This window comes from Lepeophtheirus salmonis, chromosome 1, assembly GCF_016086655.4.
Source record: "Lepeophtheirus salmonis chromosome 1, UVic_Lsal_1.4, whole genome shotgun sequence".
Classification (NCBI taxonomy): Eukaryota; Metazoa; Arthropoda; class Copepoda; order Siphonostomatoida; family Caligidae; genus Lepeophtheirus; species Lepeophtheirus salmonis.
Genome location: NC_052131.2, coordinates 8,207,295 through 8,277,774, shown reverse-complemented (window position 1 = coordinate 8,277,774; position 70,480 = coordinate 8,207,295). Strand labels below are relative to the sequence as shown.

The following is a 70,480-nucleotide window of genomic DNA, read 5'->3' as shown; positions in this document are numbered from 1 at the left end:
AAATTCAGATTACATTATACAAACATAGATTAATTACTTTTAAAAGATTCATTACTACTTTGCTTTTGAAGGAAATTTGAAATAACCTTCAATATACTTTAGAGTGCAATTTCAATATTATTCTATATTTTATTTAAGATCCATTTGGCATTTTACTCATATATATATTTTTTTTTTCAGAAATACACATTTGACTAATATTAGTTTGACATTATTGCAGGACCAAAATCATCAGGATCGGGAGTTAAAATACTAAAAAACTGTCTTTAAGTAACTGTTAGTTTTCCGATAATTTAGTTAAACAATGTATCGACACTATCTGTTTTATTAAACTTTTCAACTGGGTCATTCCACATCAAATCGATAAAAAGGATATTTTTTCAGTGTCGTAGAAAATGTCGTTATTATATAATCTCCGATATTTTTATAATTTTACATACAGTTTAAAATTAGACAGAAACTCAAAAATCTAAAATTTTAACTATCTTTGACTTCCATTTTAGTAATAACTTGAATCTCTATTTTTTTTGCTTGATTGTTAAATTGGAAGTGGAGAAAATTTCAGCCAAAGAGACTGACAGAATAATTTTTATTTATCAAACCTCGATAAATCTCTAAATGGACTAACTGAAATACTTATTTTTTGATATAGATATTAATTTTAACTTAAACAAGGTTGGGTGAGTTAATTTAACTTAAATTACTCTTAAGTTAATTAACTCAAACTTATAGAAATCAAAATTAACTTTAATTCAACTAATTATAAAAAACTAAGAAAAACTTTAACTTAACTAGTTAAAAAAATAAGTTACTTGCCGATCACTTGGTTATGCCAGTCCTTATTTAGGACTGCAGTGCCGTCAGTTCAGTCCCTATCGGAAGACTGGACTGGGCTGAATAAATAAGGACCCACACAACAGTACTCTCGAGCATACACTAAAAAAAATATGTAGGTAACCTGCAATATATTAGTGCTATTATTAACTATGTTGCCTTGTTTTAAAAATTCGAACGTATTAGCGAGCAAGGATCACTATTTTTTTTAATGTTCAGATATAGTAGCACAGATTAAGTGTAATTAAACTTCATTTTAGTACTACTATTTATCTATCTGACCAACGAATTGTCTATGAAGTCCATAACACATCATGCATATTTTCTTCTCTAGGAGCAAGCGAGTATGGAATGCAAGATAACTACTTCTAAACGCTTTCTTAAGTTTTTATAACTAGTAATCCGTCAGCAGATCAATGTCGTTTTTCCAATAAGCTACTCTTTTTAGTTTACACAATTTTGATATATCTACTTAGTAATTACATTTCATAAACATACTTAAAATGAGAATAGTTTAGTTTAAGATTTTCATCAAAAATCATATTTGATACGAAAAAAACATTAAAAATCGTGAGTAACAAGTTGAACAATTCTAGAATTAGACACAGAAGATTTTTCGAAGGAAATCGTTGACAAATTATTTATGAAAATAGGACATTTGCTGTTGTTTCAGCAAATCCTTGAATAATGAATGAATCGTACTTGAACATCAGCCATTCTTTAATACTTATATTTCATTATTTTTTAGCATATAATAGATAATTAAGTTGTTCATAATACCTTATAAAATGACATGGTGACTGTCGCTTAAAACTTGTAAATGGTTAGCAAAAATATAAGACTAGAATAAGTACTTAATTATATATTACTACTTCCTTCACCATTGAAAATTAAACTATAAATTAATCTAAAAATAATGAATATCTTGTTATAAATTATGCACCTGTATAAGTTGTTGAACAACTTATTTAACATTTTGAAGTCAAACTAGCAGAAAAAATAAATATATATATGCACTACTAACGAAATACCTTATATACTGATATATATTTTATGATATATGCATCATAATCTGCTTTTATAAAATTGACTTTTGACCGCAAACTTCCTTTAAGATGTTTTTGTATTTCTTTAGCGTAAAAATGAATGTTAAGGATAACAGGACAGAATTAGCAAATAATATGGAAATAGTGCAGTAATGATAATGAATTAGGAGAAGGATTATCGTTTGCCAAGGGCTTTAGCAGTAGTATCTTTCCGCTGTGACACTGCCTCTTCTTTGGCTGAAATATTAAATAAACATGAATGCTGATAATGACATGACTTAATAATGGAATCTCTTACATTTCTTGTCTTCCTCACGTTTCTTAGCAGCTTCTTCCCTTTGCTTACGTATTATGGCCAAACGAGCGAGATCTGCTCGGGCCTCATCCGTTTTCCCTTCTCGATGTAATTTATCGTACTGCTCCTTGGCTCTATGTTTCTGGATTTCCTCTCTTTCTCTTCGGGAGAGCTGTGGAGCTCCGTCCGCATCCACAGTCAGGGATGTCACTTTCTTGTGCTTTTGAACGGCCCGATTGGGATTTTCGATTTCTATGAGGCCACTTGTCCCGTTAGATCGCTTTGCACCTTCCTCTTCGCTTTCCTCCTCGGAGGAAGTCTCTTCCTCTTCAGAGGAAGAGGTCTCTCCCTCCTCTTTCTCTTTGGAATCTGAAATAATGAATAGAGGGAAAGATAAGGGACTGAATGGAGGGACGTCCTCTCCTCACCTTCTGCGTCGTCTTCACTCTCATCGTCAGAGTCCTCTTCTCCACGCTGCTTGCGCCACGCTTTCTCCTTCTGAAGCTTCAATTGCTGCTGCTCTAAAGCTTGAGGATTCGTGAATTGTCGTCGACCTCCTTTGTGACCTCTTTTACCTCCTCGAGCCATACTAATTCACTTGCTACCGACGAGTCCCTCTCTAGTTGAAGTCTCTTTCTCCAAATGCAATAATCAGAATCTTAATACAAAGATGCGTGCTAAGTTGTAGTATTACATAAGTATTCCTTCTTACTACATCACGCAACTTCTTAAATAGGACGTCATTGGACTCATGTTGAAACCTTACAATGCTACAGCTAGCACGGCGTTATTTCGCTAACATAGAAATACCCCATGTATTTTGTTATCAGCTGTCGATTCCCTCTTCTCCCTTGATACGTCATGGCTATTTCATAATTTATTCTTTTTCATATAGACACAATGTAATAACTTATTCTATACATATGCTCCGTTTCCAAAAGAACAGGAATACAATTTCTTGTTGATCCCTCGTCATTTATATAGTATATATATAGGCCATTTTTTTATTTCTATGAAGAAATTTTGGCTATTTCTTCATAGAAATAATATAATATGTACTCGTTTAATAAAATATTACTAAGCAATATTATAATAAAGTATCGAATAAAATACTATGTAGACTTTAATAATATGTAATTTATTTTAAAAATGGTGAAGAAATAATATGACAGTGATAGCATGGGACATAGAGAAATAAATATTCCTTTCTCTATGGTCTGCCAGTATACATATATATGAATATGATATAAATAGCGGTTATAAATAGTTATTATACCAAATGATTTTGGGCCCTTTTTCTATTTCTTTTTGGGGGAAAGGTTGCGTGATACAATAAATATAACGACGTGCTAGGGAGCGCTCTTGAGAAGGAGTATGCACTCCTATTTACAAGTTATGATACAAAAAATATTATTCCCGTTCATTCAATGTATTTCAATTATATGTCATTAAATAAAATTAGATATTATTATATATATATATACATATAACTATACTTCGATAAATTCTTCATTAAGGCACCTTATTTTAAAAATCCTTTTTTAAATGAGGGGGGAAAAATATTCATATTTGACCCCGTGCATATTTTCTAAAATTTCTATAATAATTTCTTATGCCCTCAAAATTTCGTTTCCCATCTTTTGAAAATAACAAGATTACTTTTACTACAAAATTAGACGGCATTGAGCCTATATTAAAAAAAAAAAAAGCATGGGCATCAATTACTCGCATAAATTAACGAATCAAGTAATTAATCCAAAGCCTATAGAAAAAACATAAATTAACTTATCGCTAAAAAAATTATGAATCAACAAATCATTTAAATCATTATAGTAAAAATAACGGAGAATCACAAAGTTACACTGAAACGTTTGTATATAAAATTAAGGGATCACAGTATAAAACCAATTTTTAACGATCAAAGAACACAATTATAGGATCAAATTTCATTTGGAGAATAGTTATTAAAATCGAAAACATTATCAGGTAAGCGTAACTGTTTATCCAATGAAATATTTCAAATTGTATTACACACAGTTAAAGGATCGGCCTAGGACTTATCTCCTACATATATAATACGTTATGTTTATATTAAATTATGACTCCATTGAAAGGAGATTCGGATGGTTTCATCAACTTGGTGGTGGTAATTACTTTTTGTGTTGAGGACAGTTTTTATAGAGGGGAAAAAATTGAATTAGGTCCTTATTGAAAATGAACATTAGGTCCTTACGTTAATTAAAAGAAATTTTCCCATTCAACTCTTCTTTACAAAACGTTGAATATGATTCAAAAACATTTTTGTTAATTATTTCTTATATAGATATCACAGATTTAGAGGAAATTAACAGAATATAAAATGTAATTTATTACATCAGCGGATTTATAGCCTTTAGCATAATGAAATGCTTACAACAAAATTGTTGTGTTAAATTGGTCTGTTCATCAGAAAATGATGTTGTTTATGTCGTTGAAACTGGGACACATGATAACTTAAATTCATTTTTAGATGCCATGGATACAGGTGGGCTCCAAAGACCAAGAGACATCATGTACTTGACTACATTTCATCTTTATCAAATATTCAAGTAGATACTATAAGAAACACATTATTTACATTTAAGAATCCAAGACATGTATTTGCTGTTACTGTAAATACTTTAATTAAAAAAGAAGAACATACTGACAGTAAAATGTAAAATAATCACAAATTTAATAACTTTTTTGATAAAATATCTTGTACAATATTTATAATTTGTTAGTAATTTTTTTTTCTTGAGAAATGAACAGCCAAAATCATTCTGCTAGAAAACGAAAGAATTTATCAGATAGAAGTAAGTCTGCTACATAAATTAATCAGCTTCTATCATTAAATTCATAAATTTCGGTAGGGTTCCAATTTACATAAATAAATATGCAACGTAAAGTTGTAAACAATCTAATTTTGTCTACAAGTTTCATATAAATCATACAATTTCATTTGGTATGTAACGATTATAAATATTCACATAACATAACATAATAGCTAATAATAGTTATGTTCTCTGATTGATTTCAAGAAATGATGAGCTGCTTTGTTGATAATAGAAAAATTCAGAAGTTGATGATTGAATCACATCCATATTTAATTAATCCCTTGAGTTCTAAAATAAGTTTTTATATGATTAGTATATGATATACTGTAATACTAAAAGTAATACAATACCACATTCATTGACATCATATTGGTTGGATAATCATAATCTGTCATGGAGTGGTCTGCCCACTCTCCGGACCTCAATCTCATGGAAAATCTTTATAAGTGGGGAAACTTACAAAATCGGCAAGAGATCAAATACTTATTTTTCTACACTGTAAATTTATATTAATAATATATTAAATACGACCTATTAATTATTATATTCAACCATAAAATGTTAAGAATGGAGTTTTTTTATTGTTTTGTTTTTTAAACTTTATTCATTCTAGAGAGATTACATACATTACAGATATAAATAAACATTTTAGTTTACAATTAGGTCTCTAAAAAAAAGTAATCACCATAAAAACAATTTTGATATTTGAGACATATTAATAAAACTATTTGAATAAAATATACTAAATTATAGTATATTTAAAATATACTTACGGCCCCAAACTTTTTGAAATCCTTTAAAAAAGATGACTTCAAGTGCACTAAAGGAATAAAATTGTTAAAATTAATTTAAGTAACTAAAACTAATTTATAAAACAAAATAAAACAACAACAAACTAATGATTTGAAATCGATTCATTTTTAAACTTTCTAAAATTTCGAACCAATCGACGAAGGATCTTTAAGCCTACATTTGAACAAGAAGGATAATATCTTAATAGATTTCCAGCATAAGTCCATGAAGTTAAACCAATATTAGGAACCTTGCTAAAAAAGGATGTACATCTTGCGGCAGCTGCAATCATTATTGCTCTAAGATTTTCTATTTTGATGGGGTCTTCAATGGTTAATTTTTTTTGTAATCAAGCGTTTACAGCTTGTAATAACATGTTATATTACTTGATTTTTTGCATTTCGGATTTTCGAAGGGGAAACAAACTTCTCCGTAATCTTTGGAACATTCAGTCTGACAAACTCTCTCACAATTATGAGAGCCGGACAACTTGCAAAAGCGTGAAATGTCGAATTAAACATTTTAACACAATCCTTACAGGGATGGAGTTTTTCTTACTAGTTATGAGCAGAGCTGGGCAAGTTAATGCAACTTAACTTAAATTAGACAAGTGAATTAACTTTTAACTCAACTAGTTAATTATTTAAGCAGCCTTATTTTAACTTTAACTTAACTAGTTAATTTTTTATTTATCAAAATTAACTTTTAACTTAATTAGTTAATATTTTAAATTGCATTATCTTAACTTTAACTTAACTTGATCGATAATTTTTATTTATAAAAATTAACTTTTAACTTAATTAGTTAATATTATAACTTGCATTATCTTAATTTAACTTAACTTGATTGCGTTAATTAGTTAAAGTTAAATTTATATTTTTATTCTCAGTTGAAAAACTAAAAAACTTTCTTGAAATAACGGTTAGTTCTCCGTTAATTTAGTTAAATACTGTGTCGACACGATCTGTTTTATCAAACTTTGGAACTGGGTCATTCCATACCAAATCGTTTTTATATTATCTCCGATATTTTTATAATTTTAGAAATAGTTTAAAATTACATAAAAACTCAAAAATCTAAAATTCTAGCATTCTTTGACTCCCATTTAATTAGCTAATTTCTCTTGCATTGCATTTTCGCCTCAAAACAGAAGTTGCTGGGAGTTTGAATCTGTATTTTTTTCTTGGTCGTTCTATTGGAAGTAGAGAAAATCCCAGCCACAAAGACAGACATAATAATCTTTATTAAAAAGCCTTGATAAATCTCTCAATGGACTAACTTAATTAGTTATTTTTTAATATCGAAATTAGTTTTAACTTAATTAAGGTTGGGTGAGTTAATTTAACTTAAAGTACTCTAAAATTAATTAACTTAACTAGTTACAAAAATTAAACTCGAAATTAATTTTAACTTAACTACTTAATTTTCATAGAAATCGACATTAACTTTACAAGTAATTATTAAAAAATAAAATAATAATTAACTTTGACTTAACTAGTTAAAAAGATTAGTTAACTTGCCCATGATTTTATGAGTCAAAATGATTCTCTTTGAAAGTTATATTTTATTTATTTTAAATTTTTCTCCCAAAATTTTATTGAATAACAATAAATGAAGAATAATCATCACACAAATAAAATTGTCTATACACATACTCAAAAATTATAACACAACTTTTGAATATCTTGGCGTATAAAATATAATGCAGAATCCAGTACTAAAGTACTTTCTGAATGGTATAATCTATATATTAGGGTGCGTCATAAAACCAAAAGTTGTGATATATGGTCGCTCGCTTGTAATTTGGTTCCATTCAATAAAAAGCTATTCTAGTGTAAAAATCAAGTCAATTCATTAATAATTAGGAGTTGCATAATTCCCACAAATTATCAAAGGACATCTGGAATTCTTGTCGGGTCAAGGTGAAATTGGCGGGTCGTCATCTCATCATGTTTGAACAGGTTACAACATGATCATTTTTAGCTTAAGGTGTGAACTAAGGAAAGATACAATACTATAATACGCAATTAGTCATTCAGCCAACTTCATTTGATCTTTTAAAATTAAATTTATTCAGAATTATTGGAACTCTGGGTTATTTAATTAAATTAGCATTATTTATTGATAAATTTCTTTTCATTTTCTTTACAGTTAGGAGAGAAAAAAGGGCATTAGAAAGTATGAAGTGATCTGATGAAATTTGTTTGTTAGGTAAACCAATTTTCAGATTCTCTGGAACTAAATTTCCATGCCGTGGTGAATCCCTGAAAGTTTTTTATTTGCATCAATCAGAACCCGAAATTAAACAATGCTTCAAAACGACTGCTACCATGATTTCTGACATCTGGTATAAGGCAATAATACCAACTATCACGCCATATCAAATAATTGATAAACTCTGTAAGCTCCATAAAGAATACTACAATTTCCAAAAAAATGAAAACCGACCGATTGGGAAGGCGATAGAGAATCAGAAGATGATTTTCCTAAGTTTATAAAATATATTTGACATATCACATACAGATGCCTTACACCTATTAAGACAAAAAAGCAAAGATTTTCTTATTATACCGGGCCGTGCAAAATTATTTACCAATGATGTAAATATACTTTTTAAGAGGTTTTGTGGCAACCAATCTGATTGTTTCGTATTTTTACTGTTAAAATAAACAAAAATCCTTCCTGTGAGAGCGTAACAACTTCCACACGTGAGACTATGTCCAATCAGGAAACAAAGAGGATCGAAATTGCAGCCCTCCTCCGAGCAGGAGTGCCTCATAACAACATTAAGGAACAGGTTGGGGCCTCGTTGAAGACAATTTACAACGTTTCTAAGCGCTTGGAGGCTGGGGGGGTGATCTCAAGTATTCCCCTGGGGCTGACAGGAAGCCCACTGTCTCAACAAGGCAAGTAAAGGCAGTGTTCAAGAGGACTCCCAACAGGTCCATTGTCGACATAGCCAGAAAGATAGGAACGTCGAGATCAACTGTTTCAAGGGTATTGAAAAGGGCTGGAGGAAAGTCCCTGAGGCGTACTGAACGCCCTCTGCTAACTGAACGTCAGCGAAAAGTCACACTTGAGCGTGCCAAGAAAATCTTGAATGATATCAATAGCTCATCTGGGCGCATCATCATTTTCTCAGATGAGAAAACTTTTACGGTCGATCCTGTTTTCAACAGGCAAAATGACTTTATTGTGAGCTTTGGAGATGTTTGGAGACCCAACGGGAAGGCCATGAAGCCGGTATGGTTCCCCACTGGCTCAGATTAACAGTGGAGGATTATGTGAAGATTCTGGCATCCAAGGTCCTTCCGTGGATCAAATCCATAGTCGGCAACTCTCCTTGGGGTTTTCAACAAGATGGATCACCCGCTCACGCTTCCAAGAAAGCTCAGGAGTGACTCAAGGACAACATGAACTTTTGGCCAAGGACTACTGGCCCCCTCAGAGCCCAGATATTAACCCACTATACTTCCCTATCTAGGCGCACGTGGAGACCATGGCCTGTAAAAAACGACACAAGAACATAAATGCCTTAAAGGCTGCTGTCAACAAGGCCTGGGCCTCCATGGACGCCGATTACATCCAACAAGTCTGTGGTAGCTTCAGACGTCGCTTGACCAGTGTCATTGAGTGAAATGGTGGCTACATTGATTAAATTTGATCACAAACTATTTTATTATTCTAAAAATGTATGAATAAATTGTTTCTCAAGTAATTCAAATGTCATTATTGTCCGCGATATGTTCTGAACAAAAAACGGTAAATAATTCTGCACGGACCGTTACAACACAAAACAGGACAGCATGGTTGGAGAAGACAGAAAATGGCTGCTCGGGAAACCAACAAACAAAAAAGGTTGGAGGAGGAACAACAGCGCAGTGATCGATAGCTGGAAGAACAAAGTCTGTCAACATCAGCAGCCTCTTCCTCGTCGGAAGAAAATGAAAACTCCTTTCTTTGTTTTTCTCAACGAGTTAAAAGAAGCACAGCCCAACCAAATGATTCATGATTCAGGTGGCAGAAGAACATCGGCGAACATATGGGAAGGGAGCAGATAACAGAAGACTTAAATAAAATAAGTTTTTCCTTCAGGAATGTATGTTTTTGCTATTTGTATAATTAATAAATATTACATTTCTTTAAATAATTCAATAAATTACCACAAAAATTAGTATGTAGGGAGAACAGAAAAAAAGTTAAGATAAAGACTGAAATTTACGAGGGATGCGCGACCCCTAAATATTTTGCGATTCGAGTGAATCTTTTTGTGTGTTCTTTTGTCATGCACAATTAAGCAACTTAGCGAAAAAATTGGGACACTTCAATTTTTATCACTTATCCACTGACACACTCTACTGTATATACATATGGAGGTGTTTGGGAACAAGAAAAATCCGCGTTATTAGAAAGCCGCGTTATATGGGAACTTTTTTAGTTCTACAAAATTATTGTTTACTTCAATATATAGTTTTTTTGTAATTTATTATTATAACTTAAAAAACCACGATATGAGGGGAATTCACAGCAGTCCAAAAGCCTTAACAATAATTTTAGTTTTGGCCTAGTGGCTGTAAACTCTGGTTCCAAGAAAACTCGGCCATACAAGTCATCGTCTATTGCTCAATGCCCTTGGAATGACAACAAGGGTCCTTGACGGCTTTGTATTATCTGTACCAGATCTTAGACCAGCCCTTATTTTATTTTAAGTAATCTTAATACTCCCCGTTAGAATCATTCGAAACACGGGTTTATGCAAAATCCGCAGTGTTTGAAACTGCGTTATGCGGAGAGCCCCTGTCTATAAGTAACATAGTTTGTGTATCTTGATGTGTGCCTACATAAAGCCCATAACATGGGCGTAGGAGGCTGAAACATTGGATTGGTGCCTTTTTTTTAACCTGGTCAGGGTAAGAAAGGGGTGCCAATTTGTCATATAACGGGGGCTTATTCTATAAAAAAGTGGATAGGGTCTCAAAAAACCGCTATACGAATAAAAATGTTTCCTAAATTTACCCAAAATCAAAAATGTTATAGGAAAAAAAAAAAATATATGTGAAAATTTTATTTTCGTTTTTTTTAGGTGACAAAGAACGGAGTTCCAATGAAAAATTGGATTTGTCTATAGATAAAATAAAGTTTGTAGAAATGTGCTTGGAAATTTGTTTGTATATAAATTTGAGACATAAAAATTGATTTTTCACTAAAATATCTTTTTTTCTCTTTTTTTCATTGAACGTAATTTTCATTTTTTAAAACGATAGAATTTGGACATAAAATTAGAACCCCTAACAATGTTTCAATACAGTATTTTCAATTTCCAAAACACTTATCTACATAATTTAGCAATATTTGCAAAAATGAATCAGTTATCAATAATAGATACTTTTTTTTTTGCAGAGTTAGTGCCAAAAAGTTTTTGGCAATTTTCTTCGCGAATTTCGATTTGAATTTTTTTTTACAAAAATTAAAGATGGACTTCTTATCGGGAATTTTTTTTTCATCCATATATGTTGGTTTATTATTTGAAGTTTATAACACATTTAAAAAAAATAAAATATGATACATATTTTATAATCTTCGCATTGCTGTTGTTATTTCCCGCTTCCTCCCTTGCTCCACCAATTGCCGGGTAATCCTATGCTAGTATAATATATTTAAGAATAGTCAATATCAGTTAAGTGTTAAACTAAATAATTAATGGCAACTCTATTTTCATTCTTTATATTTTTATGAATCTAAAATCTTCATCACTGGACCAACTTAATGTTAATCTTAGAGTAAATTTAACGTTACTATATTGAAGCCAGTAGAGTAATTCTCAGCATCCTCTAAGCGCTGAGGTGGAATGAGAACAGACTCAAATGTTGCAGTTATTGCCTCCTTGCCTGGGGCAGTGTCATTGGATTCTACTTTATCAGAGTCCTGGATGGGTTCACATCCGACGGAAAATCGGTCGGTCCCTCCCTCTGGAGTGATCAATCCCTTCGTTTGGGTGAACTTCAACATCTTCCGTCTGCTTCCAACATATCCATTATCTGAATTCAGATTTCACAAGTTTTTACTCTTATCGTCCACCTCGACAGGAAATTGCGAAGACTAAAGCAAAGCTACTTGGATAACAGATCTTATGATAACCGTGTATGACATAGGTAGTTTTATCGAGACGGTCGAAGCAACACCTTGGTTACCGCTGTAGATTCCTACGACTTTTCCAATTCTCCATTAATTTTTCTCTAGGGTGTTTGGCTTAAGCAGAACAACGTCTCCTTGTGGGAGATTTTTTTGGAGAGTAGATAGTTTAATCCACTTTGAAGGGATACTTAATTCTAGTAAGTATTCCTTTTGCCATATGGACCAAAACGAATTCAATATCCGTTTTCTAGTGATCCACATATCAGAACACGGGACATTTTCCATAACCTTATCTGAAGGTGTGTTAATGGTGCTGAGATTTTTCCATACTGTAGCATGTTCGGAAATATACTTTGTTCCCCATCTATCGTTCCAAATGGGCGATCATTTATGGCCCAATTAATTCAGAAATAACGGTTTGGAGCTCTTTAATGGGTAATTTGTTCTTCTGAATAAGTACTTTTAATTGTTTTTTGAAGATAGCCACCATACGTTCTGTGACTCCATTGGTCCAAGGGGCTCAGGGATACTGAATTTCTATTCAATATATTCTCCTGAATAATTCTACTCTTGAACTTTCTTAGAGCCCAGATTTTTAAGCATTTGTAGTTGCTTATTTACGGCTACAAAATAAGGAACATTATCCGAGTAGATAATTTCCGGTTTGCCATATCGGCCAACGGATCTTCTGAGAGTTTGTAGAAAATCTCGTGTGCAACAAGATTAAATGATCTCGACGTGGATAGTGGAAGGCCTGTAAATAAAGCTATCCATACTTTGAATATTGGTGGATGAGGCAACGATTCATATATGCTTCATCACACTGATGTTTATAATGTAATGGACCCAGATAGTCTATTTCTACATTTCGCCATGGACATGGATTAGCCATTTTTATAGTAGGTAAAGGACATATCGACACCTAGGAACTTTGCATAACTTCCTAACTAAAGATTGGACATATCCATAATTACTTATGAGCCAATACCGAGCTTTTAGCGTATTGAACGTTTGTTTTTGTGAACAACGAAAGAATGAAAGAGACGTTGATGTGCATCAAGTACGAGTCTCTCAGCCAACGTTTCCTTAGGTATAATTATAGGGTTAGTAGTGTTGGCTTTAGTGCATTCTGAATAAATTTGCCATAGTCACAGCCATAGTTAGAGCAACAAGTTCTGCTCGAGCAATCGTCACATGTCTTCAAGCTTACTTTTCTCACAGAGAGCTTTTGGCATTAGCTAACTTTTCGAGTAAACAAGTTGACTCAGCTTTTCGCCTTGCTCAGTTTCTAAAACGAGATAGGCAGCGACAACCGTTCCTACTTTGGAGGCATCCCCGAAGACAGCAAGAACCTTGATGCTTCCCCATATAACGTGGAAAACGGAGATCTTTCATCAAAGGGATATGTTCAATCCATTTGCTAAAGACCTTAGCGGCCTCTGTAGCAGCTTCAGTGTCTTTAGACTTAAGGTTTTCGTCCCATTTAAACTTGTCTTCTCATAATAAAGGAAGAATTAGTTTAAATTGCATTATAAATGGTGATGCATAACCTTGACTGTCAAAGGCTTGACTTGCTGGTGATACAATATCCCTTCTTCATAATGAAACACAATCAGGATTAAATTTTTCAAATTAGCTGGCAATATCAAACATAAACTCATCTGTACATGTGTCCAACTTTAAACCAAAAACTGAAATCTCACCTCGTGAAAGAGCAATTCGTACTTGTTCAATCTCTGAAGGAATTTCTGGATGTAAAAATTCAATCTTATGGCCATAAAATCCTCCACTTTCCAGAATTCTTAATATCTCTAAAGTAGTTTGGATGGTTTCTTCCAGGGTATCCTGAGCAATGTGTATATCATCCATGTAGGTCATTTTATCTATAACTTCCGAAGCTATTGGGTATTTAGAAAAAGTTCCATTATCTGTGGAAGCATATTCTAACCTGACATTACTAGCTTATTCAAAGTTTTAGTTTTATCTTTAACATCAGGTAAGGATGCATTTACTACGATCCTACATTTCGTAGAGTTCTTATAAAGACAGGTGATGTCAGAACATAGCTGGGATGTTTTGTAATTCTTTCATTAGAAGGAACTTCCTCTGCATAATCAAGATCAAGAAACTCTTGATAAGCCTCTTCAACTAAGTTCATATGTTCAGGTTTGACCTTATCGTGAACTCGATGCATGACAGCAATGGCTCTATTATAGTTATCAGATAGAATTCTACCATTAGGATCACTATCAATCCATGGCATTTTTATGAACCACTCACCCCTAGAAGTATCCAAGGGAGCAGTTCTTTGCATTTGCAAATCAGCCTGTAGCTCCAATGAGGTAAGTTCTGCAATAATTAGTTCTTTAGGATTTAAACCCACATTCTCCCCATTCCAAAACATAGTTAATTTAAACTCGAGAGAACGATAAATAGTATCACGATCGATATCTTCATTCTTTTAATTTGAGTAAGCATTCCAGAATACAAAGAAGCTTTATTATCAATGGTAATTCGGTCTTAAATACCATCTGCTCTACTGAGGACCCATCCTAAGATAGTCAACTTAGCAACAGGGAATGTCATGTCAGTTTCTCCTGATGGTAGCAAAATCATCTTTTGTTACTGAAGCATAATTGCGGAATGATAAGGTACCGAAAGAAGAATTTGAAAATCTCTAGCTCGTGTACTAGGTAACTCTTTTGTGAACTTAATGTATTTAGTATAATACCGTTTCTTAGGGTTAAATGGAATTGGATCGAAGGAATTACCAATTCGTTCACAGGTAATAGTGACAATGGGAACAGTACAAGTAAAATTCTTCAAATTTGCTAATTCAAAAACAATTTGCTTTTCTTTATATTATTTTATTGCTCCCCCTGCAACATCCATATCGATATTATCTCTTTTTAATCCTAGAGATTTTGCAATCGCAGATTCAATCATTGACAGGTTAGCTCCTGAATCAAGTAAAATGCAAACCTTACTTAATTTTCAATTTATGTTGAGTTGTTAATCCTGTAAATACAAGTTGAAATATTATGTTAAAATGATAAATTTCCTGCGACAAATGTCTTAGGGATTCCAGTCAATTTCTCCTTCCTTATATTGGCTATTGCCTGAATTACAAGAATTCTTTTAAATATTTGATTATAAATTAATTAGATCCAAGATCATTCTCGTATTTCGGAATTTTGATTTAAAGTCTTCTGGCATGTAGAGACCCTATGATGTTATTGTGCAAGAACAGATCAATTTCCTTAAATTGATAATACATAAAGTTTAAACATGTTCTAAAGACTTTTTGTCTGATGCATATTTTAAACATAATGCCAATCAACGGGTATTTCGATGAAGGATTATTTGGGACATTAGCCGGAAAAAGATATTTAATAAATACTATATAGATATATGGGATTGCATATTTTAATTCAATGAAAAAAGATGACATGATAAATTACCCGATTGGTATTGTTCATTTGCTATATAAATATAAGTCATATAAGTAAAGTAATTAGTATTCTTTTCCAAAAAATATTTTTGTATTAATTATTGATCATTATGTAAACACAACACAGTAGCTTGTAGTTCGACTCTTTTACAGTTGTTGTCCTTTAAACAATAAACAAACACAAACGACAGTCATTCGAATGGAAAAAGTGATAATAACTTCATTTCCGTTATCAAGTATCATTCGACATGATGGATTATTTATATTTGATAGTACTCATGGATAGAAAAACAAGCATAACATTAGGTCAAGCAAGAGCAGTGATTTTGGATTTCCACTTTGTTATGATCCAGAATGTTTTGGAAGAAGAGGAGGTTGGCTTTGGTGAGGCAAACCACTGAGAGGATTTGACAGGCACTCAAAGGTCTGGTCGTAGCAGAGTACGTGGAAATGAGAGACGGTAGAGAGGAAAACTGTCAAGCTCAGTATATTTGGAGCAATCTGGAATCTAAATATAAAGATGAGAACGATGGCCTTCGTCTCTTCGTGATCCTTCTCACTTAGACAGAGTACAAAACAGACTGCATTATGCAGTCACTCAAGGGACTGGAATCCTCAGAGCTGTGTATCTAGGACTGTGAATGTATACCTTCAATCGATAGCCAAGTAGTGATAATCATAACAAGTGACTTATAAGTTACAAGCTCTTTCAAATAATTTTTATGTGTATTTTTCTAATATGATTTAATGTGAGACACAAAAATGTTATTTTATGTAGTTAAACCTTAACTCATGGAGTATAAAATCAGCCCACAATTAATGCATGGGAATTCTAATACACTTCATTTAATGCACAATAGGTGGCAGTATAAATTGTTGTTGTTTCTTCAAATTCTTCTATTTTGAAGTTATATGGTTGTTGTTTTATGTATACCATCTTTTATCCAAATGTGGGTACCGTGCTCACCTATGCATCTCCCATTTAATATTGAAATCCAATCTTCCTTGTTTGAATCATTAAGATCCGGAAATTCAGATATATAGAAAGTCGCAATCTGCTGTCGTATAGTGTATATGGCACTACCTTATGATTGTAATGCGGAATGGAACAGAAATAATGGGTAAAGGCTGAACGAAAAAAAATAAAAATGGATGGAGTTTGATTATGTATTAAAGAAAATGTGTCTTTATAGCGGAGTGTTTAATGTTGTATTGATTATAGTTATAGTGTTGAGTTAATTATCCATTATTGGTTGCCTTTTGTGCTACAATTGACGGAATACCTATCTTAGCAGAATAATATGTCTAATCTATTCCAGGGTCAATAGAAATACAAGGTTATACCATAACGCGTGTTAGACTGATGTTTGACTTTAAATTACAAATTCTAGCAATAGTGACGTCATAGACTATGAAAGATTATGTGAGTTTCAAAATCTGCCTGTTTTGCCCAGCAGTTGGTACAATACATCCGATTGAAAATTCTAGCAAGGCCGATTACATGATGGTCTAACCTTGTATTTCTATAAACCTTGATCTATTCCTACCTTCAAAAGAACAGACTGATGAAGAAAGTAACCATGTATGTATGGGATGCACGCCCTCGTGCACTTTATTCAAGAGCGTTAGGTACGCAAGTAAAAAATCCAAGAAAAGAAAATTAATTAGCTTTAATAGTAATAGAAGTTTTACGTGGGAGACTTTTGTTTTTCTCATTGAAGATAAGGAGGGATCACCTTCGCAATTAAATTTGGTTTTAAAGAGCACAAATTAGCGGGTGCTAACCCTAAATTTTGTTTTGGACTGGCATGTTTTTACTCTTAGTATCCTATTGATGTTATAGGACGGTTAGTTGACTGATAATAAGTACACCCTTATTCTTTGAAAAGTGCCTGAGGTATGGTCGAGAAATCGAGAAAATAAATTTTAGCAGGAAACAGAAACTTACTTTAACGCAGGGCATTACCTCACTTACACAAAAATACCCTATGCATTTTGTTGTCAGCTGTCGATTTTGTCCTCTCTCTTGATACGTCATGGTCATTTCATAATGTATGCGTTTTCATTAATAATCAAAACTGTAATAAGTTATTCTACATTCATGCTCTGTTTCCAAAAGAAGAGAAATAGAATTTCTTTTTAATCCCTCGTCCTTTATAGGATACATATATTGGCCATTTTATTATTTATATAATTTTTTTTTGGCTATCATATAGTAATACAAATTAATAGCGAAGCTTTTACAATTACTAAGCAATACTATAATAATCTAACTAATAAAATACAATGTAGATTTAAATATTATAAAATATATTTTAAAAATAGTGAAGAAATAATTTATGACGGCGATACTCTGGGAGTAGATGATAAATATATAATAATTGGCATGTTTGAGTTATTTGGCTAACTACCAGATGATTTTAGGGCTTTATTCCGTTTCTTTTTGGAGGAAAGATTGTGGGATATGTACGATAAAGGATAACAACGTGAACGATGAAATCAAGGCAGTTGAGTGGTTCAAAGAATTTGGCGAAATAACCTGGTCATTATCCCAAAAAGAATCTGTCAGACAGAGTGGCTAAGGATAAATATCAGAGCTATAAAGAGGATGGAGGGATGAGGATTAAGTAGTGAAAAATGTAGCTAACCCAGTTATGATTCCTCAGATTGTCCCTATTGATGGCTGTCTAGTTAAACTCATATTTAAAGGAGCTCCATCGCAGTGCCAATTTTTTTTCGTTCAGCCTTTACCCATTATTTCTGTTCCATTCCGCATTACAATCATAAGGTAGTACCATATACACTATACGACAGCAGATTTCGACTTTCCCTTTGATAATATCAGGGAGGCCTCATTTGAGAGCTAAGTTTCTAGATTTTTTAACGTAATAACTCGGTGAATATTAGTGTTCATATGAGAGAGATAGCTTTGTAATAATTGTTCGTTTGAAAAATATATAGGTGAAGTATTAGTAAATATAGTCAAACTGGGACTGATTTCTCGTCTGATAGGCGAGTAGCAATCCTTAGTATATAGCTGAAGCCACCACTCTAGCTCTTCCAAAGTTTTAGGTTATATTATTATCAATACCTTATGAGGCAGTTTATTCAAAGAGACAGCAGCCCCTTTGAATATTACGGTAAAATAGAAGGGCAACTCCACAGCAATTTTTCACTGTCCAATATACATAAAAGTCAAGGAGTCATGTTTCTCATTTGGTAGTGAGAATTTCATTAGCAGAGATCCCAAGCATACCCTAACGAAGGTGTAGTTAATTTTGAAAAGAGTAATTTAAGGCCTAGCTATTGGTAAAATTTAATGACTGTAAACGTTTGACGAATAAGTAAATTAGCTTCAGGATTTTATAAAAATAAATCTTCTACTTAAAAGGAACAGTTCATCTTTAAAATTGATCTAAAATAGTTAATTAAGTTCCTCTTTTTGCCCCAAGACTTAAGAGAACCAATAGATTCCATTTTAAAATTGTTCTTGACAATTAACTTATTTAGAGGTTTTAGGGTAATTATGAGGCGAATTTTGGGAGATGACTTATTTCGGACTGCAAAATACTTTGTGACACTTTGTAATCTTGTCATGTACAGGTTTTAATGGCTCTCTTACCAAGAAGAGATGCTATTTCTAAGTCGATGAGAGGGTGTAATTCATCTTTCATCAATGGGATATTAGGCACAGAGGTGAACTCCGGATAGGGTGAGATAAACTGAATTTTGTAACTATGTCCAAATATTTTTTGAATAAAACTATTTTTTAGTTACAGTTTTCCAATTTTTAAATACAAGACAAGATTTACGAGCCGTTTTACTTAAAATTTCTTGTTCAGATGGTCTAATATATCCAATTCAGTTAAGTTCTCCAGGGTAAAGTATGTTTTCTTTGGAAGGATTTATGCCAAGAGCTCCTTTCACCCATTTCCCTTTTCAGTGCTCTTTCATTAAAGAATTCCACTTGTGTTGTGTTGTCTATTTCCCTGTTATTGGCCGACGCCGACTGGGATCTTTTGGGGAGGCAGGCCAAAACCTTTTTCCCCCTCTCCCATGTCACAAGTAATTCGATCTTCCGGCTCACCTAGAATGCGAACCAAAGGTGCTTTTACATCCCATAATTAGTTGCCACAGCCTCCTTTATCAAGCCTTATTCTTGCACCAGAAACCTCATGTCCCGAATTTTCAGATAATTCCTTCAATTTCGTTAAATATTCCCTTTGGGACCGACCGGAATCTTTTGGAAAGGCAGGCTATTCTATCCTCCGGCTCACGCCGAAGGGGGAACCAAAGCTCATTATGCATGCCACGGCCTGTATCATCAAGTCTTGCGTCTTGCAACGCAACGATTAAAGCATCGACGATCTCGGATACTATGTATGAGTACCTTTAGTGGAGATAAGTAATATTATAATCCTATTCACGTATGGAAACCTCTAATAACTTATCTTTTCTAATTCAAGTAATTTAATTGATGCTCTTGAGGAAGAAATAAGATTAAAACTATGAGGACGAGCATCGATAATAACAGAATAAAACATATCGTACTCAATTATTAACGGGAACATAAGATATATAAATATGAAGAATAAAGGATATAAAGAAGAAGGAATAGGGTTAAAGACACAATATCCCCCCTCCCCCCCATCAACTCATTGGCGAAGCTGGAGTTTATTAATGTGGCTTGACCTCTTTTGACTATCGACCAGAACTGACCAAATACAAGTTCCAACTCTGAAGAGTGTCTCCTCCAGTATTCATATGGGGTTTTGCTTATCAAGCGGGTACAGATGAGAAGAAATAAAAGGACTTCATAAAAAATGCTACTATTAGTGAGCAAGAATGAATTAATAAGGCCAATAAATTTATATTAAATAAAGAAGAATGAAATATTAATTCTTTTTATATATTTTTATGTGAACTCCCTATACACCTAAGAACTAAGTTTACAAAAACAAGCTCCCTTCAACATTACACTCTCCTCACTTAAGTTTATCACTAGATATAAAGGTAAAATTTTTTGGCAAGTCATTAGGTATAGCCAGCAATCCCACCTTCCATTTATCACGAAGTCCAAACCCCATAAATGAAAAATAAATCACCCTAACTTTAATAGACCTCCCACCAATATTGAAGGAACCAAATAACAAAAGACCCCCTCAAACCATCAACGAATACCTGAGCCCCTGAATTAAAAAGAATACTTTATAAATCCCTAACTCAGATCTTTTACTTTTATCTAGTCACAGTATGACAATAAATGTAATAGTGTTTAGCTCTACCATGCCCAAAAAAAAAAAAAAAACACCTCCTTCTTATCAAGCTGACTAATACACTTATAGTTAAACTCTTAATTAAAATTAACTTATTATGAATAAACGTGTTGTTTTAGACTTTTTATTTTATTTTATCCTCTATTTTACTAAAAACACTTTCAGCAGCTTAAAATAACCTTCCCCTTAGGCTTTTTACTTATCTACCTCTTTTTATAGGCTTTATTACCTTAGTCCCTATTCTTAATATAACCTTTTAACTTTTTCCCATTGAGATGAGATTTTTGCCATTGCCATAAGACAAATGTGTGGAGTTGTAGGCGAAGAGCAATTCGTCGAGAGATATTCCGGGGTTCCTGTTGATTAATTTTTTGATCATTCTTATTCCTTTTTTTGCCTATCATAAAAAGGAACCTTGGTTAGCCAAAATGTTAATGAATCAACGGATTCTAATTTAAATTTAGAATAAACTATAATCTTATGAAAAGACTTTTGATTAATTATTCATCTCTATCAAGGGCCATCCTTCTTGGGAACCGCAAATATTCCGTAAATGAAAGACAAAGTACGCTCTGTAATCGTTTCTATAGCAACTGAAAGTAGCATTTTCGCTGTTCTATCAATAGCTTCTTTAGCCTCAGGAAATAAAGGTGGACTCCCTCCTAAAAATGAATAGGAAGGTTCTTAAGAGCAAAATTGTGGATAGTAACCACATTCAATAACATTAAGTATGAACTCACTTTTAGTTACAATTGACTAATTAAGGGAAAATGACTGAGATCACGAGCTCTTTGATATAATAATAATAAAGGATAATTACCTCTCCTTTAGCCTCCTCTTTGAGGTCTTCCATGTCCTCTCGGAGGACCCATAAATTTATTTGGTGGAGCTGACCTCGAAGAAGGTTCAGCGTTCGAAGGCACATTGGCTGATATACACCCAAAAGGTATCTTTCGAAACCCTGAACCCCTCCATATTGCATTAGACAATACTTTGTCATTCTTGTATTTGTCCAGAATCATCTTAATAGATGCTGGACTGAACATTAGGTGATTTGAACCCCAGCCTTCTGCCTCTTCTATAAGTACCAATGCCTTCAGGGGATCTTTCAGGGGTGAAACTAAAAGTTTCTTCCTGGTATCCCTGAAGAGCGTCTCCATCCTTCTTAGACACAGAGTGGCATAAAAAAGGTATCTCTCCAAAGAAGGGAAGTGTTTTTTGAAGGAGGTTCTGGAGGTTTCCCACTCCTTTAGCCTTGGCACTGGGGCTTCAATCAGTGTATCTTTATTTCCCTCCTTGTTGTGTACTTCCTCAAGAAGGTCAGCTGCCTTAAAAATTAATATTTTTTTTACAGTGAAGATACAATATCCTGCAATATTTGAAATTGCTGTGACACAAAATCTACAGTAAGATGTGACTTGCTAAGTGTATCTTCATAGGCAATTAAAAAATCTGTCTCACTGACGTCTTTTTGTTCATAGGTAGCAACTATTTGGCAGTGTTTGTTTTCATGTTATAAATTGCAAATAACAAGGTATCCTCTTGATGTACACAGTTGCTGTTAATATTATGGATTATCCCCTTTCCAGCGTGGCATAGAATCTTTCTATCAAATAATTCAAATTAAAAATATGATTTATATGTAAGTAAATAATAGCACACTATTCATTACCTGAATGCAATACGAGATTGTTGAGGACTGGGATTATAGTATTAACCATTTATCTGCCTAATTGCATTAGAAAGGTGTTCAATGCAATTTGTTGTAATTTATACGAGTAAATGTATTCCAAATTTATATTTCCGGATTTCATGAGATAAATGAGATGGCTGACAGAATAGGTAGAGGAAATGAGATCTAGCGGACCAGTACGACACCTGGAATAAATAACTCTTATACCATCACTACTCCCAATCACTTCATACATTTTAATGAATCTTTGAAATAATTCTTTTGCACGTGATACATTACTTATTTGAGATAATGCTGCCTTTAGATCAAACCCATATTTGGAGCGGCTGTTCATTATATCAAAAATTTTGTCATCTAGTTCCAAAATTCTGCGGTCACTAGACTGTCCTCATTTTCAATTCGGAAATTAGATTATCAGGAGCTCACTTTAATGAGTTGGCAACTGAATCTAACATTAACTTGACGGCGAGTTTTACTCTCATTTTGCGTTTGTGAAAAGAAATATAAGATTCAGTTAATTTATTCCCAAGTCTAAGGTCCTATTTGGCTTGGAGAAGATGAAGATCCTATAATTTTCTGATATTTTTGTACACACCAAACAAATTCCTTACATTTTTAGCCATGCAAGGGAATCGCAAATAGCGACTATGAGTATGGTGGAATTTGTGCAAGGATAAGGAAATATTGTTCTCATGTACTAAAAACCTCTAAAAATATTATAAAAATTTTTATGAGTATTTGCGACTTAGATTTTTAAACAATTTACCTTTGGTGGAAGATTATAGCCAAGTGCGTTGAATGCTGATATATTGTAACACCTGATTCAAAGCTAAAGGTGATTGTTTCGCGCATAATTCCTTCAGAAAATTCCCATTGGATTACCTAAATAAGGAAGTAAGCAACTTGTATTTTCCAAAAGCTTTTTTAATCCGACAGGCAGGACCACTAATCATTCATTCGCTGCTTCTTCTTCCTCAATATTGCTTTGTCCTCCAAAGTCAACGTAATCGAAACACCTCCCTAGTTTGCCCTCGAATTCGATCATTTCCTATATGGACATCCTATCCACACCTATACTGACTTCTTACAAATTTGGATCCACAAACCTGACGCTTCAATTCTTCGAATGCAGATCCTTGAATCCCAGGGTAGCAGTCAATATATAATAATAATTATAGTTAATAAAGGTTTTAGTTAATAAAGCATTAGTGAGATGCGCTCAAAATTCTTGAGGCATAGTAGGAGGGCATCATTTTTTTAAATAACGAGCGAGAACTGTAAATTTTATATAAGTTTGTACATATTACTTTTTCGGTTTCTACCTCTTAGTTATGAGATAACATCAAAAAATTTCAGTGTTAAAGAATAATTTTAAAGATTTCAAGGATAGACGGTTGAAGTTATATCTCCAGATAAGCTAGAAATATTTTTTTTCCACGCTGTATGTGTGACTTTCTGCTGTTTTTGGTTGACGAGTTTGCCTCTTAAATAGCTGGCCACTTTAGTAAAACTTAGATATCGGTTCCCCCAGGGACACCGCCAGCTCTTTCATAGTTGGAGATACCGTTGGAAAATAAATCTTTATTATTTGTAAATGAATTTTCCAAACTAAAATATGATTCTCTTATATTTTTATGTAGTAAATTGACATAAGATATCAAAATCTTTAGCAATTATAAGTTCAAAAAAGGTTGAGGAACCTTTAAACAAGCTCAAAATAATTATCGGGTTTAGCTGGATGATATTGCACGAAACCACGTGAATACAAGTCCTCTAATTTAATTGCAATCATAAAGAGTTGTCAAATACACCTGTACATTTTTAATTGAGCGGGAGCGCCTTCACAAAATTTGTAACTGAGCAGGATGAAGAGTGCGCTCAGGATTTCTTGAGCGCAGTATTGCTCTAGTTGTTGCAGATACATAAAACTACTAAGTTAATAAATATTATTTTTTTAAATTATTTAAGAAATTCAAAACCAAAAAAAAACAATTTATTTTAGGTACATAAATTGCTATTATTATGGCCTTAAATACGTGGGTGAAATATCGAAAATATTGTTCATGCTACACGCTTCGTGTAATTTCTTCAAATGATAAATGAAGCCTTTAGAAACAATATAAAACATTAAAAATAAATGCAAGAAGTAAAAGTTAGAAAAAAATTAAAGTTATGTACAACTTTACTGATTTACGCTTACGCTATTCATTTTTTAGGTTCCAGAATATTTAAAAGAAAAAAATATATAATAATAATAACACCCTCCAACAAAATCACACTTTTTTTTAATGCACTAAAACTACATATGCTCAACTTAGTACTATTTGATGCCCTGGTTCTAAATATGGCTTTTTTTTTCTCAGAGAGAAGAGACTGAATCATAGTTATAGTAAAGTTATCATATTATTTGAATGAAACTTACGACAAAATCTTTTACAATCCCGATCTGAAGTTGACACTTTATTTTAATGGCAAATTCATAATTTCTTTTTCTTTTTTCTTCTTTAATTTCCTTTAATTGGTTAGATGGAGTTGCACTGATTAAGTATAAGTAAACATTATACTAATACAATTACTCCATTTAACCCATGAATCTTTTGGTAAAATCCATATAGATATAGTATATTTCTTTATCTAGGAATCACTGGGATACCCACATCAAGTTCAAGAGAATAACTCCCAAGCGTGCTGTCCATGAGCTATGACGATTCCGTTATAATTTGAAATGATTAGTTTTATAATGTTTTTAAATTTTTATTTAAAAACATTTGAGTATATATTTACTTTCAGTTGTATACATTATGTAAATCCTTCATTTTTAGCTCAAAAACATTTTTGTTGCATTTTAAATATTATTCCAAAATGGAAGAGTTGCTTGAAATACCACATGATACTGTACCGGGTGTCCGGAAAGTCCTGACTTATTTCTAACTTCCAACTTCATTAAGATCTACAAGGACTAAAAGTAGAGATACAGAGAAATGTTTTTTATAAAAAACTTTGCTTGGTTATAATCTATAATAGGTTTTTAACAATTTGGCCTTTAGCTTCCATAACAGCCACAAAACGGGGACGGAAGGAGGAGCTGGTGTTCTTGATGTAGGCGGGGTCCATCTTGGCCCAGGCCTTGGTGATACTGGCCTTGAGAGCTTTGGTACTACTCTGGTGTTTTTTGCAAGCCTGCTTCTCAATGTGCGCACAGATGCTGAAATCCAAGGGGTTCAGGTCAGGGGAGGAGGGGGGGCCAGAAGTCCTTAGGCCAGAATTCCACATTCTCCTTCAACCATTTCTGGGTGTTATTGGATGTGTGTGCGGGTGCCCCATCCTGCTGGAAACACACCCTCTTGCCAGGATACTCCTTCCTGATCCATGGGACCACCTTGGACTTGAGCAACTTGATGTAGTCCTCCGAGGTGAGCCTGTAGCCCTCTCGGAAGAAGATTGGAGGCATGGATTTACCATCTGAGCCAACAACTCCAAGCATCATGATGCTGGCTGGGTGCTTGGTCATGGATACATATTTCTCAGATCCCACATAACCATTAAGGCTAATGTAGCGATCATTTTTGCGGTTGAAGACTGGAGCCACTGTAAAAGTTTTCTCATCGGAAAAATGAGAATTATGTCCTCATTGCTTTTCATATTGTTCAAAATCTTCTTGCATCGGATGTATCTGGCCTCCATATTGGCCATGATCAACATGGGGCGGGTGGTGCAGACCAAGGACTTGCCCCCAATGTCCTTGACAATGTTGGCAGCAGTAGTCTTACCCATGTTGTTCTTCTTGGCAATTGTTCTGATGCTCAGAAGAGGATTTATCTTGATCTGGGCCCTGATCTTCTTCTTAGTGGCCTTGGTGGCCTTTAAGACAGGTCTCCTACTTCGAGGCTTGTCTTCAAGGCCTTCCCTCTTGTCCAACCTCCTCTTGATCCTGCCAATGGTGCTGACGGACATACTGGTGGCCTCAGAGATCTCCTTGTGGCTGATTCCTGCACGAAGCAGAGCAGCTACTTCATGTCTTTTAGCCTCCATGTCAAAAAAAATTATAAACTTCGAATTGTTATTTAAACAAAACTTGTTAATCTGAAAACGGTCTTTAACTTTTATTTACGCAACATTTACGTAAAAAGTCTCTGAAACCTCGAAAAAAGCCATCGAAGGTACTGGTCAAGACTTTCGGGACACCCGGTATAAAAAACTACAAGGCATCCTCAATGGTTATTACAGCAATATAAGTGTGCTTCGCCTAATCTCTGGTATAAAATATTTATAAGCAGAAGGATCTACGACTCAAGCGGCGAAAAAATGACGATCATATACATCTTTATATCAACAGCTTACAACCAAGAAGAAAACGAAAAAATATATTTAAACAAATTAAGGAACGCTCTAAAGCAGAGGTTATAAAAAATATGAAATTTGAAGATTGCACACTTTTTTAATAGCTACTGTCATCATTATTTTCTATTCTTGAAGAGAGAACAATAAGGATAAAGTAATCACTAAGACGAAAAGTAACACTGAGGATTTGTTGCGAAGATATAAGTGTAAGTTGTTGTTGGACTCAGAGTGGAATTGAGGATCGATATCCTCATAATTCCTGCATATACCATAAGTAGATATGGGGTGGGATCTGTGTGTATTACTTTTATTTCATAGCAGCTAATTTAATTAAACACTGCTCTTTTCCCAAACATGCTTAAAATTGTCAGAGTGACCCTGTTCATTTTCGGATTCTTTTTTTTTTTAACATAGGGGTATTTAATATTATTTGAATCTCTGGTCTAAAGTACTCAAAGGTGTTCTAGTGACTAGTTAAAAAATGTTCTGCCGGTAGGAAAAACCAAAAAAAAGGAGCAAATTGACGTCATAAATGTAAATTTTATGTTAAGTAGTTATGACGTTTATTCACATCCATATTTTTATACCTCCCGGCACTGCCAATGATTTAATCTTCTTGAGTGATGGATTACACGTCTTTACCTCGCTAAGACAGAAATATATGGTCTATTTTGTTGTCGGCGATCAATGTTCTTGCTTCTTTTTACCTAATTAGTGTTCTGAATGTTGATTGGTGGAATGAGAATTAGCCCTTTTGTAGCTGTGAATAATGAATTCTAAACGCTGATGGTTTAATAATTATATACTCGGGAAGAATTGGCTAACTACTTACTGATTTTAGGCTGTTTTCTGTTTCTTCTCAGAGGAAAGGTTGTGTGATACAATAACGGTAACAACATCAGAAATGTAGTGAAAGCTAAAAAATGTATTATTCTTTAATATGCACTGGGAGAAAGTGTTTACTAAAATCTCTAAGTATCATATAGAAGGATGTAAATTCGGTGTGTTTTTAGCGAGCCTGATAATTTGTAATGGGTAATATAAAGAAGAAATTTTCTTTTCCTTAGCAGCCGTCATTATTATTTAATTCCTGAGTTTTGAGCATCCTTTCCTAAATAGATTAAATCATATTCAAACCCTGATTGAACATTCGTGCGTGCTCATAAAAGACGAAGCGTAACCCTGAGGATTTGTTGCAAAGTTATAATTGTAAGTCCTTTTTGAACTCAAAGTTGAAGATGTTGCTGTTTTTGAGTGACTGATTTGGCTTGGAATGGTCCATATATTCAGAAATTTGCACTAACTATTCACACATTTTCATTCGTTGTATTTAAGTGGAATCAAATGCATCTCTAAAAAACTTATGTTATACTTTTATAATATATTACAAATTAACATAAAATAAGAATTGGAGTTAAATTAAAAATGGACATGTGTCATTTTTTTAGGTCAAAATATTGACCTCATGGCTTATACAATAAAATACAACAAATGGACATAACAATTATCTATTAAATCAGATCGATATCTTCAAAAACATTGGAAAAAACAGTAATTTAAAAATGGGTAGGTGGTGTCAAGGCCAAAAGGCTTTAGAAGCCTCTAAATCCTGAACTGGAGGACAAAAAAGGATCAAATTTTGGATTTTTGAGTTCTTTAACTAATATTCAAACATGCGCCAAGTTTGAAAATATTGAAGAGTGTGCTGTGAAAAATGTCCATTTTTGATTGTTTTCACTTGGAATTTACCCTTTTCTTTCTTTGTCAGAACTGGCCTTATTAGTTCTACTAAAAGGGTAAATTCAAGGAGGTTTCGTAGTTCGTTATGGTATAGTAACGGTCCAAAAAAATGTTGCTAAAGAACACAATATTGTAGAAATATTTGGTCTCACTTCACCACTTGGTTTATATGGCCTGTCTGATATACAAGAATGACAACAAGGATCCCTTCTATCCAATCAAACCTGACAGGGTTTTAAATTCTAAACATTAAGAGGAGATACGATTCCTATGTTAACTTTCGATTCTTGTTTTTTTACATACCGAAAAAGCTTCGAACTCTCAACTCGAGCTATGATTATTATTTATAAGCAATTTAATGATGATTCAGATACATTTTCAACAATTAGAATTTCATTACAACGTGACTTTCCTCCATATTATTCTGACATAAGTTCGTGTACTACCTTTGTTTGTCTTTTGTCTTGGTGGACGATGACAAATATCATTGTGAGTTCTTTCTCATTAGATAATTTACCTCTAGTAAATGAAAGGGAGATATGCTAAGCTGTATAACATATCTCTAAATAGTTTCTCAGCCAAAAAAAATAAAATAATGTTGTCGTGCAGTTTACTTATCTCACTACGACTGACTACTCACTATTTTTACCTACTCCCATTCTTACTCTTGCGACTACCCAAATACACACTCACCTATTAATGCAAAGAGATCTATGAATGTAGAATAGGGGACAGCTCTCTTATTTTTAGTTTCATGTGAGTTGAGCCGGAAAGTGTAGAAATACAATCATTAATATTTTGCTTAGTACTAGTGTGCATTCCAAGATGGAAATCCCTCATTGGTTCAATCGTGAAACCATTTTGATTAGTCTTGTGGTTCTCATTACCATGTGCTTTCACTATTTCTTTATTTCTCAAAGGATAGCGGATAAATACTAATCTAATCTCTAAAATACCAATCAATCCAACACAAATAAAACCCTGTCCATCAAGTAAGTTTTCAAATTTATTTTATTAACATAGTTAGTGAGTTAAGGCCCACGCTACAGGGGGTCATGATAGACACGGTTATTATTATCTATACAGTTATATCCGAATAAATGAAACTCCAATTTTTCATATGAAAAGTCGGTTAAATTCGAATCTTTCTTATATTCGAAGTACTAGGGTCGAAGATGAATTCCCCCACTCCCTCGTATTTTAAAAAAAAAACCTAAAATCTGTTCTAGAATGTATATTTATGATTTTTAATTTGACATTCCCTCTTATTTTTTTATTTTTTTTTCATGATGTAATCTACATTTGATACACATTTTTTCAAATAAATTATAGAAAAAAAACCTGTAATTTCTAATATTTGTATTTTAAATAAACAACTAAGTCATTGATAATCATTTGTTCTGAGGCTTACACGAAATAATTATTTCACTCAATCTCAATCATGGCCTCAATACGGCCTTTAAAGACGGAGCAGGACTTGATGAAGAGGTGTCTGGGCATGGATGTGAAGAGATCCTTGATGGCAGACACCAGGCTTTCCTTAATTGTGTGGGGACGTCTATTAGTGTGTGCCTCAAGGTAGACCAGATAAAATAATCCATAAGATTAAGATGGGGATTGTTGGGGCCCACTGGTTCATGTTCACAGTTCTCCTTTAGCTAGATGTATGACAGGGTGCATAGTCCTATTGATACGAGGAGATAACAGTTTGCTCAATCCCTTGCTGGTTTGTTCTTGATTAATTATTAATGAGACCCATAACTATGGCGTATCATCGTTCCTCCTCTGTTTCAACTGTATCTTTGGGAGGTCCACGTATATTTATTCCAATGTGACGAATGAATAAGACTTTCATTATACGGAATGAAATTTTTTTGTTTGTATATTACGCAGGATTTAAAAAAGTTGATAATACGACAACATTTCGTTGCAGGGTGATCCAAAGAGGGCAGAGGTTTCGTCTTCGAGCCCTGTATATATATAAAAAACACAATTTTTGGATTTGGAATCCAATACAACCAAATGATTACTATTAAAATGTAATATTTATTACATATATTCAGTATTATTTTTTTTTTTTTTAAGACACAGAAAAAACCATTAGTGCCAGCTCACGATTTGTACCTATATAAAATGAAAGATCCTCATGAGAATTCTTCATTTTGATTTTTCCATCAGACCCAGTAAGTCCTTTGAAGCTGATCCCAAAAAAGGGAAGAGAAACTAAATTTTATTGCAGATTTTTGCTTCATGTTTCTTCTATGCAAAGTATTTTATGTAGTGAAAATTGGTATTTGAGAGAATGTTGACCAGCTATAAGCGTATTATATCTGGATTTGACTGTATCATAGTTTCTCTTCTACACCATATCGATTTGGAAATTCATCTTAATTTACAAGATGATCTCATTTTCCGTATTATATTCCCCAAAACAATAAGGATTCTAAATTAAGATTTTGTCAATAAGTTTCTTTGGCTTGGTCAAATTTTGAAAAATAAGATTATAATGTATTTTTTTAAATTTGGGTATATATATATTTAATTTCATTTGATAATTCCATTTTATTTGAATATAGGGTCTTTGAATTTATAGTTTTAAATTATTTTTAGTTCCATGCGCACACAACTATTTTCTTGGCCCTTCCACTTTTTGAGTCGCTGTGTGGGCCCTGTGAGTTAATACAAAAGCAATCTTGAACAAAAATAAATACAATGATGAGTGTTTAATTAATTTTTTTTTACATCACCTTTATTGTGATCTTCCAACCTTAATCCTACAAAAATGAGCATAAAAAAAGGCCCATAATCAGTTGGTAACATTATTCTATTCTCCCCTACTTTAGAATTATTATTCAGGAGCTGTAAAAATTTATTCACAGCTTAAACTGAGATAATTTGAGTTTAGCCAATCGTCAACGTTCAGAATACTGATTAGGAGAAAAGAAGCAGACACATCCGCAGTGTTAATTGTTTGTGGCAGTGAAGTAAACCCCTACTACATACATGAGTATATTTTATGAACATATGTCGTGTGACCTTTAATTTCGCCGCGAACATTTTTGCCGCTGGTTATTTTAACTCCAGGAGATTTTTCCGCCGGCTTTTTACGCTTTTATACTATCGGTTCGAACATTACTATTGGATTTCGATCAGATGAATTATATAGCTAGGTGAAAAGGAAAAAAAAATGATGAAATAATTAGTACGAAATAATAAAAAAGAATAGTCAATGAGTTCTAGTACTATCTGAAGGAGCACAAGCTCTAATCACGCAACCTATTATAATGTAAAACCTCATTTATGATGGAAAATTCCACTTGGTTAACTCTTATGAACTTTATCAATTATAAAACTGTAATATTGGTCGTAGTTGTAATCTCATCACGCGGTATTTTAAGCACCTCTTACGTTTTGAGAGAATATTTGAACTCCCAAAAATGATGTATCGACTGAATGTATAAGTTACGATTCAAAATCAAAGGAAAACAGGGCTCACTATAAAATTCCTTAGTCAATTGTTGATAAATATCCTATCTATATAAATAATCTGATCGAGATACAACTGTAAAGTTGGAACTGGTAATATAAAAAAATTAATAGGCGGCGAATATGTCAAGCGGTAAAATCTCCTCGAGCCAAAATTACCAGCCACAAAATGTAAACAGTATTTTTACCAGCAGCGAAAATGTTTACTGCAAAATTACCCATACTTCGGTCAAATGTAAGTTGTATATCCGAATTTCTGGGCTGAGTTGTTGATCTATCCAAGAATTTTCACTATACTTCAAGGCCTTCATTTGATTGAAGAGGAAGTTAAAATTGACCCCAATCAAAAAATCCATCATTTTTAATCTTTTTATTGTTGTGACGATAAATTTTTGTTACTCTGATTTGCAATTTGCAGCGGTATCTCCAAAGGATTTATCATAATAATCCTTGTTGTTAGAAATGGGCGATTATAATTCGTGGATCGAAGAATACACACGTAATGCAGGCTTAATATTTAGAAAAATAATTCTAGCTTGTTTTTGTGTTGACAAGCCACATTTTATGAGCAAACAAAGTAGCTGTTGCATATAAATGAGCACTCATAAAGGCAGTCTATGATATCAAATGTGGCATGATTTGAATTTGTTATACGATCAGTGAATATAAATTCTAATAGTATTCTTAAAATGTATATTTACAATTTATTTCGTGTTGCTTGGCTCGATTCCATTAACAAATAAAAAATGACATGAACTTTTTTTATAGAAAGAAAGATACATTTTTCTACATATTTACAAAAATAGAAATAGACACATACTTTAATGTATGCAGTCCTAAGCTTATATCAGTACATTACACTAGAAATCATATATATAAAGATACATTATCCATCCTAGCAAATGAGGCTCTCATCAATAAATTCAGCCACTCTGACAATATGAGCGCCGTTAATGTTCTTCTTCCATGTGAGCTACCATCCTGGAAATCTATTCAAAATCGGCTTTGGGCCATTCAAAGTGGGAAGAATATATTCAAAGATAGAAAATATGTCAAAATACTAGCAGAAATTCGGGAAATATCGGACTTTACATTTGCAAATGATAAAAAAGCGCTCAAATCCTTTGAAGAATTAATACATGTTGTGGAAAAGAGATTTAACGACGCGGATCGTCAAAGATTTTTCGGACAAACCTTACCTTATATGGCTAGGTATGCCATGAGTCTCAAGGAATTGGCACCACGGAAAAAAAGGAAAAAGAAAAATGGAGGAGTGAACGGGTGTACCGGTGAGTTATTATTTGAATTTGTATCGATGAAAAACTTAACTACTGCAATAGTATTTTATTAAGAATCTGGAGGCCTGTGCTTTTCACTTTCAAAAACAAATGAAACGACTTCATTGGATCGAAGATTTGTAGCAAGTCTAGTAGCCAACGCCTTTTTCTCTACGTTTCCAAAAAGAGAAAAATTTCTTGGTTTAATGGTTTCCAATTTTAGATTTGAAAATTTGTTTCCTAACATTCGGCGATCTCTGACGGATGGTCTACGTTTTAAAAATCTTCTAAATTATTTTAGGTATTACAAACATATTTAATTTTTTTGTATCTACGAGGGAATATTCAATACAAATGAGAATGAACGTACAGAAGCCTGTCTACAAGGTTTAGAGAGAACTTTATATTTCATTATTTTCATTTTTCTCGATAACATTGTCAGAGAGTTCCACCCACCTGTAAAAAGCTGTATCATAGTGATGATTGACATCATTAAGGTCCCAGAAAGGACCCCTTTGGCCTTAGAGAACAAGAAGAAGTCCACTGAAACCAGACTATATAATACTAGAAACCTGTAATCGAAGGCTCAAGCGCACCCACTACTAATGTGGTAGAAGAAATTACTTCATTAACACTAAATAAGTTCAAAAAGCCATTGGTCGACCATTTGGCTTATTTTTAGGGGTGAAAAAAAAGTATTTTTTTAGATTTAAATAGTTAAACATATACCTATATAAAAGAAATCAGGCCTGATAAATTAATAAATCACAGTTTTTATTAAATTATTTAATTCCAATATCAAGCCTATCGTAGGCCTCTTTTTTAGGTATAGATATACATTCGACGATTTGAATCTAATTAATGTGTGGTTTTACCATAAAAATATGACAAATTATTTACTTATATTACGTCATTGTAGTAACTTTTGAGTTCTTTTTCCCCATTTGTAAAAGGTGCACTTGAACATTTCCTTTCAGGTTTCTAGTATTCTATGACCAAACTATCAATCAGATTGACTGGCCAGCAAGGAACTCCTATGGAAATTACGTTTTTATATGTACATCCTTTGGCACCGTGTTACAAGTATTAGTAATGTAGATTCAAACAAAGTGGTACCTATATCTCAGAAAATCTCAAAAATAAAAATCCCCGCAAACCTCGTAGTTTTACGTCAGCAGAGACATTTCTGTTGGATATTCCCTCGTATTTGTCTTTCATACCAATGTTTTTGTTTTAGTATCCTTGAAGCTGAAGATGCCTATGGATTTATCCATTTTACAAGACAATACGAGACGGCTCCATTGAGTACAGAAAAAATATTATCATCACATTCTGTACCACTCTGCTCTGTCTTTATAACAGACTCAGAAGAAATATTTAATTTAAGTACAAATTCGGAGGTTGTTGTGAGGGATGAGAAATTATGCTTGAAGTCATCCTCAGTTCTGCAACACCCAGAGGCATTGGCAGCTCTCTGTTTTTTGGATAAAATTGCTCCTGGAGAATCTCTAAAGATATCTGGTCTTCTTAGTACATCCTCAAATAATGATCAAGAGGATGTTAGAGACTCTTGGGATAACTGCCGTATCAGGTAAATTAGATTTATTATCAAGGTTGTACCTATATCGTTCTGGCGGTTCTATCGGTTCAGAGAAACTCAACCTGAGAGTGAAACCAGATAATATTGTACCTCACACCTCTATTTTGAACCGATTGCTGTAGCCAGATCCGAACTGTAACATCTGCTCCGAGAATAGGACCAGTTAAATAAAAGAATCAAGACCTTCTTAATTATTGTTTTCCTATATACCCTAATAATTATTGTTTTCCTATATACCCTAATAATTATTTACTACATAATTTTTCATTTCAGACTATTAGATACTGGTGAAGATATTTCAAAGAATCCGGAAAATTTGTTAAAGGAACTTAAGAGATACACTTATTGTTTGAAAGAGGATGAGGAAGAAACAGATATTCGCAAAATACGAAGCGAATCCTCAGTTCGAACGATAGATTTTTCATCCAAATCCTCTTTGATAGATGAACTTTTGGCATTTGACGAGAATAGATGTGGAAAAAAATCTGAGGTAAACAAAAGCAAAATTAAGAGGAATAAAAAGACTACTCAAAGAGCTACGTTTTCTGAAAGATTAAAAGCAGCACTTGAGCGAGGAAATACTCCAGACTCTCTCGCAAACGGGTATTAATAAGATTTTGATTTAAAGTTTGTATTGTATATGAATAAAATATTCGACTTCATAGGACACGCAATAGACAAACAAAAGATGTGATAAGTCAATCAACTCCTTCGTCTAAAGAAGATAGTGATGGATTTTTTCATGACGAACAAGACTCGATTGACGATGACTTCATGTCCGATTACAGTTTTGAGTATTTAGGAGAAAAATTTGACGTGGATGCAGATTATGAAGGGATATGCCGTAATCTTTTCAATGAGCATGTCAGTAATAATCGTGATGAACGTAAAGCTCTTCTACAAAGCCTTAGGAAATCCTCGCGTCGAAGAGCTCTAAGTGATAGCTATGAAAACGATGTATTAAAACTTGAAACAGAGGCAACCTTAGATTTTATCAAAGCTCCTAGGCGATTCAAAAGAACAAATAGTTTTATCCTTGATGAGAATATTTTGTCCAGACCCTCAATTCATCTTCCTCCCGATCAAAGCCAACAGAAAAATACATCTGAGTATGCTAAACCAATTTGGATCATTAATCCACCTGGTTCAGTCGATCCAAATCGATTTTTAATACAATGGATGTCTGTGAGTTTGGCACAGGTTCCACTGGTGATTTATCAAGTCTCAGAAGATTGTGAATCATTAAAGACGATTGAAAAAATTTGTGGCGTTATTGAAAATAGAGGATGGGGTACGAAAGAGTTAATGGAGTCATTGCATTCCTATTTTTCAGACTACAGTTTGGACATTTTTCAATATATTGACTTACTCACTGAGAAATAATTCATTCTTTATTTAATTTACGATATGTTTTTCTACTTTCATAAGAAATACAACATGAATTAATAATGATACTTTTATCTGAGTGTAATGTGTACCACATCACCAGTGATGTAATGTGGTGATTTGTTTTTTACCTGGTCTGTTTTTTTGGTTTGTTTTTTTTGGAATTGGTAATCTGATGAATGAATTTTCTTTTCCTTAGCCTTTGTCATTATTATTTAATTCCTGAGTAGTCCGGATCCTTTCCTAAACAGATTCAATTATATTAAAACCCTGATTTAATATTCTTGTGTGCTCATAAAAAAATGGAGGGTAACCCTGAGCATTTGTGGCGGAGTAATTCTAGCAAATGTCCTTGTTTATTTCCGTTTCTCCTTCCTTCCATGTCACAGCTGACTGTAACTGATCTAATGAAACGTCATGAGTATTATTATTTATCTTCTCCTTAACATTCTTCAAATTGTGAGGATTACCCTCTTGATTATCAATTTCTTTTTTTTAACATGTCCATTGTACACAGGATTTTCATCACTACACATCATGTATGCGTAAGCGTCAGAACTTTCTAAGCTAAATTGACGATACGTAAGAATGTGGAAATGGTTGAGAACTACGATTGAGAAATTATATTAAATAATATAGTAACGCGGAGAGACGACATATCTGCAGGCTGAAATTACCAGAGGTGGACACTTGGACTTGATTGTATATTATTTTAAAGACTTACGACTCAAGTTGATCACATAATCAGAGACTCAAAACTTGAATTGAAATAAAAAGATTATACTTGTGACTGAACTTAAACTCGGAATTCATTCCTATTCTTACAATGGATATAAAATACTTTTTAATGTTTCTTTTATTTTTGAGGACTTGAAGTGGACTAGAGAAAAACATTTCATGATTAGGAATTAGAGTATTAGGACTTTTTGGAGATTCCTACACTGTTTTGTATGTGACAATACCTGGATAAAGAGATTGATAAGATTGTATTCTCGTCGCCGGATTGATGAGGAGCCAAGAGCACGGGGAAGCACCGTGGGGAACTTGAAGAGAGAACGGAACAAGACGAAGGGGAATAATTATATTATTATAACTAAATATCGTACATTACAATAGACTACTTTACACACGAGATCAACATCAGCTTTACTAATATATTCAATAGTTTCTTGTCCGCCAATATATTTGAATTTTCAAAATAGGGATAAAACTGTATATATATTATAGAAATTGTGTCTGTGTGTGTCCATAATCGGTGCCCACACTTTTGGGGCTAGAAAGCTGAAATTTTGCATGGATGCCTCTTTTGAACCTTTTCTAGCTAAGATGGGGTTGCCAATTTTTCGGAAGGGGGGGGTAATATAAGGGGGGTTTATTCTATACCCAAACACAAAAATGGGTTTTTTAACCCAAGGAGACTAGATAAGGGGTTGAGTTATTTATCAAAAAGTAACTGGCGTCTCAAAAAACAAATATGCAGATTATTCCAAATCAAAAAAGTGTTGGGCAAAAAAAGAAATCAGTGAAGATTGGAGTTTCGTTTTTTCAGGTGCAAAAAATGACTTATCAAAGGAATGTTGGATTCGTAGATAAAGTAAAGTTTGAAAAAATTTGTCTGGAGATTTGTTTGCATATATTTGACACATAAAAGTTGATGTTTCATTGAAGAATATCTGTCATTTTCTGAATTGTTTGCTCTTTTTTTCATTTAACGTCAATTTCAATTTTTATGAAGAAATGTTCCAAAACTACGCATGTTGGACACAATACATGTGAGTATTTTTAATTTTTGGAACATTTCATTGCATAATTTATGCAATATCTGCAAAAATGAACCAGTTATCGAGAGATGTTTTTTGAAAGACATTATTCTCCATATCTTTATTGTTTTTACAAGTACGAAAAAAATCATGGAAGGTTTCTGTTCCTCTTTAAAAATAGTTTCTATAATTGTATTTTCTAATTTCGATTTGGCAATTTTTTGACAAAAATAAAAGATTCTCCTCTAGACATTTTTTTTTCCTTTTCATTTATATGTGTTTACTTCAAGTTTATAACAAACTTTTTTTAATTTATAATAATTCATTTTAAATAATATACAGCACTATATTACAATACTTGCCGTGCCGAAGAGGTCTAAACTTTAAGAAAAAATTAAATGGACTATTGTCCTTTGACCTAATAACGCCGGGTAACCCTTTACAAGCATTTAATAAATGCACCAATATCATGGAGGCTGCAAACGTTTACTTATTTTTAAATTAACACTCGCTAGGATTTTGACAACTTCAGAATATATTCAGAATATTCAGAACGTGGACTTAAAGAATTTAAAATAAAAATATGTACAAGTGAAAAACTCGAATTTGATTTTGTATTGTCTTTTATATCAAAAAAAAATTATAAAAATGGATATATTAATTATCACCATACAATGCTACTTGCAAAGAATAATATTTATAATCCGCCTAATCTTGAGGACGTAGTTCTTGTACCGGAGATTCTAGTGGGTAGCTCGATTAAATTTTAACCTTTCCAGAACCTCGGCTCAATCTTATCATTTATCTTGAGAAAAAGAATTTTACACTGTCTTTTGTTTCGAATTCTGTCAAAATTGTTAAAGTCTTGTCAAAAGTAGTCCAAAGGGCCCCAAGAAAAAAAAATTATAGTAAGGACCATAGATGAAAATAATAGTGTTGTGCGGATCCTTATTTATTTGATCCAGTCCAGTCTTAGGGCTGGTTGCGTTAGTACTAGAACTGATTTAAAAAAAAAAAAAAAAAAAAAAAAGTTGATTGACGACGTCATCAAGGACCGAACTATATAAGTTTTAGGTCTGATATGCAGGACTTAAAAAGACCGTACTGAGACTGAAGTAGACGGGACTCTAGTCTTCAGCCTTAAATGAGGACCGATGCAATACTAGAAAATAATACAACAATTATTATTGTAGCTGCTAAATGAATAAATGTGCTTTTATCTTCTAAAGCTGTTCTCATGATTCTTTCATTCATGAGGAGAGAACATATTATGCGAATACACATACATATTACCATTGGCAGGAATCACAGCAGCCCCACTTTTTTTGGTAGAAACGTATCATCCAGTAGTTTGAGCTACCATCAAACAGACTCCATAGACTCATACCGCAGTAGAGAGAGACAATTTCAACACTTTTTGGCTTTTGGATAATTTTATCAGCGTTAACTTGCTCGAACTCGCCAAAATTTAACACAGCATACCTACATATGTTTGCTATTGTTATAATATATTGAAAGGTTATACTAGACAATAGTTTTTCCACAAATTTCATTTGAATGCGACCAAAATATAATCCTCCGGACGTCCCTCAAATGAAATCTTATAATCTTCTTTAAAAAGCAGAAGGGTTCAGAATTAATTTTAATTTTATAATGTTCCAGGCAATGCCGGGTAAACATACTTTATCTCCATATAAAAAAGGGTCCAAAAATACATACTAACACCAACATGGTGCGAGAATAATTTTTAAAACTTTACGTTCTTTATTTTTTGTTTTATTTTAAGCAGAATAATTCTCAATTCATTTTAATGTTCCGGACAACGCCGAACAAACCTACTTTAGTAGTTATTAAAGTTTCAATTTACTGCACTTATTTGATTAATATGAGAAAATTATTTTGCACTTCTGTCTAGCACAAAAAAAAACCGCGTTCAATATTCAAAGATTTAAATAATATTAGAATCGGAGTAAATAAAAATAAAAGAAACTGAAAATTAACGCAGTTAATTTTGACAATATTAAGAATGTTTGGGAGGAGAGCAGCTTAGCTGCCATGACGCAGCTGCAGCTTTGAAATGAAGGAAATAAATACAAATCCTATAAGAGCCTCTCTGTATAATGGATCCTCTACAATCGTGATCGATGGCTGTGTAAGTGGGCCTATTCTTCTCAAAAGGAGCTGCAGGGAAGGATGTCCAACATCACCTTTGTTATTTATTGCCACAATTGAAGAATTTTGTATATCTGCGCTAAAGAGATAAAGGGGCTTTGGAATTTCCTTAGGCAATTCTAAACATTTACTTGACACCTATGCAGAAGATGTCACATTATTTGTGGAAGCCAACACTGAACCTGAGTTAGTTAGAAGAATTGAAGTCATTCTAAAGTCTTTTGAAAAATATTCCCAAAGGTCTGGCTTGATAATTAGTAAAAGTAAAACGGTTTTTCTCCCAGTAGGGATTTGGAAGCCACTCTCTTCGACAACAACTCTTTTAGATTGTAATGTCAAAAATAGGATTGAAATTTTAGGCATGGAATAGCAAAGACACGGTGAAACTTACACAAATTGGACAACACTGAGTAATTCGGTATATAAAAAAGTAAGAGAATTAAGGGGAATACAATCTCCTGACAAGAGTTGAATTGTATGGTCCTGGAATAGGTCCCCTGGTTTTATATAAAGCACATTATCTGCCTCTTTTAGCTGAGAAGGCAATTAATGAAGAAAATTCGTGGCTGAAGACCCTTTTTTATTCAAAGTACCTCCCTTCTCTCAAAAGACCAAACAAATTGATAGGATGAGGGCTAACTCTACTATCTTCTATGATTCCCAAGATATAACAGAAGATTTTTATTGACATAACGAATAATCCCCTCATTCAATGGAGAGTTACTGTATCAGGTACTCCTCTATACATACTTCTGATGATGGGTACTATTTTATCATACAGATCAGTCGAGAAAATCTCACTTTCATGGGGTACTGCACAACGTGTTTTATGGTATGGAACGCCAACGTATGAGTCGAACACTACCATAGATATAATTCATCAAAACGCAGCAAAGATACATTTTTTCAACAATAAAGAGGATCCGAGAAGCCTAGAAAGTATGGCTATAAATTTGTGAAGTGTAAATTTTGTTTTCCGCTTTTCAGGACTGCTAAAAACCCCATTCCTCCAACACCATGGCATTTGGAAATGTTATATTCGAGAGATTTTAAGAGTAATGTTATTGTGATATATGAAAATTTTAATAAAATTTTAGATCTCCCAAAATCTTGGGATAAAAAAATAAAAAGATCCTTACTATATATTTATGACGACAAAAAATTTACTGCGCAGTTTCAAATCTCGGCTGGTCTTATTTTTTATAATGCTCCATGTAAAGACTGTGGAAAAGCTTTTAATTCTTCCATTCATGCTTTCGTAGATTGTCCAAGTGTTCAAATTCTAAAAGTATTTATCTCCTTCAATATAAAGGACTAGATGACCAAGAATCAAAATTCACAAAAGCAAGACTGGAAAGGAGACTGCAGAGGTGCAAGAAAGTTCGTACGTGCACAAGGCAAATGGATCCACAGTAAAAATGTTCTCTGACGATAAGATTTTCAACGTGGACAAGGTCTACAACCGTCGTAACAACCGTTGGCTAGGGGGATCACCAGAGGAGGTCAAGGGGATGTTCCGTAGAAAACGTCCAGCCCAAACAATGGTCCTGGGGGTCGTGGCGTCCGACGACAAGAACAAGCCTCCCTCCTTTTTTAAGGTTGCAGAGAAAATTGGTCAGGAGGCCTACTACAAGGTGCTGAGGGTCACCATACTGCCATGGCTCAAGGTCACTTTCCCAGAGAACAACTATGTATAGACCCAAGATGACACCCTCACACACATGGACTAAATATCAGAAGTTCTGCGCCAACAACATGGCTGATTTTTGGCACAAGGACATGTGGCCACCATCTTCGCTGGATTTGAACCCGATGGACTTTGCTGTGTGGGGTACTTTGGAAAGGGAGATTAATCAGACATATCACCCAAACATAGACTCCCTGAAGGCCACCATTGTGAAGGAGTGGAACAATATGCCCGATAAGTTAATCATCAACTCCTACAAAGGCTTTCCGCCGCCGTGTGGAGCCTGTTATTGCTACAGAGGGCGGTGATATTGAGTGAATATGTTTGCAAAGATTGTGTCTCAAAGTTTTGTTAAAAAAATTTCAAAATTATTAATCAAAAAATAAAATTATTGACATTTTTCTAAAATCTGTCATTCAGTCCATTTTTTCCTGCCGAAGCCTGTACAACCAATTAACGTTCAAAAACACTGATTACAGGAAGTGAAGCCGAAAAATAGGCAGCTGATACCGAAATACACTATATATTTATGTGTCAGCGAGGTTACGTTGTGCCGCCGATATGTTAAAAAGAAGAAAATTAACTTGCTCTCTCTAATAGTTTTAAGAATATTGGGAGAAGAGCTCCTTGAATATCATGCCGTTTCATTATATTAGCTGCGAGCAGCTATAGATGAAGGTACATAATCACAAACTCTCCTCCCAGGAGCGTCCACAGGGAGGGGGATAAAGGGGATGTACCAACTTCCTAAAAATGTATTTTTTATCCTGGTTAAGAAAAAAATATCGTTTTGCAGGCTTGGAGATTGAACGGAAAATGAACAGAGTTCACGCTTTCCGTTCATTTTTGAACGAATGAACGATAAACAGGGGAAAAATAAACAATGTATTGAGGAAAAAATGAACGGCGTTCATTTTGTCATTCATTTGTATGGTTTCAAATTAATATTTCTTCAAAACATTACTACATTTTTTTTTCTTGATTATGGGTATAGTTATTATTATCTTTGAGGGCGCTTAAAATAAAATAAATATATTTAAAAAAATTTAAAAAAATAAAAGAATTTTATTAAAGACACGATGGTGAATGTATTCTGAAATCAAACACATTCATGGGGATTAGGCTGAGTCGTACTTTCCTTCTTTTTCTTTTTGAAAATCAAAAACCGGTAGGGTTTTTTTACAGTGCCTTTCCACGTAGATTTCAAAAATGTAATTTTCAAAAAGATAGAATAACCCTAAGCTACATCAATTCCAGTTTGAAAATTAGAGAATTTTCTATATTTCCCAGTGCTGCCTGCCTTTATGTAATTTATAGATATTCAAATATGAAGGAATTTTAATCATAACTTAACATTAAGTCAAGTAAGTTTACGATTTGATGGTACTATATTTAATTGTAGATATCAAAGTAATATATGAGATATGAGTTTGAGAAGAGGTGTAAAGTGGATTAGTGGAAAATCGACTTGACTAATGTGGAGATGGAAGCAATGGGCAGTGAACAGTCATTTATGGGTTGGATCAAGCAAGCGCATTTTCATTTTTTATTGAGCCTGGGAGTAATTATTTGTTCCACTTTATACGAGAGAAAGCAAACAAGGAAAAATCACACACTACAGAAATTACAAAGCTTATATTTAAATGGTTAAAGGAGAGGACTTTTGAAAAAAAAAAGTCATGGCCATCGGAGGGGACTCAACAAATGTGAGCACTGGTATAAATACTTGAGTTATACAAAAACTTGAATAGAAGTTTGGGAATAAACTGGTCTAGTTGATGTGTAGTCTGCATACTAATGAATTTCCTTTACATCGTCTAATTATTGTGCTTGATGGCCCAACTCTCTCAGATAATAGATTATCTGGATCAATAGGAAAGTTGCTTGACTCGGTTGCAGGCTTGTATATCAATTCAAACTTTTCCTGAAAATATATTGGCCCACTACTAGTCAAACTTTGTGATGAAGATCTGCTTGGTATTCTCGCAGTTTATGATCTTACATGCTTTGATAACTAGAAGGAGATAATCATAGGGGTAGAACGAAACCTGGCTATCAGAGTGGAGCAAACGGATAACCGGGTAGCCTATCTGTCAGTATCAGAAAAACGTCTCCTATAAACAGCGGGGCTTCTAGCATCATTGACCTAAACAAATGGTCAGAAGAGTATCAGAGCCACCTCTTAACTGCTCCTTAACACCTCCCGAGTGGAATAACTCTATCCAAACACTAATGAAAGTGTTGAAATGACCATGCCACACACAAAGTTGTGAGAGGATTTTTAAAATGATCACACAAGCTTCTTCGCAGTATTTCTCACAAGAAAGGAGAGATGGAGTAATTAGGAATCAAGAGGCAGCAGGAGAGAGATGTCAAAGAATTACTCCAAGCAAGACCTCTACAACTTTCTAAAATATAATAAATTATAAGAAAGAGATACTGAAAGAAAAAGTTAAAACTCTTTATTTGATTCAAATGTAATTTAAATATTTCATCATTTAAGGAAACCAAATTTTTGTTAATAAATTATTCTGAATTCTGATATTTATTTTCTCTTAATATATATTTAGAATCAAAATAAACAAACTAATAAAATGTAACATCAACAGATATGCATGTTAAGGTTAATAAATAAAAGTACATGTTTCTAAGTATTCTCCAAACAAAACAATATTGAAATTACTGGTTATTTATCTATTTAAAAATGCAACAATAACTCGGTTAATATGATTTAATGATTAAAATTTCTTCGTATTTGATTTTTTTTTACATCAAAGACAATTCTCTTAATATGAATATATCAAGCTAAGTTTCTAAGGAGCTAAGTATCTTTTAAGTACAATTTGCGGCTCACCCAAAGAAATAATGAGAATAGTTTGTCTGATAATATGTGGATGAATATAAATGTATTGTTCACTCAATTTTGAGAAAATTCATTCTAGCTTGCTTTTGTCTTGACATATATAAAATTTAAAAAATAATGAATGTGACTTTGTATGAGGTATTAATATTATGGACGGTAACGAGCGTGTCTTGCTGAAGCCAGGACATAATTAAAAAATTTAAAAAAAGGAGAATATTTGTGGATATTACCTACATTTTTAAAGCAAAGTTTATCGACGCTTGATAACTCCAACCAATGCGGGGTAAAAAAAAAGATATGAAATCAGGAGTAAAAAATATACCATTTTTTAGAATCTGCTATGTACCTCAATTCTACTCCGAGTTCAACAAGGAACTCCACAACAAATCCGGTATGTTACTTATTGTCTTTGATGCACTTTATAAGTTATAACTTATATGTTCTCTCATGAAGAATAAAATAATAATGATAACAGCTTAGAAAAAGCAAGAACACTGTTCAGGTTGCAATTACAAGATGAACGCGATTTTCCATTCTTCTATTTTTTAACCTAAAGGTTATAACTATTTAAATTTATTAATTCTATCTATATAAAAACTCAGGAAAATAATAAATTATTATTTTATTCCTATAGATGTGCTATATAATAGCACTAAAAGATTCTACAAGTTAAAAGTCACATTTTGCATCATTTATTTAAGCTTAAAGTTAAAAACTTCTAAAGAAAATTTTTGGAACAAAAATTGCTAGACTTTTTTATTGCACGATGACAAATTTTAAGTGTTTTTTTATAGTTACATTTTGTCCAATATCCTGTGAAATAACATCAATAACTTGTACATCTGTTTATTTACTTACATTACTAAAATCGGTATTAAATTTTTCAACGTTGTGATGAAGAATTTTGTGTTGTTTACAAAAAATAAAGTAAGGACCACTATCATTACAAAAGAAGAAGAATTGGAAAACGAAATTCTACCTAACAATTGATTGTCCTTCCATGGCTGTATTTTTACTTTTATATCATAAATATAAACTATTTTTTAAAAGTAATGCTTCAAAATAAAAATATATTAAATGAATAACAAAAGTTAGTAGGAATATAATTTATTATTGTAATTCATTTGGCTACACATATAAATTATTAAGGTAAAGGATAAACATAGTTTAGGATAAGTTAAAAAGTTTACAATCGTAAGACAAATTACGAGTCTGATAAATTTATCAATCTATGTCAAAAATTTGTAATAATCAAATCCTATTAACGTCCCTATACCACTCACCCTATAATATGGGCATTATTTTTTCTCATCTTTTTAGTTTTATATGTGAGTACAATATTTTATTTTTATTTTTTTGTATTAGTTTTAGTTTAAAGACTCAAGCCCCTTATAGGGTCCATTAATTTTAGTATTTCATGTAATAATATTTCATTTAAAAGTATAAAAATCATAGGATACTCTATGATAAAAATATATAATAAATATGAAATCATATGGTACCTCTGACATATATTTTACGACAGCTGTCCGTATTTGTTTATTTTTCAAATATCACAATAATAATAAACATTAGTAACGTCAACGTGGGCTCGTAATCCTGGATGGAATGGACTCCAAAAATAAGAGATATTTTAATTCTGAAGATGAAGAAGGTAAAAAGAATCCACTGAAAATGAAGAAAAAGTCGAAAGTAGATTCGGATCCCTACCCGGGAAAAGCGCCTGTAGACTCTGAGAGGATGAAAAAGCATTCCCGAGGAGAAAAAGGAGTTAGTTTTAGAAATATTAAAGGGAAATTCAACAAGAAGGAGATGAAAAAGAAGGAAAAAGACTTGGTTTTGGCTCAGGAAATAGCCGCAAGGAACGAGCTTTTACTTCCAGAAGATGAAAACGCGGGCTTTTTAGAGGGAGACGAGCGGTTGCATAGTTCACAAGTCCGGCAAACACAAATCCGTGATGCAGTTGATCCTGAATCTGCAGATAAAGGGTTCGATCTATCCCTTCCAAAGTTCGGTCCTTACAAGTAATTGTTTCTTTTATATATTTACTCTTGATGAATTGACTTTAATATTATTCTCAATATTCCAGACTTGATTACACACGCAATGGACGTCATTTATTGTTGGGTGGACGACGAGGTCATATAGCAGCAATTGATTGGCAATCGAAGGATCTGCTGTGTGAAATTAACGTCATGGAGTCCGTACATGATGTCAAGTGGCTTCATACAGAACAAATGTTTGCTGTTGCTCAGAAGAAGTGGACATTTATCTATGATAACCAAGGAATCGAATTGCATTGTCTCAAAAAGTTGGATAATATTACGAAACTAGAGTTTTTGCCTTATCATTTCTTATTATTTGCTTCAGTAAGGTTTTCTTGTTTTTCGACTATGAATATTTAATCTTATGAATACAATTATATTACAGAGTGACAGAGGGTATCTTAGTTGGGTAGATGTAAGTATCGGAAAAATGGTTGCACAATTCAATGGTAAAGTTGGGCCACTCGATAGAGTTTGTCAAAATCCTTGGAATGCTGTCATATGCTGTGGTCATTCAAAAGGTACTGTAACAATGTGGACTCCAAATGTTCAGGAACCTGTTGCTAAAATCCTTTGTCATCGTCATGCTTTAAGTAGTATTGCTGTTGAAAGCTCAGGGAATTACATGGCTACATGTGGAGTTGATAGGACTCTCAAAATTTGGGATGTACGCAATACCTTCGAAGCTGTTTATGACTATCGTTTGCCATCTGGGGCTTCTAATTTAGTATTTAGCGGTAATGGTTCTTTGGGACTGTCAAGAAATAATGTTGTTGAAATATATAAAAATCCCACTCGCCAAAAGATTTCGCATAGTTACATGAGACATAAAGTATTTAAAAATGTATCTGACTTAAAGTTTGCTCCTTTTGAGGACGTGCTTGGTATTGGCCATGGTCATGGCTTCAGTAGTATTCTCGTTCCTGGTTCTGGGCTTGCAAACTTTGACACTTTAGAAGTTAATCCTTATCAAACAAAAAAACAAAGAAGAGAAGCTGAAGTCAAGTCTTTGCTGGATAAAATTCAACCTGAACTTATTACACTCGATCCCACAAGACTTGGTGAAGTTGATGTTATGAGTTTAGAGGTAAGAAAATATCTTATACTAAAATTTTATATTTATTACTTATTATATGTTTACGGTACTTTTTAGAAAACTGTCCAAGAAAACAATGAAAAGCCTTTTATTAAACCCAAGGATATTGACTTTAAACCCAGAGTTAAAGGTGGAATTGGATCTGCTAAGCAATTTCATATTAAACGAACTCTAGCGGATGAAGAAAGGAGGGTAAGATTATATCACTACTCGTATATTGTATCTCTGGACTTTAACATAATTACTCTATTTTTATTTTAGAAAAATATTAAACAAGTTGTAATGGATAACGAAAAAAATCGCATTGGAACGAAAAAGAAAGAAAAGAAATCCAAAGGATTGTTGGATCGCCTTGCCTAACTATTCATTCGTTTCATCATTATTTTGCTGTTATGTATTCTGCATAATGTACCTAATAAAAATCTAATTTTTTTGCATTTGACTATGTGAAACTTGTTGAACAATTTTAACTAATTAATATCAATATAATTTATTAGAACACTCAAAATAGAATCAGTAATCAATTTAAGCTATTATATCATTTTTTTCCTTACACTTAGCCATTAGTTCCTTTCCGGGTCTCCAAGAGCGATTAAATAAATAATAAATAAAATATTTGATATCCTGCAAAATATTAAGGGCCTCCGCGGTAATAGAAAGGTTAAGAATAACTACACAAGGGTGACCATATCATGATTTCCATTCACTTATCAATGACGATTTTAGAGACTAAGGGGATGGAGATTGGAATAAAATTTTTGACATTAACTAAATCTAAGAATGTCTAATATAATAATAAATGTTTATTTTTTAATAATGCTCTTTCCTTTTTTTTAATTTGATTTTTACTTAAAATCGAATGAGATCGACTTAACCAACAAAAAAACAGGCTTGTTGATTAGAGTTTTTTCTGATCGGCGATCAATTGCAATACGGCGATATTATATCGCAATCGGTCCTGATCTTTATATCTCTATATTGCAACAGAAATAGCAAAAAAATATATGATCCTATCAATTTGTACAAAATTACATATCCTGTAATAGTGCAATGGTTCTCGAGACTTGTCTTGAGACTGTTTGTTTAAGGTTTTGGTCTCGTCTCGGTCTTAACACATCAAAGTCTTGGTCTTGATTGTAATACACTCAGTCATAGTCTAGCATGTTGTTCATTTAATTAACATGTTTGTAATATACTGTTGGTTTCAATATTTAGTTCACATCATTTATTCTGATTCCAACACTATGGAGGAGACTTGTTACACCCCATTTTTATTATATATAGTCGTACTATATATAAATATATTATATTCAATTATGTTTTGTTTTTTGTGTCATTTCATGATGTACTTTAATTGTCAATCACAGTCAATAGTATAAAAATATATTTTTTAATTTTATTATTAACTATGCTCTATTTCTGTAAATGTTTTATTTGTTTATTTTATACATGTGTATATAAGTATTTATTAATGCTTGAATATAACAAATGGCACACGTTTCCTCTGTTGTAACAAGTCTAATCCTACCTTGTATCATGTCTCCTACTTTTAGTTAGTTTCGAAAATACCATTTAATGGCTATTAATTATTGCACTACATCAAAAATACTTTGTATTTATTTTTCTGAGGTAACTACCTATCTTATGTAGTCGGGCGCTGAATTATCTTTTAAATTAACTTATGACAGTTTAAAAAAAAATAAATGATTTTTTGTAACATGTATCCACACTGTAGAGATGAAAAATATATATCTCTATGATCCACACTCTCCCCTGATTATAAAACATAGTATATGAAAAAAAAAACTAAAATATATGTAGAAGAAAACTAAAATATAGTCTGCAGGTGAATAATAATATTAAATATATCTCCATAAATTATTTCTATTCTATCTCCTTATTTGACATTAACAAGAGCTGCTTCTCAAAGTTGTTGTCTCTCAGCCTCTATCTAGCCCTCCTCAGGATCAAGACAGTCTTCGAGAATAAACGCTCACTGCTGGCACTACTGGGAAGCACGGTATTGTATCTTTGAAATACCTTTTTGGCTCTCCGGTAGGCTAAAATCATTTCCAAACCTTCAGTCACTAGTTAGACATTTTTCCACTTCTTGCTTATTCGTATCCATCTTTTTCGGACATTTGGTGAAGAAATTACTCTTCAGTATTTGTAGTGCCAAAAATTCCTATTTATAAATTTCAGCCGAAATAATTTCCAACGACATATATAAGGATCGAGACCAATTGCGATACTGCGATCAGCGATATAAAATCGCCATATCGCAATTGATCCCCGATCAGAAAAAACACCGATCAACAAGCCTGTTAATAACCGCCGGGGCGTCCGCAGGGAGTGGGATGTACCCCTCCAAATTATGGAATTTTTGGTATTTACTATAAATTTTAATATTTTTTCAGAAAATTTGAAAATTAATTAAATTGTTCCATTTTTTTACAACAAATTTAATTTTTTGAGAATAGCTATAGATTTTTGAAATTTTTTAGAATTTTTTTATTTTTCTGGATATTTGACGATATTTTTTTCAAAAAAAATTCCAAAAACTCAGGCTCCCCAAAAAATATAATCCTGCGGACGCCATCGAGACCCTACTCAGCACTTTTTTCCACCATTGAATTAGCACCATTTGATCTTCAGTATTAAAGTGTATATTCACATAATATTTGTTTTTGATTATAAAAATCTTGTTTCAATTAAAAATATATGCATATTCTATGTATTTGAAATGATAATTATGTAATGGTTAAATTTTCTTTAAAAAATGTAATTATATTTTGAAATAGATGAGCTGTTAAAATTTGTATTTACTGCATCTAATTTATATAAGTGCAATAATTATTTTGCATTTCAGTCAAAATCTGAGTATGCTAAGAAAAGATATCGTTCCATATTCAAAACATGAATCATTTTCATGTCAGTGTTCCCTAATTAAAGCCACAGAGGTAGATGTTCAACATGTGGCACCCATGTCTGAGTTTTAGTGATGCAGCATGTTAGTTTTGTGACTGATGAAGTGATAATGGTGAAAATGATAAGGAATAATTTTTCTCTTTTTTTCCTTCCCTTCTTTTCTCTTCCTTTCTTTGAGTTCACTTCTTTTTTTTCTGTAGCTTTGAGTGTATGAGGATTGGGATTGGTGCGGTAGGTGCGTGGGATAGAATCCAGAATCGTAGAGGAGGATTGGGCAAAACTCTAGTGTGAGTTATTTGTTGGGTACTTGGCAAGACATGTTGTCTCTTGATCTGAGTTGAGTGTTTAGCCTGTAATGCTTGGTTATGGCCGCTGAAGTTGGTAAATTGAATGAGGCCGCATTATCTAGAAAGCGTAAGTTAGAAGAACTTCGAAGCAAAAGGAAGGGACGAACTGGAGTGGAAGGTGAAGAGGAGGTGAATTCCACGTAAGTCGTAGTAGAGTATTCCTTGATGATGAGGATGTAACTATCCCCCGAGTTTGTTTGTAGACATCTATTTCGAAGTTACAAGCCTGGAGAAGGTTCCGTGTTCCAGGACCGAGTGTTGGACGAGAAAGTTCCGAATGAAGTAGCTGAGCACATTGAAGATGAGTTGTCGAAAGAGAGTGAGGGCGTTGTTCTAGACTCTCTTGACTTCAGCAATCTCGCTCCTCGCAAGCCTGATTGGGACCTGAAGCGGGATATTGCACCTAAATTAGACAAACTTGAGCGTCGTACGCAAATTGCAATTGCTGAGCTCATACGTGAGAGACTTGCCAAGGAAGATTTAGCCAATGCTGTTGCTGTAGGAGCCGCGGCAGCTGAAAGGGAGTCTCGTGATTGAATCCGGCAACATGGCGGTTCATTCTCTATACTTAAAAGCGGAGTCTTTAAAAGCATTTCTTTCCAACAATAAAAATAAAAATCTTAGCTCTGATGGAACTCTATGGAGTGCGCTTCAGGACTTACAAATTACTCTCAAACAAATTTTGCTCACGGATTTGACTTATGCTCTTGATAAAAAAGTGGATGTGGATCTTTGGAATTATGGCTTTAAAGATTACATTTGTTACTTGCAAGGGCAAAAAGAAGAAATGCGTTCTCAAAAGGGGTTGTTAAGGAGTGGAAAAACGGATGCGCGCATTACTTTGACATGGTTTTTAGAAATGTCTTCTGGGTTTTACTTAATGCTTCTAGAGGAACTAAGATCAACTTATGATCTGGACTATCCTTTTCTGGGTAGAGCTGTTTTCTTTGGCTACGTTGAAAAACCCGAAAATGACAAAGTTTCATTCAACACGGATCCTGTTGTACATCGCAATAATTGCAATTATATATCACAACACTGTTTAGTTCATTTGGGTGATTTAGCCCGTTATAGGAATCAAATACGCAAGGCAGAGACTTATTATCGTCAGGTAAATCAGTTTGGGCCAATGTACTTCTTAAGAGTTTTCTTTATAAAATTTATTTGTATTTTTTAGGCGATTCAAATTAGTCCCTCCTCAGGCCAAGCATACAATCAAATAGCATTATTGGAAGCTAATCGTGGAAATAAATTGGCATCTGTGTTTTACTATGTTCGTAGTCTAGCCTTGAAATATCCTTTTCCAGCAGCATCTACCAATTTGATGACAATTTTAGGCCGTTTTCTTAATAATCCTCCGTCCAAAATCATTAACGCTTCTACATTCACACATTCATTTCTGAGACTTGAAGCCTCTTTGAGACATTCTTTCAAGTTAAAGTCTGCAGCAACTCTACGACAAGAGTGTAATGATTCCTTAACATCCCTCATTGCGACAGAAAGTCTACAAACATGGGAGCTTATTCAGATCTTAACAATTAGTTTATATCAACTAGAAAGTCAAGATTTTACAGACAAAAATGTTGAAGACTCACTTTCATTGGAAGAGAATCAAATTCGACAAATAGCATGCGAATTTGTGGCCAGTTTATTAAATTCCATTCTACTTCCTGTGTACACAACCAAACAGGGAGGTGATCTACTGCTGGAGTATTTTGGATTACCCTGCGTTAAAATTCTCCTTGAATGGATTTTGATTCATCCATACATTCTGAATCAAAAAAGATTTTTAATGAAGAAACAAATATGGCCAACATTTTGTACCTTGCTTAATCAACTAAAACAAATTGATTCTGTGTCTAATTTTGAAAGCCAAGAGGATGTATCTTTACCAGAGGATTTTGATCTGCAAGGCTTTTTACCTTTGTTAAAAGTGTCTTCGAAACCTAGTTACTCAAGGAATAGTGGTTATTGTAACATGTTTTTTGAGTCTGACAAAAGTGATATAAATGATAAATTGCTCCTATTATCCAGAGCGAAAAGGCTAATTGATATCGGCATTGCTTTTGCCGCTGCGGATTTTCCAATCAAAAGGATTATTTATGATGGTGAAATATTTGAGATTGTGGATTATGAGGCTCAGTATGATGATGAAGACGATATCTTGACTCATATAGAAGAAGAGGAAATCAACGAGGAAGATGAAGAGGAAACTATCGAATTCGTTTGTGATGACAAAGAACAAATTTCAAGTGGGATTTTAAAGATGAGTAAGCCTGAAGACAGGCTTATAACTCCACCTAAAAAAGCCACCAATGTCAGAGTCAATTCTATCTTAAAAAATATCGCAGATAGAGACAATAAGCAAGTAACCTTCCGCACTCCGAGTCCTGCTACAACATTGGGTGGATCTCAAGGCTCACTTTCTCAAAATGAAAATAATGTTTTATTTTTTGTTCCTCCTCCGGCGATCAATGTACCACCTCCAAATTTTGTCAAACCACCCCTTCATCACAATAACAACACTCTGTCGTCTCCAGAACATAATAATAGCAGACAATTTTATGCTCCATCTGATAGTTCTCTATTCGTTGGTGGAGTGCCGAATTCCAACGATAGCCTAAGATTGCAAGCCCATCAACAGCCTTATAACATAGGTGGAACATATTCACTATTTTCTGGTCCTAATCTTTTGGGTCAGAACTTTTCTACTCCTCCAGAGCGTCAACCGAATTACTTGTTCCATCAAGATCAAGGCAAAATGGCTCCTCAGTCTACCATGGAAAAATTGTTTGGACAAGGAAATAATTTGTGAACTCATGTTTGAAGTGTATCGATCAATTCAATTTACTTTTTTATTTAATAAAGTAACATATTTTTGAAATTGTATTCTATAAAACTATTTTTTTATAATTAGAATTGTTTTCAAATAATGAAGCAATTTAATTTTGTTAAATTATATTTTTCGATTTAAATTTTGTTTCTATTGAATAAATGAAAAAATTAATTTTTTAAATTATTTTTTCCCCTCCTCTCCAAGAGTATCTCACTGTAAATATGATGTATTATTAATAATCCTATTTGGGCTTGTATTACGTGTTGATATTCTAAACATTTAGGCGTAACTCATTACTCATGTTGCTAACTTAAAAGATCACAGGGCTAAGGATTTGATATTTATATTAGAAAATCAACGCCCACAAAATTGATATTTTTGATTTTCTTTTTCGAATCCGTGAGTCTTGAATTAAAAATAGGCCGTTTTTTAAATGACTAAATTTGAAAACGGATCAATGACGGTTCAAAATAAACTGGGCATAGGGAAGGCTATGAAATAAAGTGACAAAACTCTTAACCGACTTATATTTACAATCTAAAATTGATTTCAATCAATTTTTTCTATAATAACAGCTTCAGTACAAAAACAAAGACTAATTTTAGCGATGGTCCTGTCATATTTTATGACAATTTTTCTTACAATGAGACAACTTAAACCCTGGTGTGATGCATTTTGGTTGTTTAATGATTAATTATATTATTATAATCAATGAAATTCCCTTTCTAATAAAAAGAACATACTCATAGTGCTTAATACTAGTAGCAGTAATAACGACGCAATTTTGAGTCGAGTAATATCCGACTTTCTCTACCGCTCAAGCAAGCCTACCAATGTAAGTTCTTTCTCTCACTCTATGCGTGTGTAGCTATTAAATTCGAATATCGATAAATAAATAGATTTGAATAAGAAAGGAAAAGAAAGTTATCGGTAGGAAAAAAATCCTGATGCGCGAAGACGACAACTCCAGCCCGACTGGTTGTACGAATTGTTAGTTATTGAACGCCATTTTAAATATTATTTATTATTTTCCATTAGCCTCCCTGGAATCGGCCCTTTTTTTTTATTTGTTCCTTTCTTTTTCAAGGTGCTAGGTCGGTGGACTTGAGTGTTCTTGTGTTGATAGAGCAGGCGCGCACAGAAGCTTGAGTGTTTACTCTTTATATGTTTCTAGCTCCCTCCCCTCTCTCTTTCTGATTCTCTTTCCTCTTGAAATTTTCTCGCTTGGAGTGAGTTCAAAGCTTCGCGTTCCTTTGTCCAGTGCAGAACGACCGATCAATCCCATTTCCAAGATGCCGTCTGAGGAAGGAACGAAGTTATTTGTCTATGGTGTCCGTGACACTTGTCCTCGCAGTGTACTAGAAGATGAATTCAGCAAAATCGGTCCCGTGGCAGATGTACACATAACAGAAAAAGGCTACGCCTTTGTAACTATGATGAACCCCGAGGACGCAGAAGGTGCCATGCGCAAATTGAATGGCACAACGGTTCATGGACAGGAAGTGAAGGTGGAGATTGCCCATGGAGGAGGTCGTCGTGGATCATCACGGGGTGGAGGATACAGAGGTCGATATGCGGGGGGAAGTTACCGGGGACGATTCGGAGGAGGAGGAGGAGGAGGTGGCGGTGGAAACCGCTACCATGACAACAATGGAGGGTACGGCAGTCGTGGAGGGGGATTTAGGTAATTCCCAGAGATAGCTCAGAGGGAGGGTGGGAGGGAGCAGTCGCAGTCTCTGGGACCAGCACTTGTAGCCGAATCAACATCAGCAATTGCAAGCACAACTTCACTTGGGGGAAAATGTGGAATCCACCATTTGTAGCTCAGACTCAGTCGCTGCCTCGGATTTCACACTTCATTTCTTTCTTTTTAATCCATTCAAATGATCATCCATTTTACTTAGACCCACTCCCTGTGTGAGAGAGGGTCCTGTCTAGGGATGCCAAAACTGTCTATATCCTCCTAAGTGGGAATCAAAAAGAAAAGTATATATTTTGCCAACTTTGGAACATGACAAATCTACCCACAGAGATCATTATCTAAACTAATAGTGAGCTCCTTCCTCACTAATACGTTGGATTGTCAAAATAGGGGGAAATAATAAATAAAATCACTAACATCTTGTGAGTTGCCCACATATACTTTTTTCAAATGTATGCTCACGAGGATTTCGATAGTTTTCACATCCCTAGTTCTATTTATTATATTTTTGGAAAGGCTCTCTCGGCTCTTAATAGTAGTACTCTGAATGGAAGCCTATATTACTTCTCTTTTTTTTTTCTCTCTTCCTTTTTATACATTACTGTTAGGACAACTTATTTTTTACACAACATATATTAAGACTAGCTTTCTTAGTAAATTCTTTTTTTTTTTCATATTTTTTAGGTTGTTAAATTCCATCCATCACCACGTTAAAGGAAAAGATATACTATCAGTTGTCTCTTCCCTCAACCGGTTATTTTTTCTTACTCTTTGACTTGTATAAGCAATATATATGGCTCTTCTTCGATTTTTTTATTTCTTTGTAACTTTCCGTCGAAAAGAGAAAGGATATTCTCTATCGGAACACCTTCGTGCATCCCATGGCCGATCGGAAATCTTTTTATTCCAAATTTTGTATCTAATATATTGAGTGCGCTATCTCCACTTTTGACTTTTTAATTAGCACTATTCTATTTAAAATTATCTATCTATCAATCTATCTATATACCGAGTAATAGGTAAGAACTACCATAAATATGTGCTAAGTCAAAGAATTTTTTTTTTTTTTCTTGTAATTTTTTAAATTAATTTAAAAATTCGTAAACAAATTTGATTATTCTACAAATTATGTTGTCCCTCTTTCTATGTTGTGCATTTTTAATCCATTCCTATATTTGTTTAGAACTGAGCGCCGCAGCTATGGCGGTGGCGGTGGAGCAGGATACTCAAGGTCTGGGGGCGATCGTGGAGGTGAATGGGGAGGATATTAAGAAGCATCAGTATTGACCAAGGTTTTTGAGAGAATTTTTCACTAAATCATAAATTTCATCTCTCATCGGCAATCCATGTTTCCTCATACTCTCGCTTGCATTATACTGTAATTAATTCTATTAATGTTTCTCTAAATTAAAAAAAAAAAAAAAAAAAAAAAAAATACTAAACCGTACACATATGATTCAGGATGGTTTTGAATCTAAGAAGATTTGATGTTTTTGCATTCAAAATGTAAATTTCTATTTATTTACGTACTTATCTCAGCTATACCAAATCTTACAGTATTGTTAGTGTTGTCTATTGTTTTAAGTTATGTAATATGTATTATTTACAACATAATAAAATTAGGAACGTTGTCTATCTCGTTATCAAAGTATAAGTATTGGCTTAATGTGTTATCCTCTAACTTGGGTGGGTGTTCATCTACTAATGGGCGCTCTTAGTCTTAAGTACATAGATATATTTTACTAGCTTAAATATTCTTGAATATTCACAGCCTAGTCAACTTGTGTATGTGAAGTGCATTTATTCCTCAATTCTACTCATAAAATTAGATAGGGGTGTAAAAACATGTTACTTGTTTACCGCAATAGAAGATATTTTTTTAATAAAATTCTTAAGTAATGATGCGTTTGTTTACTTAATGAGTGATAGTAGAGAATTATTTTTGTCAGTGATACTGAAGCCAGAGGGGATATAATGCCTCGAATACTCTGTACTGCATTATCCCTATTGTATATTGTTCATACTGTCTATGGCAAATACACACCAGATTGGGCCAGTTTGGACTCAAGACCACTTCCTGGATGGTATGATAAAGCTAAAGTTGGTATATTCATGCATTTTGGACCCTATGCTGTTCCTGGTATGATATATTAGATTATCGGTGGAAATTAAATAAGCATTCGAAAGCCTTATTCTAGGTGTAACGTCAGAATGGTTCTGGTGGTATTGGACTCAAGGAGGAAAAGATGAAACAAAGTACATGAAACAATATTATTCACCAGAATTTACATACCAAGATTTTGGGCCCATGTTAAAAATGGATTTTTTTAATTCTGATGAGTTTGCTCAATTAGTAAAAAAATCAGGAGCGAAGTATATCAAGTTCTTTATAAGTTATTTTTAACAATATATATAAATATTTTAGGTATTTCGTCTTTACTTCAAAACATCATGATGGGTTTGCCAATTTTAAAAGTTCGCATAATTTTGGCTGGAATGCAGTTGATATCGGGCCTAAGAGAGATGTGGTTGGCGAATTGAAAGAGGCTTTTAACAGGGTTGGTGGAGTTCATTTCGGCTTATACTATTCTTTATTTGAATGGTTCAATCCTTTATTTTTAGCTGACAAGGCATCAAATTTCAGTAGCAGGTTATTTGATATATATTTTTCATGAATTCATTCACATAATTATTGATTATAATATTCAATGACTGAGATATTATTCGAATTAGATCTAGTCATAGTTGTCAAAATTATATTTGACGTACGAAATTTGAAACTTCAAAATATATTAAGATTCATAATTGACATTGTGTGCTCTATTATGAACGTACTTATATTCATAAATAGGGATTATGTACTTACAAAAATGATACCTGAAATAAAGGAATTAGTCACAAAATATTCTCCAGAGATATATTGGTCTGATGGTGATGGTGGAGTGGCTCCGGAAATTTGGGGGTCCAAGGATATTTTAGCATGGCTATTCAATGAAAGTCCTATGAAAGACACAATAGTAACTAATGACAGGTAGTACTTCAGAATTCATCATTTCGTCCGATTATTATTTTTTATTTTGGGTTAAAGATGGGGTACTGGTACATCTCAAAAACATGGAAGTTTCTATTCTGGTCCTGATCGCTACAATCCTGGGCATATTTTGAAACATAAATTTGAGGAAGCATTAACACTTGATAAAAAATCTTGGGGCTTCAGACATGAAATATCTTGTGCGGATGTTTTGAGTGCAAGTGAACTTGTTCAAAATGTGGTTACAATTGTCAGTTGTGGTGGCAATATACTCATTAATATTGGACCCACCAAAGAAGGTCAGTTATAAATATTTAATTAATTAATAGTGCTATAAAAGCCTTATTTTATCAATATTAGGCACAATCATTCCTATATTTGAGGAACGACTCCTATCTATGGGTTCCTGGCTTAAAGTAAACGGTGAGGGTATCTACGATAGTGTTCCATGGTTTAAACAAAATGAGACTACATTGGAAGAAAAAATACCTATTTGGTATACACACAGACCCGACTTAAACTCTGTCTACGGAACCCTCTTTGGATGGCCAAATGAGGAAGAAATAATATCTATACAATATTCAACTTCCATAAAGAACGACACAATTATTTCTTTATTGTGTTACCATCAACAGCCACTACACTATGAGATAACGACTTCTCCACAGAGTGTAAAAATATATCTGCCTTCATTTAATAAAATCAAAAACAGTGATGGATGCTTTATCGATGCTATCGATGCATTTATGCTCAAGTTTCAGACACCTGGCTTAAAATACTTAAATTGACAACAGATTTAACTTAATAATAATTCCTCGAAATAAAAAAATATAACAAATTTATATTATGTATATAAATGAACCTAAATATTCTGAATGTTTCCTTGACAATGAGTGCAAGACTTGAATTCCTTAAAATCAGTAGCGGATCTTTTATCTTTCAACTTTTGAAGGTGAACTCTTGCTACTCCTGTTACAGCGTTGCAAGCCATTTTGTTATATACATCCGTTTCATTTAGAGAAGTGGAGAGTAGAGGATTTCTCAGTAGCTACCAAAGAAAAATGAATTATTTTAAATTCAATAATTAATTGATTATAACTTACTGTATCAATTTTTTCTTCTGCAGGCGTTTTAATTTTATAAGGCTTAATTGCTTTACAATTTGACTCGGAAGATTTCAGATCCTTCATTAATCTCTTTTTTAGTATTTTAGATAAATTTAAGACATAGTCGGAAATCCCTAATAAACTAGCAGCTTCTGCAGGTTTAAACGTTTCATCTAAAGGATCGAATGCATCGTTAAGATCCGTTAATACGTTCAGAGACTCTGATAATATGTTCCAAAGTACCGAATGTTCATGGAGTAAAACACGAGCTGTGTGCTCATAATCTTGATTGATTTGAACCAAACTAGCCTTCCAACGTGCTAAATCATCCACTAAAAGACTAAATAAAACATATAATCAATATATAATTATATATTAAAAAAATATGACCCACCTACAAGCCAAGAATTTGCTTTTCCATAAATTAGATTCCACTGATAAAGTTTCCTTTTCTTCAAAGTCTCGTGATATTCTATTAGCGTATTGACGGAGATCAGATGCTAAACGAGCTTTATCTTGGGTTAAGAAATCCACACGAGCCTCCAAATCCTCTCCTACACTTGCTACTAAAAGTTTTTTGACTTCTGAATTGACCTAAATTAGCAAAAAAGTGATGATATATTCACTCAATTATTGTGAATTAAATTACAAACGAACTTGTATTTGAATCTTAAGATTTCTTTCAGTTTCATTTAATTTTTCTTGAAGATCTTTCACTTCTTGATTCTCCTCAATACTAAAAGATTTGGGAGTAGGAGTCTCTTTTGGTTTCGGTGGTGTGGGTTTTTTGTTTGCCAGATAGGATGGATGGTGAACAAGAGGTGTCACAGCAGCTTTATAAGGCTCATAGGGAACAAACTTTGGTTCCTTATTAGTTTTTTTACGACATTTGACGTTGGTCTTTACAACAAAAGGTTTCTCAGCGATTAAAGCGCTTGAAGGTATTTTTTGTGGGAGAGGCACTTCCTCATCACAAGCTATGGGTGGAGGATTTTCTAACAAATTTGGAGATACAATATGGATATTTTTATTAACAGGAGGTGTTACTTCTTCCCCGTCACCAGCTTTTCTTTCAGCCTCCTTCGTACTTTCGAGCGTACTTTCATGTTCTTGTTGAATAATAATTTCCTCTTCGTCAGAAGATCCAGTGGATGTTGACTCCGAATTTCCCATAAATAAACTCCACATTCACACTTTGTAGTAGGGATTCAACAAAAATCGAATGGAGACGTCATTCAAGAACTAGCCGGCTATAAAATATTAATATATATATTATATAGAATCCTGTAACTGTTGAAAAATCTTATATGAAAATAATAATAAATTATTTCATGTCAGTTTCTCATTTACACTGTTTCTCTTTTTTTTTATTGTTAAAAGGAAACATTCTCTTCTCGTAGGAATTAGATTTTTAGTAGTGATGTTTGGGATTATTTAAACTATTCAAAGTTTATTCATTTTAATTTTGAGAGAGAGTTTAATGTTTATAATTATAGTAAAGTATCGGTAATAATAATATATTTCGGGTAATATCCGGGGACAGGCATATTTAATTAAATATATTATACCAATGTGAAGTATATTTGAGATTTTAAAATATATATATTTAATAGCATTTAACACGTATGCATTTGATAGCTTATAAGTTATACGTCATATATACTAACTTTGTTAGCAAATAATACTATTATAAATTAAAGCAACTATAAATAAATAGTTATAAGAAATGACAACTAAATTAAATATTAAAAATAGGACTGAACGGTAGCATGAACCGGCGTACCATAGTTTTTGTTAATATAACAAAATACTATTAATTTATTTAACTATATACATATATAAGATGAATGTTGGAACTTGGAAGCGTCTATGTCGAGTACAAGTTGCGATTTTGAACAAGTTGTAACTTGTACAACAAAGTTGTACAAGCTGCGACCTAAGAATGAGATAGATTTTTTAAATGAAAAGTTTTATAATGAGGATCATCCAATGATTGAATATTAATCCATGGATGGTCGATATGTATTAATGATGTGATTTTTGACTATTTTGATGAAACTACTATTTTAAATGTATTCTGTGTTAAGTTATAAACTTATAATTTATAAAGTTCAAATTCCCATAGTTAAACATGTCAATTCTAAATACATAATAAATAAGTAGTTTTAATAGATCAAAGTGAAATGATAGCATCAATTAATAGTTTGTGATTAAAATGAAGGATGCTGTTATTAAATAAATCAAGGCTTATAGAAATACAAGAAATTTTATTTCTATTAACCAAGGGCGTTATGAAGCGCACAAATTATAACTTGCACAGCCTTTTTGTACAAGTTACAACTTGTACAGACATATATAAAGTAAATATTCAGAAGATACCTCAAGTGACGTCATAGAAGTTCAATGATGACGTCATGCCTTGTTTATGTTTGCTGAATATTTTTAAATATAGTAAAGTATACAAATATAAAACAATAATATTAGTACACATCTTGCTGGATTTGGTTCGGTGTCCTAATCAGTAATCATGGATGAATTGCTACGTCTGGAGAAACTCTCTCTTATTTCCAAAGTATGTACAGAGTTGGAGAATCATTATAACATCAATGACAAGGATTTAGCGGAGTTCATCATAGATTTAGCAGAAAGAAATAAACATTTTAACGATTTTAAAAAAGCATTGGAAGAAAATGGAGCAGAGTTCTCTGATTCTTTTATGGAAAATATTGTTCGACTCATTCGTCACATGACCACAACCACCGCTCCTTTCATATCCAAGAAGGATGAAATCAAAGAGAAACTCTCGGTTTTAAGGTAAATCATAAAATCTGACACTAAAAAGTAAAAAGTGTCATTTTAGTTGTATGATAATTAATTAATGATTTGAATTTATTTCTTTGCAGTTTACCGAACAAACCCATCGAGAAAATTGTTGAGAAAAAAAGTGATGATGTCGAGGAGAGAAAACGATCGTCTCCCTACCGCGAAAAAAAACGTGAAACCCGTGATTACGCCTATAGAGAGAAGGACACCAAAGTGGAAGAGAGACGAAACAGGTCGAGATCTAGAGATCGTCATAGAAGAAGACGAGATCGATCCAGAAGTCGTTCACGGAGTCGCAGTCGTAAAAGTCACAAAAAAAGTAAAATACGCTCTCCTGAACATAAAAGACGGCGCTCTCGGGACCGAAGACGAAGGCGTAGTAGGTCATCCTCCTCCTCTTCTCCTGAGAATCATCAATCTGAAAGAAGACGTCCAAGACCCAGTGGTGTATCTGATGAAAATGCTAAAGAATTTCAGGTTTATAAGGGTAGAGTGGCTAATATTACTAACTTTGGGTGCTTTGTTGGTCTTGAAGGCTTTCGTAAAAAAACTGAGGGCCTTGTTCATATATCCCAATTGAGTCAAGTGCGTGTCAATTCGGTTGAGGAAGTTGTCAAAAGGAACCAACAGGTCTATGTTAAGGTGTTAAACATGATTGGTTCTAAAATGTCATTGTCCATGAAGGATGTGGATCAAAGCACTGGAGAAGACTTGCACCCTGAGGCAAATATTAATAAATCGAATGATACGTCTCAAAAAGGGGCCCCCAGTTTCTTAACTGGTGGAAATGCGGATGATTTTAAAAATCCTGATAGACCCTTGACTCGGGATGACCCCCTTTTTGATATGCTCCAAAGAAAAAAAGTTGGAGATCTTGATAAAGAAGATGATCCTTCTACACAGAAAAAAGTTAATCGAATGTCAAGTCCAGATAAATGGGAACTTAATCAACTCATAGCTGCTAATGCAATTGATAAAACTGAGCATCCAGATTATGACGATGCAACAGGTTTGCTACCTAAAATTGAAAGTGACGAAGAGGATATAGAGATTGAAATGGTGGAAGATGAGGCTCCCTTTCTTAAGGGACATGGTCGAATGGTTAACGATTTAAGTCCAGTGCGAATTGTAAAAAATCCTGATGGATCTCTTGCACAAGCAGCAATGATGCAGTCCGCTTTATCAAAGGAACGTAGAGAACAAAAAATGCAAGAAAGACAGGCTGTCGAAGCTCAAGCAAATCAATTATCCCAGAATACAAAGTCCTGGCAAGATCCAATGTCTAGTAGTGCACCTGGAGGTCATTCAAACACGGGAGATTTTAAACATGCTTCTCAAGAAAACATGCCAGAATGGAAGAAACACATTATTGGGGGATCTAAAGGATCTTTCGGCAAAAAAACCAATTTGAGTATGTTAGAACAAAGACGAAGTCTTCCTATTTATAAATTAAAGGATGAGCTTATCAAGGCCATCAATGACAATCAAATTCTTATTGTTGTCGGAGAAACAGGATCTGGTAAAACCACACAATTAACACAATATATTGCCGAAGCAGGATTTACGGCTAAGGGTAAAATTGGATGCACACAACCACGTCGTGTTGCAGCTATGTCTGTGTCTAAACGTGTTGCTGAAGAATTTGGTTGTTTACTAGGCCAAGAAGTTGGATACACCATTCGTTTTGAGGATTGCACTTCCAACGAAACTGTTATAAAATACATGACTGACGGTATGTTATTAAGAGAAGCTCTTATTGATTCAGATATGAGTGGATATTCATGTATTATGTTGGATGAAGCTCACGAAAGAACCATTAGTACAGATGTACTGTTTGGACTTTTGAAAAAAGCTGTGAAACTTAGACCAGAATTAAAATTAATTGTAACATCAGCGACACTAGACGCTGTGAAATTTTCTGAATACTTTTTTGAGGCTCCAATTTTCACCATCCCTGGACGAACGTTCCCTGTTGAAATATTGTATACACGTGAACCTGAGACAGATTATTTGGAAACCTCTCTAATTACTATAATGCAGATTCACCTTAATGAACCTCCTGGTGATATTTTGCTCTTTTTAACTGGTCAGGAAGAGATTGATACTGCTTGTGAATGCTTATTTGAGCGTATGAAATCTCTTGGTCCTGAAGTACCTGATCTTATTATTCTTCCTGTTTACTCTGCCCTTCCTTCAGAAATACAATCTCGCATATTCGATCCGGCACCTCCTGGATCACGTAAAGTTGTTATCGCAACAAATATTGCAGAAACTTCTCTCACAATCGATGGGGTCTATTATGTTGTTGATCCAGGTTTTGTTAAACAAAAAGTGTATAACTCCAAAACTGGCATGGATGCGCTAGTTGTAACTCCAATATCACAGGCGCAAGCAAAACAAAGATCCGGAAGAGCTGGTAGAACTGGACCAGGAAAGACTTTCCGACTATACACTGAGCGAGCGTTTAGAGATGAAATGTTATCTACACCGGTTCCTGAAATCCAACGTACCAATCTTGCGGCTACTGTTCTTCAGTTGAAGGCAATGGGCATCAATGATTTAATTGGTTTTGATTTCATGGACGCTCCTCCAGTTGAGGCAATGATTCACGCATTGGAAATGCTTCATACTCTTAGTGCACTAGATGACGAAGGCCTTCTTACCCGCCTTGGCCGTCGAATGGCAGAATTCCCTCTTGAGCCTAATCTATCAAAAATGCTAATTATGAGTGTTACATTACAATGCTCTGATGAAATTTTGACGATTGTGAGTATGTTGAGCATTCAAAACGTTTTCTATCGACCTAAAGAGAAGCAAGCCATTGCTGATCAAAAGAAGTCTAAATTTAATCAACCCGAGGGTGATCATTTAACCTTACTTGCTGTTTATAATGCATGGAAGAACAATAAATTTTCATCGGCATGGTGCTACGAAAATTTTGTTCAAATGCGTACTTTAAAGCGTGCTCAAGATGTACGCAAACAGTTGTTGGGAATTATGGATCGACACAAGTTGGATGTTGTTTCATGTGGTAAATCAATTACTCGAGTACAAAAAGCGATATGCTCTGGTTTTTTCCGTAACGCTGCCAAGAAAGATCCACAAGAGGGCTATAGAACACTTGTTGACTCACAGATTGTGGCTATACATCCCTCAAGCTCTCTATTTCACAGACAACCCGAGTGGGTTGTCTATCATGAAGTTGTACAAACAACAAAAGAGTATATGAGAGAAGTTACGGCTATTGACCCCAAGTGGTTGGTTGAGTACGCACCCGCCTTTTTTAGGTTCTCTGATCCAACAAGACTCTCCAACTTTAAAAAGAATCAAAGAATTGAGCCATTATTTAATAAATATGATGAAAATAAGGATGCTTGGCGTATCTCTAGAACTAGGAAAAGAAGGAACTAGGTTTCAAAATTATACTCTACTGTCTTCTTTAACAAATTCTTTTCTCACTTACCTTCGAACTATTTACTTTTTTTTAGTATTATTTTTTTAAAAAAATATTAATATATATTGTAACTTTTGATATTTATGTATTAGAACAACTGGTGAAAAATATACAAAAATAATTAAATGTTTAAAATTTTCCCCCAATGCTGCGCATCATTGAAATGTTTTTTTGTTTTTTTTTATGAAACTCATTTGAAAACGATATTATTAGTCAGTAAGTAAAATAAATGTGAAGATAGGAAAAATATAGTATTTAAGTATTAAAGTACCGTGAAAGGAAATGTTCAATAAAAATGAAGTAATATATTATTATACATTAGGGCGGTTGGTCTGTCAACTTTTTCGAATTTCAATTACGAATTTGTGCGGCAAAGTTGTATTGTGGAAAGAAAATAACCTAGGCACAATTGCATTCTTCTACAGGGTTTTTTCCTTTATAATTGCTGGTGTGTTTATTCATAGTTTATTTAATTTAATGTTCTATAACGATAAAGATTTGAACCACATACTACTTTGATCTGTTTATATAATGATAATTAATAAATATAAAATTGTTGAAAAAAAAACAATAATTAATTTACCTATATGACATACATATATTAATTATTATATAGTAAAGGGTTTTTTATAAGGGGCATTTCAATTTTTTCCCCGTTCTTCTGTTCCTTTGACATTTAGAAACTTCATTAGTATAGATTAGTGATGAAAATTCCAAATCTTTCTGCTCCAAAAGACTCTTTAGATTTTTTTGGTTTTGCATCTGTAGGATTATATATATTCTTTTTGGCGGGAGGGAGCATGGTTTTTACTCATAGAGCCATTACGTTCGCGAACGACAAATCAATAGTATACATTTCATTATGGAGCGATATACACTTGATCAGAGATTGCAAATTATCCAAATTTATTATCAAAATAACCGTTCAATGCTGATGCTGATTTTCATTGCAAAGTCATCTTCAGTGATGAAGCTCATTTTTGGGCAATGTGCGTGTAATATGCGTTATTGGTCAGGCAGAAATCCAAAAGTGATTCACGAGACATCATTGCATTATGAAAAAATTACTATTTGGTGTGGAATTCATGCGGGAGGGATCATGGATTAATTGGATAGATGGTGTTGCACTGATTAAGTATAACTAAACATCATTTCTCACGTCAAAATCACCAGTTTGGAATTTTTCAAACCACCTGAAGCACTGTGTTCTGCTAGAACATGTCCACCGTAAGCTTCCATGAGCATTTGATGGGCTTGAGAAGCGTTGATAAAATTTGCCAAGTTACAGAGATCCCAAAGATAAAATTTTGATCAAGGGTTGATCCTTCTTCACTAAATTTTTTGGAGCTGACTGTTACTAGACTATATATATTAGATTTGACTTCTAAATATTTGAAAATTTATAGGCGCAATGCTTTTTATTTACAAACTTTCAATAATTAAATCATAATAATTTTATGAACAGAATTTTTTAATATTTTAACTACAAAAAAGTTCGAATTGCGACAAACAAAAAGCGTCAGTGAGAAGGTTGTGCTTGTCTCTTTCTCGTCCGATCTAAAATCTTTGGAGCAGTCTTTGCAAGAGCAAAAGGCAGATCATCTTCTCAGGAAGTTTGTTCCTACATTCAAATTTGGTAACCAACAAGTTTGAAAAGACAGTTTCACTCGGGTATGTTGTTGAAAAAGGAAGAATCAGGTGAAATGGAATCGAAGTAGTACTGGGAATTGTGATTCCTTTTATTTTCAGTGAACTGAATCACTTTAATCAGTTCACTAAAAATATTCGTTCACTGAATCAGTTCTAAGATTCCCCTTCAATAAAAATAATTTTCTAGCATTTTTCGGAATGATTCAAACTGATATTTAAAAAAAAACTGTATTGAATCAATTTAGCAACATTTTTGAAGATTAAAAAATTGTAAACTATTAGATATCAGTTTATTTAATATATGTATATAAATATAGATTTAAAAAATATTGTGGATCATTGATTAATACATTATGGTATTCACTCGGATCGAACTGTATTTAATCCAAATTAATATTAAGTAATAGAGGCTGAGTCACTTTAGTTCGACTTAAACGATTTCTGGGTTCATAGATTATTTGTCCTGTCTTGCAGATGACACGTTCCGATAGGATAGACGTAGTTTTTTTCATTAAATTATCAAGTCCAGGATAAATAATCCCTCGACTTTGGAACCAGACTGTTAAGTCCAAAGTTCTTAATAATAAAGAAACTGTTTTATCCATCCGTGATTGAATTAAATAATTCAAATTAGTGTCCAAAATGGCCCATAGTTGTGCTGCTTTCGCCTTTTCCCCCAAAAAAGAACGGTTATATTTTTCAAGGTTAAAATAATTAATAAGTATAACATTTACTTTTTTTTTTTAATATTTTATTTTAAACATAAATTACTAAGTCAAAATATTTCATCTCAAATGACGGAATTGTCATTAACCATCTATGTGATATTTAATACTTCATTTCTATAAACATAATAATAGCATCTTTTTTAATTCAAACAAATCATAAACTTTTGTCTAGGACAAGGTAAAAATATATTTTTTTTATTAAAAATTGTAGTTTTATGTATGTGTTACAACTTCTATTAATTATTTTTTTTATTTTCTACGTATTTTTTGAAATACAAAAATAAATATCATTAAGTATGTATTATTGAATTCTCGAATAACCGTATTCATTCTTGAAATGGCGCTTGTTTGAAACGTAAATTACTCTGCGAAAATGTTTCATCTATCATCTGACGAAATTGCATTAGCATAGCATTAACCATCTATGCGATATTTAAACATTTAGCTGTTACTGATAACTAATATGAGATCAGTATTAATAGCTAACAAGATGCAATTCATAAAATAACAATGCCCTCGACAACAGCTGACTCATAATCCACTTCTGCAGACCCATCAACTTAAACTTCGTCACTCTATATATGTGATAGACACTCTGACTAAAAATTATCAAAATCTGTGATGCCCATGTCAAAAATTTCTAAAAAGGGTGTACACCTGATATGGAATGCCCTGGGTGTAATACTTTGGGAGTTATCCTCTATATTATTAAAGCAAAGTTTGTCTGTTCGTCGACGCCTAATAGCTCAAGGCAATACCTTAGTATTAGCAGAGGATGCCCGCATTGCAGAGATGAATAGAGGGCACGGCGTTACCCCACTAACACAAAAATACCCCATGTATTGAATTGTCAGCTGTCGATTCTCTCGTCGCTACTTTTGCTTCCTTTCCAAAAAGGACAGGAATATAATTTCCCTCGTGATAAATATATATAATGACATTTTATTATTTCTATGAAAATTTTTTGCCCATCATATAGAAATACAAATGTATAGCTACGCTTAAATTGAATATTACTAAGTAATAATATAACACAGTATCGAATAGATACTATTTAGGATTTAAAAATTATAAGACAGAAATAGCAGTTGGTGTGATTGTCTTATTTGGGTAACTACCAGATGATTTCGGCCCTTTTTTTCGGTTTCTTTTTGCAGAAAAGGTTTCGTGATATAATAAAGGTAACGACTTGAGGGGAATAGAAACATAGAATGAAGATAGAAGAAAGGAGACATAAGGAGGAATGTAGAAAGAGACAGAGGAAGAAGAGAAGAGAGCCAGAGGAAGAAGAGAAGAGAGACAGAGAGAAGGAAATATATATACAAAGAGAGAACGGGAAGGAGATTTTATTTTAGTCAAAAACAGCCTCTTAATTACCTTATCATAGGAAAAAGCCTGGTTATTTTATACGTCTACATACTAAATTATAGACAGATTTGTTGTATCGTTTTGAATTCCATGTATTGTAACACCAAAAATAGACTTATAAATATACATAAGATATTAAACATTTCTACCACACATTTTAGTATACAATTTTAGAATATAACAGTACCAAGAGCTTTTTTGAATAAATGGGTCATGGTTGTTAGAGTCTCGAGAAAATTTCATTTGTTCTTTAATGTGTGAAACAGTCTATTTATAATTTAAAAAAATCAAAACTAAAGTGAAGGAGTCACAGGCTATAAGTCTTACCCAGGGTGCAAAAGTGAATAGAATAAGTGAATTAATAAAACTTTCCACTCCTATCCTTCTCTAGAAGGACATATTTCATATTGTATTTACTCCATGATGTAATTGCATTTCTATGTACATCCAATCTTGAATGTACAATGCATATTAAACCCATTATCTTTATAAAAAAACTTTGTTCAAGTTGGAATAACCACTTTCAGATGCATAAACATTTTTTGGCATATCTAATGAAGCTATGTTAATGGAAAGCATTACTTTTATGAAAAAGTAATATATACGTAGTGTGTAATTTTAAATAATATTTCATACATATATTTAAGTAAATTATAGGATATGTATTCAAATTTGTG

At 33.4% G+C, this 70,480-nt stretch overlaps 9 protein-coding genes across 12 annotated transcripts; 7 read left to right on the top strand and 2 right to left on the bottom strand.

Moving 5' to 3' along the window:
• Positions 1–1,548: 1,548 nt before the first annotated feature.
• LOC121115909 (28 kDa heat- and acid-stable phosphoprotein) lies at positions 1,549–2,941 on the bottom strand. The gene is made up of 3 exons (XM_040710094.2): positions 2,604–2,941; positions 2,179–2,544; positions 1,549–2,117 (listed from the first exon to the last, which is right to left on the bottom strand). Exons 1-3 carry the CDS (start codon positions 2,761–2,763, stop codon positions 2,056–2,058), a joined length of 588 nt encoding a protein of 195 aa, XP_040566028.1. The 5' UTR covers positions 2,764–2,941; the 3' UTR covers positions 1,549–2,055.
• Positions 2,942–29,063: 26,122 nt separating this feature from the next.
• On the top strand, positions 29,064–36,275 carry LOC121115896 (uncharacterized). Of its 4 annotated transcripts, none has more exons than XM_040710073.2 (7): positions 29,064–29,214; positions 29,265–29,450; positions 32,844–33,233; positions 33,297–33,522; positions 34,459–34,812; positions 35,095–35,424; positions 35,487–36,275. In XM_040710073.2, exons 3-7 carry the CDS (start codon positions 32,885–32,887, stop codon positions 36,202–36,204), a joined length of 1,977 nt encoding a protein of 658 aa, XP_040566007.1. In that variant the 5' UTR covers positions 29,064–29,214; positions 29,265–29,450; positions 32,844–32,884; the 3' UTR covers positions 36,205–36,275. The 4 variants fall into 4 exon arrangements, with proteins under 4 accessions (XP_040566007.1, XP_040566016.1, XP_071742745.1 ...); XM_040710082.2 differs by having other exon boundaries at positions 33,285–33,522; XM_071886644.1 differs by having other exon boundaries at positions 29,157–29,450.
• A 9,285-nt stretch (positions 36,276–45,560) lies between these two features.
• LOC121115888 (WD repeat-containing protein 46) lies at positions 45,561–48,267 on the top strand. Its single transcript, XM_040710062.2, has 5 exons — positions 45,561–46,713; positions 46,779–47,058; positions 47,120–47,821; positions 47,888–48,022; positions 48,092–48,267. The coding sequence occupies exons 1-5, from the start codon at positions 46,298–46,300 to the stop codon at positions 48,188–48,190; spliced, it is 1,632 nt and encodes a 543-aa protein (XP_040565996.1). The 5' UTR covers positions 45,561–46,297; the 3' UTR covers positions 48,191–48,267.
• Positions 48,268–50,911: 2,644 nt separating this feature from the next.
• On the top strand, positions 50,912–51,723 carry LOC121115863 (coiled-coil domain-containing protein 12). Its single transcript, XM_040710032.2, has 2 exons — positions 50,912–51,245; positions 51,309–51,723. Exons 1-2 carry the CDS (start codon positions 51,124–51,126, stop codon positions 51,640–51,642), a joined length of 456 nt encoding a protein of 151 aa, XP_040565966.1. The 5' UTR covers positions 50,912–51,123; the 3' UTR covers positions 51,643–51,723.
• Positions 51,653–54,112, top strand: LOC121115835 (nonsense-mediated mRNA decay factor SMG7-like). The gene is made up of 2 exons (XM_040709998.1): positions 51,653–52,216; positions 52,283–54,112. Exons 1-2 carry the CDS (start codon positions 51,653–51,655, stop codon positions 53,918–53,920), a joined length of 2,202 nt encoding a protein of 733 aa, XP_040565932.1. The 3' UTR covers positions 53,921–54,112.
• A 951-nt stretch (positions 54,113–55,063) lies between these two features.
• On the top strand, positions 55,064–57,297 carry LOC121115872 (RNA-binding protein 3). The gene is made up of 2 exons (XM_071888491.1): positions 55,064–55,598; positions 56,827–57,297. The coding sequence occupies exons 1-2, from the start codon at positions 55,234–55,236 to the stop codon at positions 56,912–56,914; spliced, it is 453 nt and encodes a 150-aa protein (XP_071744592.1). The 5' UTR covers positions 55,064–55,233; the 3' UTR covers positions 56,915–57,297.
• A 2-nt stretch (positions 57,298–57,299) lies between these two features.
• On the top strand, positions 57,300–59,516 carry LOC121115842 (plasma alpha-L-fucosidase). Its single transcript, XM_040710009.2, has 6 exons — positions 57,300–57,783; positions 57,842–58,016; positions 58,069–58,293; positions 58,495–58,674; positions 58,732–58,973; positions 59,035–59,516. The coding sequence occupies exons 1-6, from the start codon at positions 57,618–57,620 to the stop codon at positions 59,460–59,462; spliced, it is 1,416 nt and encodes a 471-aa protein (XP_040565943.1). The 5' UTR covers positions 57,300–57,617; the 3' UTR covers positions 59,463–59,516.
• On the bottom strand, positions 59,392–61,164 carry LOC121115852 (golgin-45). The gene is made up of 4 exons (XM_040710021.2): positions 60,438–61,164; positions 60,175–60,374; positions 59,778–60,120; positions 59,392–59,722 (listed from the first exon to the last, which is right to left on the bottom strand). The coding sequence occupies exons 1-4, from the start codon at positions 60,966–60,968 to the stop codon at positions 59,537–59,539; spliced, it is 1,260 nt and encodes a 419-aa protein (XP_040565955.1). The 5' UTR covers positions 60,969–61,164; the 3' UTR covers positions 59,392–59,536.
• A 1,045-nt stretch (positions 61,165–62,209) lies between these two features.
• On the top strand, positions 62,210–66,200 carry pea (ATP-dependent RNA helicase pea). The gene is made up of 2 exons (XM_040709985.2): positions 62,210–62,594; positions 62,684–66,200. The coding sequence occupies exons 1-2, from the start codon at positions 62,308–62,310 to the stop codon at positions 66,012–66,014; spliced, it is 3,618 nt and encodes a 1,205-aa protein (XP_040565919.1). The 5' UTR covers positions 62,210–62,307; the 3' UTR covers positions 66,015–66,200.
• Positions 66,201–70,480: the final 4,280 nt, after the last annotated feature.

Bases quoted from the DNA above. Each gene is read 5' to 3' on its own strand.
- LOC121115909 (XM_040710094.2), bottom strand. From the start codon at position 2,763: ATGGCTCGAGGAGGTAAAAGAGGTCACAAAGGAGGTCGACGACAATTC. The intron at 2,545-2,603 runs GTGAGGAGAGGA...TCATTATTTCAG, and splicing joins GAGTGAAGACGACGCAGAAG to ATTCCAAAGAGAAAGAGGAG. The intron at 2,118-2,178 runs GTAAGAGATTCC...TTAATATTTCAG, and splicing joins ACGTGAGGAAGACAAGAAAT to CCAAAGAAGAGGCAGTGTCA.
- LOC121115888 (XM_040710062.2), top strand. From the start codon at position 46,298: ATGGACTCCAAAAATAAGAGATATTTTAATTCTGAAGATGAAGAAGGT. The intron at 47,059-47,119 runs GTAAGGTTTTCT...ATTATATTACAG, and splicing joins ATTTCTTATTATTTGCTTCA to AGTGACAGAGGGTATCTTAG. The intron at 47,822-47,887 runs GTAAGAAAATAT...GGTACTTTTTAG, and splicing joins TTGATGTTATGAGTTTAGAG to AAAACTGTCCAAGAAAACAA.
- LOC121115896 (XM_040710073.2), top strand. From the start codon at position 32,885: ATGAGCGCCGTTAATGTTCTTCTTCCATGTGAGCTACCATCCTGGAAA. The intron at 33,234-33,296 runs GTGAGTTATTAT...TATTTTATTAAG, and splicing joins AGGAGTGAACGGGTGTACCG to AATCTGGAGGCCTGTGCTTT. The intron at 35,425-35,486 runs GTATTAATAAGA...TCGACTTCATAG, and splicing joins CCAGACTCTCTCGCAAACGG to GACACGCAATAGACAAACAA.
- LOC121115842 (XM_040710009.2), top strand. From the start codon at position 57,618: ATGCCTCGAATACTCTGTACTGCATTATCCCTATTGTATATTGTTCAT. The intron at 58,294-58,494 runs GTTATTTGATAT...ATTCATAAATAG, and splicing joins GCATCAAATTTCAGTAGCAG to GGATTATGTACTTACAAAAA. The intron at 58,675-58,731 runs GTAGTACTTCAG...TTTGGGTTAAAG, and splicing joins ACAATAGTAACTAATGACAG to ATGGGGTACTGGTACATCTC.
- pea (XM_040709985.2), top strand. From the start codon at position 62,308: ATGGATGAATTGCTACGTCTGGAGAAACTCTCTCTTATTTCCAAAGTA. The intron at 62,595-62,683 runs GTAAATCATAAA...ATTTCTTTGCAG, and splicing joins GAGAAACTCTCGGTTTTAAG to TTTACCGAACAAACCCATCG.
- LOC121115863 (XM_040710032.2), top strand. From the start codon at position 51,124: ATGGCCGCTGAAGTTGGTAAATTGAATGAGGCCGCATTATCTAGAAAG. The intron at 51,246-51,308 runs GTAAGTCGTAGT...GTTTGTTTGTAG, and splicing joins GAAGAGGAGGTGAATTCCAC to ACATCTATTTCGAAGTTACA.
- LOC121115872 (XM_071888491.1), top strand. From the start codon at position 55,234: ATGCCGTCTGAGGAAGGAACGAAGTTATTTGTCTATGGTGTCCGTGAC. The intron at 55,599-56,826 runs GTACGGCAGTCG...ATATTTGTTTAG, and splicing joins TACCATGACAACAATGGAGG to AACTGAGCGCCGCAGCTATG.
- LOC121115835 (XM_040709998.1), top strand. From the start codon at position 51,653: ATGGCGGTTCATTCTCTATACTTAAAAGCGGAGTCTTTAAAAGCATTT. The intron at 52,217-52,282 runs GTAAATCAGTTT...TGTATTTTTTAG, and splicing joins CAGAGACTTATTATCGTCAG to GCGATTCAAATTAGTCCCTC.
- LOC121115852 (XM_040710021.2), bottom strand. From the start codon at position 60,968: ATGTGGAGTTTATTTATGGGAAATTCGGAGTCAACATCCACTGGATCT. The intron at 60,375-60,437 runs GTTCGTTTGTAA...TTGCTAATTTAG, and splicing joins ATCTTAAGATTCAAATACAA to GTCAATTCAGAAGTCAAAAA. The intron at 59,723-59,777 runs GTAAGTTATAAT...TTTCTTTGGTAG, and splicing joins CAGAAGAAAAAATTGATACA to CTACTGAGAAATCCTCTACT.